Source organism: Schistocerca cancellata, chromosome 3, assembly GCF_023864275.1.
Source record: "Schistocerca cancellata isolate TAMUIC-IGC-003103 chromosome 3, iqSchCanc2.1, whole genome shotgun sequence".
Taxonomy (NCBI): Eukaryota; Metazoa; Arthropoda; class Insecta; order Orthoptera; family Acrididae; genus Schistocerca; species Schistocerca cancellata.
The window spans coordinates 254,514,021-254,586,109 of NC_064628.1; the positions used below are offsets into that span (position 1 = coordinate 254,514,021).

At 41.2% G+C, this 72,089-nt stretch overlaps 1 pseudogene; it reads right to left on the reverse strand.

Moving 5' to 3' along the window:
• Positions 1 to 28,868: 28,868 nt before the first annotated feature.
• On the reverse strand, positions 28,869 to 28,987 carry LOC126177894 (5S ribosomal RNA; annotated as a pseudogene).
• Between the last annotated feature and the right edge of the window lie 43,102 nt (positions 28,988 to 72,089).

The window sequence follows — 72,089 nt, forward strand, 5'->3', positions numbered from 1 at the left end:
CTGCCACTACATGCTTGTCCCACTTCAAATCGCTCTGCAGTGTTACGCCCAAATATTTAATCGATGTGACTGTGTCAAGCGCTACACTACTAATGACGTATTCAAATATTACAGGATTCTTTTTCCTATTTATCTGCATTAATTTACATTTATCTATATTTAGAGTTAGCTGCCATTCTTTACACCAATCACAAATCCTGTCCAAGTCATCTTGTATCCTCCTACAGTCACTCAACGACGACACCTTCCCGTACACCACCGCATCATCAGCGAACAGCCGCACATTGCTATCCACCCTATCCAAAAGATCATTTCTGTAGATAGAAAACAACATCCTCTGACTGCCGCTAGAGCCACAACACAAACGGCTAAGTCTGGATGGGTTCCATGACCGGGAAGCAGAGACTGCAGTTGAATCGTACCGCATTGTGTTCAGTGATGAACCACTGTTCTACATTACCCCAGATCGCCGTCGTCGGCAAGTATGGCGGCGACCTGGCGAGAGGTCCCATTCTTCCAGCGTTTTGGAGAGGCACAGCGATTTTGTCATGGTGTAAGGAGCCATTGGGTATGACTTCAGCTCACGACTGGTGTGGAACCTCTGACGGCATAACGCTACGTCACGAACATCCTATGTACTCATGTCTTACGTCTCATGCGACAGTATCGCGGCGGTATTTTTCAACAGGACAAGGGTCCTCCACTTATGGTGGGTGTCTCTACGAACTACCTGACAGTTGTTGAGATACTGCCGTGGCCAACAAAATCCTCAGGTCTGTTCCTGGTGGAACGTGGGTGGGACCAAGTCGGACGTCAAATCCGTCCCAGTGCCAATATCCAGGATGTCAAGGACCAGTTACAACAGTTGTGGGCCAGCTTGCCTCAGAAGAGGACACAACGACTTTTTGACATCCTAGCCGAATCTATTAATGCATAGAGGCCAGAGGGAGTGCAACGTCGCACTGATAGGTGGACTCACACTTCTTTGTAAAACTGATTCAACTATGTATTCACTGCAATAAGATCACAAACTGTCTGAACTCGTGAAGTTGCATTTCGTTTCCTCTCCTCCTTTTGGGTGCTCTCTCTTTTTGTCAGGCACTCTATTATTTGTAATTCCTCGTTCTGAATAATTAAGTAATTGTTGTTTTCACTTTTCTTTTGTAAAAATTCCTGAAGTAATTATATAGGACTTGCAGTTACGCAATGAAACGAGTAAATCTATAAACTATTGAAGCCACTTTACGTGTACAAAATCTGTTTGCAGCGTGAATTTTCATTGTGCAGCATTGTGCGCAGTGACTTGAAACTTCCTGGCACATCAGAACTGTTGGCAGGACCAGGAGTGATAGTCACGCCAATTATGGAGGATAACTGTGAAGTTTTGAAGGTAGGAAAAGAGGTACTGGCTGAAATAAAACTCTGACGTCGGCCCGCGAGTCGTGTTTGGATAGCGAAGTCGACAGAGCACTTACCTATGAAACGAAAAGTCTCCGGGTTCGAACCCCGGTCCGACGAAAATATTTAATCTGTCAGGGAGTTATAAAAATCAATATTTAGTGAAGATTCGTGGTACACTCCGAAGAAGCGAAATCATGTACGTTATACGGTTTGAATGTGTCGATGGAGAACGACATTACATGGTAGTTTATGGAACAGGCCGAAATTCAGCTGTACTAGCTGTCTGACAGGCATTGCATAGCTACCAAATCTCAGACATGTTTTCTAGTAAGTGTATCTGTCGTGCACTGGGGGGGGGGAGTCTATTTGCAAGTTGAAGACAAATGCTGTTCCACAGAATGCACTTCAGGAATGTGCTGAAGAAAGAACCTACACCCGTTGGCAGATGTTGCTCGCTTCTATACACAATGCGTTACGTGTACGTAGTCATAATCGGAGTCATGATTCAAAATATTGTCTGACAAACGGACTTCTTTCTGTTTCATTCACCGCTATACTGAGTCCATTATATACATGGCTTTCGTTTATCGCTAAGCGTCTCCGGCACGAAAAAGGTGCACACGATGCCTACGGTGAAACAGAAGCCGGCGAATCTTCATAAGCAGACAGAGGGACATCTATAGGCATCGGAAGTGACAAATAGTCTGAGAGCTACCGGACTGCTCCAATACCTCTGCAGCCATTACAGAAACCATGTTATATTCTCGTGCAAGTATCTGTGAACCCTTGACCCAAACAACTATCAATATTGTTACGGTTTTCCCGCTACCATTATGAGAAGAATTTGGGCGCATGGAAAGGTAATGTTAAGGTAATGCAACTATATGCAGGTCCGTAAGGCCAACGTAAGCTTCTCATTAATTGTGTTGAACTGTGTCTAAGCATAACTTGAACTACACATTAGTTTTTCTGCCCAACATGCATTCTTTGCCAGTCACATCATTAATCATTCAGCTTCACTCGAATCCTGTTCACAGTTCTCTTTACAGGAGTTACCTACTTTAAGTTTGCGACTGCGGAGGCTCCGAAAAGGATGGTGTGATAATTATGTTGTTTAGTGGAACATCAGTCCATTCTTACTCGATATTAGATGAACAGATTAGCCGTCTTTACAAGAGATCTAAATGTTAGTTTTCTGAATGAAAGGTATCGGTGCAGTGGCAGTGGTTCATTGTTTCCTTGTAGCAGGTTACGGCTCGTGTCGACGTGATGGAGTTTGCGAGACTGAGTAGTTAGCTACAGAACGGTACTGCATGCAAACGTTGCGGTTGTCTGGCGTTTGGAGCCTGAAGTCCTAATTGTGTTGCTGCGTCAAGTTGTTCGCAGCTTGCCGTGTTCACGCTAACATGCAATGGGTGCCATGTTTGCAGCGTCAGAGACAGGAAGAAAAGAGATTGGGGGGGGGGGGGGGGAAGAAGAATTTTCATACTAAGGACCAGTGTCGGGAGGAGTTATTTGCTTTGGCATACACTGCAATTTTTTTCAATTGGCTGAAATCTACAGAACTACAGTCATTTTGTTCCTTGGCGATTGCAGCAGCTTATAGATATATACACTCCGAAAACCTCTAAGAAGTTCATAGCAGAGTTTACTTCACATTACCCTACATATTACAGTTTCTTTCCTTTGCAATCAGGTACGGTATGGAGCATGGAAAGAGTGTTCAAATGCCTCTGTGCCCGCTGGAGTAAGTTTAATCTCGCCTTCATACGTAAGGGCCAGTAATATGTCCCTACATTCCTCGTTTAATACAAGCTCTTCAACCTTTATAAGTACACTTCAACGGGACAGCAGGTGCCTATAGTCCAGTGTCCAAACAAATTTGCGACCATTCGTACTGCTCTTCTTTGTATATGTTCAGCATCACATATTAGACCTATAAGGTGCAGCTAAATATAAACGAGACAGATGGGAAAAGCATGTAAAGTGTTCATTATTTCGATAGCAATTGTCCTTAAACTTAACGCACGTATCCCACTGTTAGACAAGACGTTCAATACCTTCATGAAAAAATGTTTGCGGTGGTCTATGAAACCGTAATTGCAGCAAAGCGTGCACCTCTTCGTTCGAAGCAAATCGACGGTCATGAAAGTCTTTCTTCAGGTTACAAAGGTATAGAAGTTGCATGGGAAGAGATCGGAACTGTGTAGAGAATATGTAAGGAGAGGTACCCCGACCCGTTATATGATGTATTAAGACGTGAAGAAGCTGCCTTCCTTCGCAGAATAGTCTTCAGGTGGCAAACGTGACCGTGTATATCAGTGTGGGACGAAGCCTGATACGAAGTTTCATTTCTCTTTATCTCTTTAATATTGCTTTATGTTGGTATCTTTAATCTGTGTCACTGAATATATGGCGCATGATCATTTTATCTGACCTAGAGAGAAGGGAACTTCGGCATACTATTCGTCGTCATAGGTCACAGGCTGCAGAAAGTTTTGTGAAACAGTGAAGTGTCGAATTAAAAAAAAAAAAAAAATCTACCAACCAACGATAGTGCATAACTTGGCTGTAGCATAATTTCTTGAATCCAATATTCAAACACCGTTAGAAGTAATGTTCCAGTCATTTAAGCTTGATTATGCAAGCTGAGTATGCATTCAATTAACGTCGAGTGCCACTTTCTATGCACCGAAACAGTTTACATCCCTAAAAAAATCGACAGGCAGAATTCATGTAATCTGTCTTTGCTGAGATCGGTAACTTGGTACTACGTCGATCAAAACTAACCTCAAGCACTTTCAGAAATCCTGAAATCACGGCTATTTATCATCGATTACTTTTTAAAAAGTTCTGTTTTTTTTTCCACTATTGGACTCATCAAATTAAAAGAAATCATTGGTTTCAGAGCACCATTGTTCATAAAACTTTCGAATCAGAATGATGAAAAATTCAGTTCCGTCAAACTTGTGGCTTGCGTAATAAAATACTCTTCAAAAACTGTAATATGAAATGACTTCAGATCTTCTGTGAACTTTCTTTTCACCTCAATTTTCAGTATCAACTTGCAACGCAAATGTTTGAGACACTCTTTTAAATAAATTTTCATATGGCTCTGAGCACTATGGGACTTAACATCTGAGGTCAACAGTCCCCTAGAACTCAGAACTACTTAAAGCTAACTAACCTAAGGACATCACACACATCCACTCACGAGGCAGGATTCGAACCTGCGACCGTAGCGGTTGCGCGGTTCCAGACTGAAGCGCCTAGACCCGCTCGGTTACAGTGGCCGGCCAATAAATGTTCATGTAAATAACTTTTGACTACGTTACTCAATAAAAATTTCCTCAACAACAGATTGTCTATTAACGAGATAATTGGTCATTTTATTTTCACACAATACAGAGCTATCTCGCGAATATCGTACATGTTAACATCTCGAGTGTCAAGTATTGAATTTTCATTTTTTACAAATTTTTTTTCGTTTTGAAATTCATTAACAATGGATACAGAGGTTCAAGGTGATGGTGGTCCGATGTTCTCGCCGATGACAGCTGTTGGCTCTTGACTGGTTGAAGTGACCTGGCCTGCCAGACACTGGCTCACTACGTGTCATGTTCGATTCCATTGGAATGATCGCGCCCCACGATCATGATTTAATCCATCACAGAAAGTGTTCTCTTTAGCCACAAAACTCAAAAAATCATTGTGACATGTGTTATGTTACGTGATAATAACTTTTTGCATTGTGTGCTTCCAGACAAAATTGTGTATTATTACAATTTCTATTTGAATTCTCTGTATTTTTATGCATAGAATAGTTTTTTACCTTGACCTATTCTTTTACATAAGGGTAATAAACAGATGGGTTGGCCGTCCAACATGTCGTAAACTGAGGTTAGCTGTATGGATTTGTAAACAGAGGCCTGAGTTCGATTAATGCTTGTCACATGTCTGAGTTGGTTTGGAATATGTGTCATTACAATTACATTATGTATACATGACTATTTATAACGGTGTGGAATTGTAATTGTATACAACTATGACATGGCGTTGATCAGTGTGCTGGTTCTGCGTGATTCCTGTAATATTTGTATTCGTAGCACTGAAGACAGCTGCACTGTCTGTTGAAATCTGGCTCTGCAACGCGATGAAAAAGACAGAAGACATTACGGCCTATGCTGACCTCCTATCTATGCTGCACTACATATCCTCTCCCTAGCTGAGCGATCTCAGGTCATGACTGTTTTAACGATTCTTAACTTAACAATCACAGTACAATTAAAATACATTTTACAGTTCTCTATTACATCATAGCTAACCACAGTATCTCTGCAGTTTACAGATACACAGACTATAATAGCATTAATACTATGTCCCATACAAGGTCGTGAAACCACACTTATATCAGGATTGCACATAATTAACAGTGTACAGTCAGTCAGGGTAACATTTTACCAGTCAGGATATATTTGTACCACTTAGCACTTTTGTTTGAAATGGCTGCGGCTCCACCTACTTGCATTAGTTTGCACGAAAAGTAGCTGTTTTGTTGCCGCTGTGATTTCTGGTTAGCATTTCAGTTGCCTTTATAACTTCCTACATGATCTTAGGCGTGTGATTATCTTTTAACTGATTATGATTATCCATTACGGATATTTTAGAACCGTGACTGTATATTGAATGTAAATAAGTTATACACAACTGCACCCAGTTACTTTTTTTTTCAATAATAATGCTTTATTACATGAACCGGTTTTCGAACCTTTTCAGGTTCATCTTCAGATGGTTTCGGGAGGATCCGGGAAGTTACATCATTACTGGTAGTAGCATAATGCTGGGTGCTGGTTTGCGACAGTATAGGCGGCTTTTTTCGTATCTGTCTGCCTCCATTTTGATGTCCAGAACACTTTCACACGAACTATATTAGTTTACACTTTAACAGTGACACTTTACCAGCATCCAGCATGCGCTTTACAACTGTTGCTTGTAACATTGAATGTTGTGTTTAGTTAGTATATTTTAAAGGACTTACTTCTAAACTGACTACCATTGTCAGATGAAATCCCGAAGAGATACCTATATTAATGTTAATTGATAATCTCTCTTTGGGCGTCTAACTACACTTTTTTACATTTGCACATTTCAGTGTGTATAATCTAACATACTTAGACCTACATTCTATCAAGAAAAATATGTATTGTACTCCAACTCTTCCTTTTGTCTGTCGACTATAGAAGACGACAGCACATAAATCACGAAATTTCTCCAGAATTATAGGATACATATTATATTTAACTATGGCTGAGGTTTCTTTACCTTCTGAGGCAGTTGGCATGAACAAATTACATTTCTGGTAGTACTACTCATATTTTTCATATAGTAATATTTATTCATATGCTTAAGGCTTTTTTAATGCCAAATTGCCCTAATCCCTGATGTATATACTCTACTAGTTGGACGGACACATGTCTGGGTACACGAGTTATCCAATGATTGTTACCAATAGAATTATTCTATTATAAAACACCATTATATACTAACCAGTTTCGTCTCCACCCATGGTTAGGATTTCCTGCTAGCATGATTAAAATAATTTCGTTTAGATGATATCCCAATTTGTTACAGTCAATATTTTCTTAGCTAATATCTTTACACAACTATTATGTTGGCCTTTTTTATAAAATTAATTCTAAACTTAGCAGCAGGTTCACACGTTCCTTGGTTTTCTTTATTACTGATTGATAATGTAGATAATACATCTGGTATAATATTTTTAGAAGCGTCTATGTATCTAATTTCGAAATCAGATTCTTGCAAAAACAATACTCATGAGTCTTTGATGAAGTAATTTACTATTCATCAAGAAAGAGAGTGTTTGATGATCCTAATACGTTATAGTTTTATTCCCTGGCAAAAGATACCTAAACCTTGTAAAGCTACATACAGTGACCAACGCTTCGTTTCCTGTTACAGAATAATTTTTTTATGTTTGTTAAGTGTTCTACTGGCAAATGCTATACTATAGTAGTTGCTTCTGTCTATGGAAAGTTCTCCGTGCTGTACCACAGTCTGAAGCAACCGTAGATATCATAAAATTTTCATTAAAGTTAGGATGATGCAGAAAAGGAGCTTGCACTAGATTTTACTTATTTTTATCAAACACTATCTTTTCCTCCTCACCCCATCGCTAATGAGCCTGTTTTAAAAGTCACAAGATTGTAGTGTGAGTAAAATGGTCTCCAGTTATATACTTTTGAATGAAATTTACCATACCGAGAAGGGATTTTAATTGTTTTTTACTTTGAAGGTAAGGACGGCTCGGTATGGCCTCCACTCTCTTCGGATCTGGACGAATTCCTTTAGCATGTACAATGTATTCCAAGAACTTAACTTCACGTTCATGGAATGATAATTTGGCTAATTTTATGGTAATGACCATTTGTCTGAATTTCGTAAAGATTTCTTCCAATAATTCCTTACGTTCATACCAGGTTTTTGAGATGATAAGCGTGTAATCAACATAGAGAATAACCTTTTGCAATAATTCGTTTCCCAAAGCAAGATCTAACGCTCTCATAAGAACTGAAACTGACACTTTTAATCCGAATGGTAACACCTTGATTTGAAAGGATTTTCCTTAAAACGAAAAGCCAGCATAAGGACGAGACTCTGGATGAAGCGAGATCTGCCAGTATCCGGCAGTCAGATTCGTGATACTGACATTTGAGCCCCATTAAATCGAGCCAGTACTTCTTCTATGGGTAAAGGTCTATCTTGTTCCATTTCTATAATTTGATTCAGAGTCCTTGCGTCTAGAACTAAAAGGATATCACCGTTAGGTTCCTTTATGACTAATAGGAGATTATCATATTCACATATTCACTTTCTGACCTTTCAGTGACATTCTGCTCTAACATTTTTTGAATCTTTAATGCAGCAGCTTGTTGTACAATCATCGAAACTAGATATGCTTTTTAAAGAATGGTTTACCATTCTTAATCTTTTATTTACACACTACCCTGCAACTCTCACTGGTTTAGCTGAAAAAAATATTTGTATTTACACAACAAGTCTAACAGTTCTGCCTTTTTACTGATGACAATAGATCTTTCTCTATTAGTTTTTGACTAAATTTATCTTCTTTTTCTAATTTAATCAACACCATATTCCCTTCACAACCAGAGTCTCTCTGTTCTACTTGAGTGCTAGCACATACACGAACATTCTCCTCTTTATTCACCATCCCCTCATCTTGATTAACAAAAAGAATGCATATGTCTTGATCAAAAACCTGACATAACATAATTTGTTTCTTGATATCTAGAATAAAACTGTGATGTATTAACCAGTCTAATATTAGTAACATAGGAATGTTAATGCCAGTTACTACCAAGACTTTAAGGAAAAAGTTAACTTACGTAGTTTACAAACTAAAAACATTTCCTAATTACATTTTTTCCCTTTTCTCTCGTGATACCTACTATCTGAACTCCACTTACAGGTAACGACGGATCATTCCAGAATTCTTTATTCCTCTCACAGAAAACTTGATCCACAACACTCCTATCGCTATGAGAATCGATAACAATTTTCATAATTTTCGTCATACACCTTTACTAAAACTACTGTTTTGCATAATCTTGATCACATGAAAAACTGTTTCTTTTAACAACTCATCACGTAATAACCTCTCTTCTTCTGCGTTAATTACACCTAAAAATGGGGCCTATAATTATCTATTGCTGGTCTCTCAGTATGGCCTCTACCAGAAGACCTCAGACGTTTTCTGACTGTTCAATGATGGCTGTATATATGGGACATTCATTACTTCCTGAAAAGGGATTGTTTTGTACTCTAAGAAATTTCCCATTACTTCTCTTTGTGTGTTCATTATTAGTAGCATTATTTGCTGGTCTTTTGAATGGACTGTATTAGCTGTGTCTGATTTCTCCGTCTTTTCGGATATCGTCTTTTCCTTTTCTAATTTGGTCTCTATTAAACTTAGTTATGTTCTTCTCTCTAGGCTTATTTAGAATATCTTAGAGTTCAAAATAATTAAGGATAGTACTAATTGTATTCCATTTTCTCCTGATCATTGTTCCCTTGACGTAAGTGGACGTAAGACTAATTAACACCTTAATCAAATGGCTTTCACGAATAGGTCATCTAGAATGCGTTTAAAATATTTTCTAAAACCTCCCCAACTTCTATTGTATGGATTAAGATCGAGCAGTTCCAAGTTTAATTTTTGTAACTCACTCTCTCCTTACAACGTCTGCTAAAGTCCTCCCATATATGAAATTGTTCTGCGTGCAGTACTACTCATTCAAAAAGGTACCCGTGATCTCGGGGGAGCGTGTTTGACTAGTAATCAAAACCTCCTCGTCCCGGGCTCGAACCACACCACCGATTAATTTTGGAATAAAAACGATCAGCGATGGCGATCGAAGACTTCCGGCATAAGAAGTCACCCTCATTCTGCCAATGGCTTTGTCAATGAGGGCGGAGGAGCGGACAGAGGTTCAGGGCAGACTCTTGCCCTTGCTGTGGGAACCTGCCTCACAAAGACGGAACAATCAGTAATGATCAACGGTATGAGTATGGAGAAGGTTATGGAAACCACTGCATTAAGTGTCATGGTGTTCTCTCCATTGCCAAAATATTCAGGACTAATCCTCCATTTGGATCTCCGAGATGGGACTGGCAAGGGGGAGGTGACCATAAGAAAAACGCCGAATAACCAGTAATCCTCGCACTTCTCAGTTCTTGCAGTTTTCGGAATTGTGTGGATGACATTGTTCCAGAAGTTGGATGCTATGTCGCCAGACTCGTACACTCTACACACCAACGTGAATAGTCGTCTTGTTTCCACTTCCCCGAATGATATTAGAAATTCGGATGGAATGTTATCAATTCCTTCTGCCTTATTTGATCTGAAGTCTTCCAGATCTCTTTTAAATGCTGATTCTAATGCTAGATCTCCTACCTCTTCCCTGTCGATTTTGTTTCATCTCGTATCACGGCATCAGTCAAATCGTCCCTATCGTAGATTCCTTCAATGTATTCCTTCCATCTATCCACTCTGTCCTCTGCATCTAACAGTGGAATTACAATTGCACTCTTAATGTTCCCACCCTTGATTTTAATTTCACCTGTAGTTATTTTGATTTTTCTATATGCTGTGGCCGTTTTTCCTACAATGATTTCTTTATCGATTTCTTCATTTTTTTCGTGCATTCATTTTGCCTTGGTCTCCCTGCACTTCCTACTTATTTCATTCGTAAATGACTTGTATTTCATTATTCCTGAATTTCCATGAACATTTTTGTACTTCCTTCTTTCGTAAATTAGGTGATGTATTTCCTTTGTTATCCATGGTTTCTTCGTAGTTGCCTCACTTGTACCTACGGTTTGCTTACAACTCCTGTGATTGCCTTTGTTAGAGATATCCATTCGTCTTCAACTGAACTGCCTTCTGAGCTATTCACTATTGCAGCATCTATAGCCTCAGAGAACTTCAAACGTATCACTTCACTCCTTGGTACTACCATATCCCGCTTCTATGCGGATAGATTCTTGCTTACTAGTCTCTTAAACTTCAACAATTGTCTTCGTCGTTACTAAATTATGATCTGCTTGTGGGTACGCCTTACAATCCAATATTTGATATCGGAATCTCTGCTGGACCATGATGTTACCTGCGACAGGCGAAAATGTGTGCCAGACCTGGATTCGATTCCCGGACCTCCTGCTTACTAGGTAGTTGCATTAACCACTGCGCCACCCGTAATTGCGCTGACTATCATGGCACGCCTACTCGACGATCCACACTCCCACTCAGTGCCACCCATCCGTAGTCACCGATTATGACCTCCATGTTTGCTGCTTTGAGATTCCCGAAGGAGGTGGAATGTAATTGTGCATCCGCACTTAAAGTGGTGGATTCATTGCCTGTTGAGGCGAATCAACTATATGAATTCGTGGTGTCTATTCTTTCGGACATTCATATAACTGAAAACATTTAATACACTACTGGCCATTAAAATTGCTACACCACGAATATGACGTGCTACAGACGCGAAATTTAACCGACAGGAAGACGATGCTGTGATATGCAAATGATTAACTTTTTAGAGCATTCACACAAGGTTGGCGCCGGTGTCGACACCTACAACGTGCTGACATGAGGAAAGTTTCCAACCGATTTGTCATACACAAACTGCAGTTGACCGGCGTTGCCCGGTGAAACGTTGTTGTGATGCCTCGTGTAAGGAGGAGAAATGCGTATCATCACGTTTCCGACTTTGATAAAGGTCGGATTGTAGCCTATCGCGATTGCGGTTTATCGTATTGCGACATTGCTCCTCGCGTTGGTCTAGATCCAATGACAGTTAGCAGAATATGGAATCGGTGGGTTCAGGAGGGTAATACGGAACGCCGTGCTGGATCCCAACGGCCTCGTATCACTAGCAGTCGAGATGACAAGCATCTTATCCGCATGGCTGTAACGGTTCGTGCAGCCACGTCTAGATCCCTGCGTCAACAGATGGGGACATTTGCAAGACAACAACAATCTGCACGAACAGTTCGACGACGTTTGTAGCAGCAAGGACTATCATCTCGGAGACCATGGCTGTGGTTACCCTTGACGCTGCATCACAGACAGGAGCGCCCTACATTTCAGCAGGATAATGCACGACCGCGTGTTACAGGTCCTGTACTGGCCTTTCTGGATACAGAAAATGTTCGACTGCTGCCCTGGCCAGCACATTCTCCAGATCTCTCGCCAACTGAAAACGTCTGGTCAATGTTGGCCGAGCGACTGGTTCGTCACAATACGCCAGTCACTACTCTTGATGAACTGTGGTTTCGTGTTGAAGCTTCATGGGCAGCTGTACCTGTACACGCCATCCAAGCTCTGTTTAACTCAATGCACAGGCGTATCAAGGCCGTTATTAAGGCCAGAAATGGTTGTTCTGTGTACTAATTTCTCAGGATCTATGCACCTAAATTGCGTGAAAACGTAATTACATGTCAGTTCTAGTATAATATATTTGTCCAATGAATACCCGTTTATCATCTGCATTTCTTCTTGGTGTAGCAATTTTAATGGCCTTTTCCAGGTATACCTCCTCCTCTTGTGATTCTTGAACAGAGTATTCGCCGTTACTAACTGACATTTATTGCATTATTGAATTAGTCTTTCTCCTCTGTCACTCCTACTACCAAGCCCATATTACCCCGTAACCCAGTCTCCTAGTCCTCCCCCTACAACTGCATTCGAGTTACCTATAACTATTAGGTTTTCATTTCCCTTTAAATACTGAATTAAATGTTCAATATCTTCATATAGTTGCTCTGTCTCTCCATTCTCTGTTTATTACTTCGGCATCTATATCTGAACTATTCTTTTTCTGTGTTGGTCTGTCGATTCTGATAAAATCAACTCTCTCTGAGCTGTTCACAATAGAATCCGTTATACCACTTACTGCTGCTCTTCGTATTACCCTATACTCGTCTGACCAGAAATCCTTCTATTCTTTCCGTTTCACTTTACTGACCCCCACTATGTATAGACTGAGCCTCAGCATTTCCTTTTTCAGATTTTTTAGCTTCCCTACCATGCTCAAGTTTCTGACAATCCGCTCCCCAACTCCTAGAAATTACCCTTTCGTTGGTTATTCAATCTTTTTTTCATTGTCACCTCTCCTTTGGTAGTCTCCCCCCGGAGACACGAATGGGGCCCTAGTCCGGAATCTTTTGCAGATGGAGGGATCATCATGACACTGTTTTCTATTACAGACCACATGTTCTGTGGATATACATTATATGACTATAATGCAGAGGTTTTCACTGCCTTCTGCATCCTCAGGCCGTTGATCATCGTTGATCTTCCGCCTTTTAGGGGCAGGTTCCTACAGCAATGGCATGAGAATGCCCTGAACCTCTGTCTACCACTCCGTCCTATTTGACAACGGTGACGTCTTATCCAGAAGCCGTCGGCCACCATTGCTAATGATTTTTACTCAAAATGTAAGCAGTGGCGGTGTTCGAACCGGGGACCGAGGACGTGTTAATTAACAGTCAAAGAAACTACCCACTTTTTTTAAATGTCACGAACACGACTTTAACATCGGTGAGTCTGAATATCAGTTCCCCACGGCATTGCCTCGTGTCAAAGGTTTCTCTCTCTCTCTCTCTCTCTTCATTTTGTTCATAATTGTTCTCGGAATTTGGTATGAGTGGACGTCACGTGACACCCCTCCAAGGTCATCGTTGAGTATTTCACTGTGTGTTTTTTTTTTTTTTTTTTATTACGGAGGGCAGCCAGCACTCTTACTGAACACGCTGAGCTACCGTGGGGCAACAGACCACGGGTGCTTATGGTAGGCGTAAGGACCACTAAATCTTATTTAGTGCAACTAACTGATGCTGATTCCTGTTGGTCTGATGTGTATTACTTTCTCTCTATGGCGTGCCACATTATTGGATTACTTCAGCTGCGTGTCTGCTAGATTTCTGGATTCTGTCTCTACTAGTTGTTTTACAGAAACTAGCTCTTGTCGATCCGTTTCAACCACCTCTCTTACACTAGACAAACTTCCTTCCTGTTTTTTATCTAAATTAAAATTCTACCATTTCACTTTTGATCACACCAATAGTTTCATTTACGTTGTTACGTAAGTTTTCTTTACTATTTTCTAAGCCTTTGACTCAGTATCAAGTTAAATTTGATAAATCTTCCGCTACTGTTTTAATGTCATCACGAAGTTGTTCCTTTTCATCCCGAGATTCACTGACGTGACTCTGGACGTGGTGCATAACTTCAGTTATTTGCTCAGTAAGTTCTAATGGCTCAAATGGCTCTGAGTACTATGGGACTTAGCTACTGAGGTCATCAGTTCCCTAGAACTTAGAACTACTTAAGCCTAACTAACCTAAGGACAGCACACACATCTATGCCCGAGGCAGGATTCGAACCTGCGACCGTAGCGGTCTCAGTAAGTTCTAATTTTAGAACTAAATCACTACCAACTAATTGTTCTGGTAATTCAAGTAGTTCAGTTGTTACTTGTTCTGTAATCTGCACAGTAAGTTGTTCCATCATAGTTTGGCTGTGACTAGCCATTTGTTTATTGATCTGCTGATACATCTGAGCAGTAAGAAGTTGATTATTGTTAACTAGGCGTTCATCAAAATTCAGAATTGACTCTTTAAGATTAGTCATTTTCTCGTTTATCTGCTGAGACATGTGAGCAGCAAGAACCTGAATATTATTAAACATTTGTTCATTTATCTCCTTCTTCCATTCCCTGTTGTCCTTCTACAGTTCTCTTAATAATGCCTGAATGGTTTCAGAATCCAATTTGAATTATTATATCGTAAAGTGTTTTCTAAAATCACTAAAAATTTCGTCTACATAAATTTCTAATACTATCCGCAAAAATCCTTTTAAATTGCATCCAATATATCACAGAAAAAAATCTGTTATTGTGAATACTACTCGTCGTTTTGGAAACCACTCACAGTTAAGTGTAATTATCGCTGCTTAGACGGATGTGGTGAAGCCGTCGACTATGTCTCCAATTCATTGTGGCCGCCGATCGTCCGACGGACTGGTTACGGCTGGCCTGCGTTGACGGCCGAATGGTGCAGCTGTCGTCTCGCACGCGTCTGCTGCCCGCGGCTGCCGCCGAAAGCTCGTGGCAGAGGCTCGGGGCCGCCCGCAGCTACCGCAGATGTACTCGAAGCCGACTGCGTGGCCGCGCAAACAGCTCACTCAGGCTGCTACACTGCACCTCGACAAACTTTAAAAGTTTCTGCGGAAGCGGGTAGTATCTCTCCCTCTACAGACTTCTCGCAGACTCAATCCTGCCACAACGGCACGTAACTGGATGATCTCCTCACTTCTCTTCTGGCGACGACTTGGAATCATCGGTCGCTACGTTGAGGTACCCCGTCCCGTTATATGATGTGCTAAGACGTGACCGCATTTATCGGAATGGAACGAAACCTCATACGAAGTCTTATTCCGTCTTTATATTGCTTTATATTGGTATTATTGTTCTGGATCACGTTGAATGTATTACGCAGGATCGTCTGTAGATATTAAAGAAATTACTGGGTGCCACATCGGATCAAGTTGCTTTTATCACCTTTTCATGTTTATATTTACCACGCTGACGCCTTACATTTAGTAAACAGGATACTGCCAACATTGTTCTCAGGTACACTGTTCTTAGTAGGCAAGTTCCGAGGTACTCTTACTGACGATAATGTTGTAGCCTACATCTACATAGACACTGATTCACTAGTAATGTTTATCTGAAGATGGTTGTGTAGTAACCGAAACTATTAACCAACAACATACAAAGTAAAGCGATATTCGGTCAAGATAATTAAAAAAAAATTCAAGACATTCCATCGTACCTGAAAGAGCTTTAGAGAGTAAAAACTGGGAGAGGGGGGGGGGGGGGGGGGAAGAGAGAGACTGGAATGTAGAGGAATTTGTAGAGGGCAAAATCAGATCAGACACATGACCCAAAAAGAGTTTCAACCGCTCAATTCTGATTAAGAGTTTTCCTGACTTTTCTCTTCGTTTTCATATAAAAGCAAATATGAATATGATCTGAATGTCTACACCTACATCATACTCCGCAAGTCATTTAACTGTGTATGTCGGAGGGCACTTCTGGCACCAATAACTGATCCCCCCTACCTTCCTCCATTCGCAGATGGCGAGTGCGAAGTGTAATTGCCTGTAGGCCTCGGTATTAGCTCTAATGTTTCGAGTTTTCTCGTCCTCCCCATTTCGCGAGATGTGTGTGGGCGGAAGCAGTATGTTGTCCGACTCTTCCCGGTAAGAGTTCTCTCGTAATTTCAGTAGTAAACGTCTCCATAATGTACAACACCTCTCTTGTACCGTCTGCCACTGTTGAGCATCTCTGGAACGCTGTCGCGCCGACTAAATGGTCCCGTGACGGCTCGTACAGCTCTTAGTTGGATCTTCTCTCTCTCCCTCCCTCCCTCCCTCTCTCTCTCTCTCTCTCTCTTCTCTCTCTCTGCCCTTCTCTGTCTCTCTTGTATCATTCCTACCTGTATGGATCCGAGATAGACGAACAATACTCAAGAATCTGTCGAACAAACGCTTTGTATGCCCCTCCCTTCGTGGATGAGTTACATTTCATTAAGACTGTTTCTAAGAATCTCAGTCTGGCATGCACTATTCCTATTATTCGCTTTACGCCGTCATTCAATCTCACATCGCTCTGGATAGTTACTCCTGTATATTTTGCGGCGGTGATATTGGCCAAAACCGGTCACTTTGAGATAATAAAACAGAGATGGACACACTGAATGTAAATGTACTTTATTATACATATATGATACGACGATTGGACCGTTTACCCGAGAAGTTTTCCTTCATAATCAAAGGAGATGGCCCCAGCGGTGACTGACAAATACAGCGCCGTGTGTGGAGGCCACGAACCTCTTCAACAGGATGGGGGCGAAAGGACCAGCTGGCCGGAGGCAGAGCGGTCATCACCAGTCTGTACACGCTTCGGCGGCGCAGGAAGCGCCTCACGTGCCTCCCCTGTGTCTCCGCAGGCAGCAGAGGGCAACCCCTCCCTCAGCCCCTCCCTGCCACCTGTCCCTCCCTGGCACGCTCATGCACTCACACACACAAACACACACACACACACACACACACACACACTGTAGTGCTGGCTAGCGCCTCTCGTACGGGAGTCACTTACCGCTATCCCGTCCTGCAGTGCTTCTTAGCCACTGCAACGAACGCACCCAGCTACGTAATTCTACACTCGCCGAAACTGAGACTACCTCGCACGTCATCCAACGAGGTCACAAAAAAATTACATTCTACAGGTTGTTCCAAACTGATTGATCCTATTTAGAAAGTATGTTCCTTCTACGTAAGATAAAAAGCTGGGGCAAATTTCAACTTCTACATTGTGGTATAATTTCATAATCGATTATCGCAGTAGAGACAAAAATTTTATGTCACGTGAATCACATTTTTTATACACAAGATACGTTTTTGGTCCCTTTGAAACAAAACTGCCGGCCGCGGTGGCCGTGCGGTTCTAGGCGTTCCTGTCCGGAGCCGCGCTGCTGCTCCGGTCGCAGGTTCGAATCCTGCCTCGGGCATGGATGTGTGTGATGTCCTTAGGTTAGTTATGTTTAAGTAGTTCTAAGTTCTAGGGGACTGATGACCACAGCAGTTGAGTCCCATAGTGCTCAGAGCCATTTGAACCATTGAAACAAAACTAACCTTCCAGAGTTGTATTTTAGCTCTCCTGTGAGAAGTCCATATTTAGAATGTTGAAACTAATTTTTATACATACTATAGCATACAAGCTTCTTAAGTACCAACTCATTTGCCTAATTCCAAAATCGTATCACGTATCAAACGAAGCTGTTCCTTAATATTCAAATTCAAATTAATGACAGTCTTCCAAAAGTAGCATTTATTGAGCAGATGCTTGAGGGCCAAATATCATGGTTTGCATATACAACCGGAATCCAAAGGCGTCAGCTAAATTATTAATAGTAAATTGTAAATCAGATTATTGAATCCTGCAAGACGTCGGAAATATTACAAACACGCCAAATCTAAATTTTGGAATTAGCCCAAAAATTACTTTCAGATGAGTTACTTTATGCTCGAGACTAGCTGAATACAGCTATGTACTTATTCCAATACATCTCCTCTCTCCCTGATCAAATAGAATAAATCCTAGGTAAAACACGTGGCATATTTCGATTCATTGCTACAATAATACAGTTAGCTCCTAAAGGTGATTGCTTATTGAAAACACTCGAACAATCCGTCCTAGATATGGCTCACGTGTGTAGAAGGCATTTCAAATATACGGACCAATCAAATACACACATCAAAATAAGTTTTGCATATCCTCGGTTCAGAGTTCCGGAACCTGTACAGAAAACTGGAAGAGAGGTAAACTTAAACATCATTTCCGCTCTTTTTATTGCTCATGAAAACCACACATTGCATGTTGTACCGCCATACAGCGAGACCTTCAGAGGTGGTGGTCCAGATTGCTGTACACACTGGTACATCTAATACCCAGTAGCACGTCCTCTTGCATTGATACATGCCTCTATTCGTCGTGGCACACTATCGACAAGTTTATCAAGGCACTGTTGGTCCAGATTGTCCCCCTCCTCAACCGCGATTCGGCGTAGATCACTCAGAGTGGTTGATGGGTCACGTTGTCCATAAACAGCCCTTTTCAATCTATCCGAGGCATTTTGGATAAGGTTCATGTCTGCAGAACATGCTAGTCACTCTAGTCGAGAGATGTCGTTATCATGAAGGAAGTCATTCACAAGATGTGCACGATGGGGGGGGGGGGGGGGGGCGAATTGTCGTCAATGAAGACGAATACATCGCCAGTATGCTGCCGATATGGTTGCACTGTCGGTCGGAGGATAGCATTCACGTATCGTACAGCCGTTACGGTACCTTCCGTGACCACCACCAGCGTACGTCGGCCCTACATAATGCCACCCCAAAACGGCAGGGAACCTCCACCTTGCTGCACTCGCTGGACAATGTCTCTACGGCGTTCAGCCTGACCCGGTTGCCTCTAAACACGTCTCCGACGGTTGTCTGGTTGAAGACATGTGCCACACTCATCGGTGAAGAGAACGTGATGCCAATCCTGAGCGGTGAATTCGGCATGTTGTTGGGCCCATCTGTACCACGCTACATGGTGTCGTGGTTGCAAAGATGGACATCGCCATTGACGTTGGGAGTGAAGTTGCGCATCATATAGCCTATTACGCACAGTTTGAGTCATAAAACGACGTCCTCTGACTGCACGAAGAGCATTATTCAACATGGTGGCGTTGCTGTCAGGGTTCCTCCGAGCCACAATCCGTAGGTAGCGGTCATCTACTGCAGTACTAGCTCTTGGGCGGCCTGAGCGAGGCATGTCATCGACAGTTCCTGTCTCTCTGTATCTCCTCAATGTCCGAACAACATCGCTTTGGTTCACTCCGAGACACCTGGACACTTCCTTCGTTGAGAGCCCTCCTTGCACAAAGTAAAAGTTAGGACGCGATCGAACCGCGGTATTGACCACGCATGATTGAACTACAGACAACACGAGCCGTGTACCTCCTTCCTGGTGGAATGACTGGAACTGATCGGCTGTCGGACCCCGTCCGTCTAATATGCGCTGCGCATTCATGGTTGTTTACATCTTTGGGTGGGTTTAGTGACATATCTGAACAGTTGAAGGGACTGTGTCTGTGATACAATATCCACATCCAACGTCTGTCTTCAGGAGTTCTGGGAACCTGGATGATGCGATGCAAAACTTTTTTTGATGTGTGTAAAAACGATGCAGATGGAGAAAAGTAACTACACTATTTATTATTCCAAAAGTATGTTTACTTTCGCGGTGTCAGCGTTTGTCACACTACGCGGTCACATCCCGTGTGCAGAGAATGATCATAGACTGGACTTGTGTAGTGCTTCTTTTATTTATACTTCCTTTTTCTGTTAATAAGCCACTTTATTGACACACATTGTCCAGTTTTTTCTGGGCTATTGCGCCACTTCTCTGCAGACTCCCCCTGTGTCCTTTAAACTAGACATTCATCAGGTCTTTATGCCTCTTTTTAATGTATCCTCGAGTTACCAGAGAATTATCCTGATGCGATTTGTCTAAGCTTCACCTACCCCATTTTGGACGTGGAGCCCTACGACCAGCTGATTTTTATTTACTGACGTGCCGGTATTTAGCGGTTTATTAGTTTGGTATGACAACGAATGTTAGGTTCCTTGTATCGGGCTACTTAACTATTACATGTGAGTACAGTTTTCTCTGTTTTATATATGTTGAAAAGTTCTTTAAAATCTTTTCATATTAGTGGTTACTTTTAAATGATTGATTGTTATGCAGATGTCACTTGAGGATGCAATTTTCAGTGCCAGAAACCGGCTGCGATCTGATAATGAAAAGATTAAATACAGTTGAAAAGGCCTCTTAATCCCCAAGGTCATCAGAATAGCCTTAGAGTAAATTACAACACCAGCTGTCCGTAGCGAAAACCGCTGAAGCAACAGCCAAGGGCACGATGAGAAGCAGAGCAATATACCGAAAGCAGGACGGAAACGGCGTGCAGAATCGCTTTGTCCCTCGTTCAACAGGGCTCACAAACACAATAATCAAGCCGCGCAGGTCCGACTAGTGCGTACTGCCTCCAAAGTAAACACTAGCAGACTTGCCGTCACTCGACTGGTCAAAATGTCGTGTGACTAGGGCCTCCCGTCGGGTAGACCGTTCGCCTGGTGCAAGTCTTTCGATTTGACTCCACTTCGGCGACTTGCGCGTCGATGGGGATGAACTGAAGATGATTAGGACAACACAACACCCAGTTCCTGAACGGAGAAAATCTACGATCCAACCGAGAATCGAAACCGGGTCCTTAGGACTGAGATTCTGTCACGCTGACAACTTTTTTTAATTTCAATTTTTTTTTATTTTGTTCGGTTATGTTCGTTGCGTTTGGTCTGGGCGGACGTCATAGGACATCCGTTCAGTTGAAATCTCCGATCCAGCCGGGAATCGAATCCGGTTCCTTAGGATTGACATTCTGTTGCGCTGACCACTCAGTTACTGAGGTCGGACACTCGACTAGTCAAACACTGCAATACCTTAAGTAATCGATCACGTGGTGCAGAACATCTTTGCAACCGGCTTGCGACTGAAAACTCGCGGAAGAATAAGTAATTTTAAAATTAACATTTTAATGAACAGTTTTCACACTTAACCTGCAACTCTCGCACTTTGCCAAGCAGAATGAAGGCAAAAACCTTTTGCAATTAGATGGATGGACCTATGCATTCGGATCATCCATCCAACCATTCTATACGACTTCATCTCATAGTACAGGCATGGAAAGTGAGCGTGACAGCGGCAGCGTTAAATTTATTGACGAGCAGAAAGTGAAACAGCGACAGTGCTGATAGGAAAGATGACGAAAAGTGGATGTGAAAAATTAAAAATGAGTGAATTGATGGTACAAATTACGACAAGAGAGACACGATTCTGTGTGGAGTGAGGTTCAATTATCTGCCGCGAACAAGAAGAAGCAAATAGTTCAAAAATGGCTCTGAGCACTATGGGACTCAACTGCTGTGGTCATCAGTCCCCTAGAACTTAGAACTACTTAAACCTAACTAACCTAAGGACATCACACACACCCATGCCCGAGGCAGGATTCGAACCTGCGACCGTAGCAGCAGCGCGGCTCCGGACTGGAGCGCCTAGAACCGCACGGCCACCGCGGCCGGCCAAAATTGCCAAGCAAATAGTACATAATAAATAAATTTACGATGTGGGTAAACGTATTATTAGATCTGTGTCTTCCAGAAGATACGAGACACAGCCTACACGGAAAAGCGCCGAACTGCCTAAGACTCAGGCGCCACTTAGAGTTAAGCTCCCAAATATTATAAGCGGAGACACGGCTCCACTCGACAGTCAATTTGACAGTACTGCAGGACAGAACCTCTTCTAGTTCCTGAGTTCTCATCTACAGCCTCCGTGAAGAAGGACCAGATTGGACATTACACAATGTCCAGTCTGAATCATTGAGTCTAGGGCTATAGCTATATTTAAAGACAATGTTCAAAGTGAACATTAATGTACAAGGGGCAATGAAAAATTTTCTGTTCGAAAGTCATACACTTCAGAATCGGCATGTCAATCAGGAAAAACCGCCTTCAGCATTGAAGTAACCACCCCACCGACGCATTAGGTTGAAGATACCCATTTGGCAAAACATTGTGTTCTGCTACGTGAAGAAGTCCGTAACTGCCTGTTGCACATCCTCGTCCGATAGGAATGGTCGACTCTTCAACGTATTTTTTGAAGGGACCGAGGGCGTGATTATCGTATGGGGAGAGATCAGGTTTATATGGAAGGTGCTACAGTGTCTCCCAATCGAACTGACTGGCATGCCAAGTTGACCGGTAAGCCAGTTCATAACAACAACTACTCGGATTGTGAGTTCTCTTCCTGTCACATTTATATGCAGAACACCAAGTACATTCGGTGAGTACATCAAAATTGGGCAACAATTTCTGCGAAATTATGAACGATGAAATACCTTCCATAAACCGAGGCTAGAAAGAAAACTGAGAAAAACTGTTCTATGTATAGGATTTGGTTTAAAAAAGTATCAGAATGAACGACTCATCGTGTATAAAAGAGACTGCGTATTTAAAAAAAATCTATTTTAGATTTTCATGGAAAAATAAAGCATCACAATTGATGAGGGATGTGGTTGATTCATTCTAAATATGGACCACTTTACATTGTGTATCTGAGTCACAGTAATAGTGTGTGAGAAGTATTGTGAAACAAAATTCGTGATCGGCACTTAACTGCTGTACTACACTGGGTAGTGCACAATGTTGCTACCTTCTCACACACCTCCCCCTCCCCCGTGCGGTGTTGCCACCCTGACGTGGTCTTCGCTTTGCCGAATAATAAAGACCTTGCCAGAGATGGGCAGTAGTGTTGTGTTTTCTCCCGGGAAACAGGGCGAGAGAGTAGTACTACCCAACCATGACATTACTGCACTTGGCCTCCCGTGGCTGCTGTGGGAAACAGATGGCGACAATGCAGTAAACAAGTACAGTGCTGAATAAGGAAACACATGATGTTGTGAATCATTTCAAGAGAGTTGTGCATATACCGTCAAGTGGTTTAGCAAGTCCTTGTGAAGTATCATTATAAAAAGTCACCATAAACCATCCGAAGGGCCCTCACTCCGAATTTCAATAATATTGTGGTCGACTAATAGCATTATGCCCTCCAGTATTCTTCCAAGTGCAGCGTGTTGTGTGTCACTTTATTAAATCTCCATTTCACACAATAACGGAGACAGGACATCTTACCTTAGCTGCCCACAATGCTTGCTGGCGTCTCCGTAGAACTATCTTCCATTGTGACGTCGCTATCTTTCTCAGCTGTATCTGTTGATTCGTCATCTGCGGTTTCATTCGTGGACAATAATTTCCACTCTTCTCTCTAATTCGTACCAACTGATACTATGTTTTCAGTTTCCTCGTCCATCAAAATATCTCTTCTTCAGTAGCCAACGCCATCTTTTTTACCCTGATACACCGCTTTACACCAGTTTTATAATGTCACAGTAAAGCATCAGCCTTAAGTTTTAGTTCCAAGGGTGAGATACTTCAAATATTCTGAGGGAGTATTTGATTCCTGGCGATATGTAGATCAGTTCTTTTGTATTTTGATCTGGATGATTGGGAGGCAGCTGGAGAGGAGCAAGTCCAGTTCCTTGCAAATTCTTGTCAATGGAATGAAGAGGGGAACGATGATACTCCTTAGCTAATGACAAATGTTCGGCTTTCCTTACGTAAAGTATGTGATTATTGGCCAGCCAGCAGCACTTTATATATAGCTAGAGGAAGCTGTCTTATTATCCATCTTGTTGTGATACGGAGTATATATTTCTAGAAGGTGTTCTTGGAATAAGCTACATCTCTACATAGCTCTCTAAAATTTTTGCTGTCCATTTCCGAAAGATGGAATGCCATTTTTGCAGTTAATGTCGTCTCATTTTCACATGATCATAGTTCATTCTGGAATGCGTTAAATCCAAATTCTACGGACAGAATTCTTTTCTGAGTTTTCCCTTATTGTCTTGAAGTCCAGTTTCTTGTGACAAAAAACGAAGTTTTCACAGTTTTGGTATTTCGTTCTGTTGTTTGTAAGAAGAGACAAACTATTAACACTTTTACCCATCTCGTCAATGGAATCTTTATTGTGTGCATTGTGGGTTAACGAGCATTTCGTTCTCATGTAAGTATATGGCAAAGAGTCAGCCTTCAGGAATTGTGAAACGAACCCTGTCATCCAAGACCATGTGCCACAAAAAGTACAGATTCGCCACGAGATGGGGAAATTCACAGGCGTTTATTGTGCTGAATGAAGCCTAAGCACAGTACTGTGCGAGTGAGACAGACGAGAACTTACGTCATAGGGAAACGCTGTAGAAGCTGTTTGAGGCCAGGGAGAAGTAGCATTGTTAAATATGGTGGACCTAAGATCGGCCATAAAGAGATACATTTATGAAAACTATTTAATTCTATAGTAATTCAGGGAATGAAGCCACAGTAATTTTGATCTACCATCCTTCTTAAATTTTAATGGTGATCCCAATAAAACTTGAATATTAATCGTATTTATAATAGTCTAGGATTTACCCTTAAAGTGAAGTTAACAAGTTTTGTAACAAAGACTTGTGTGCTAAAATCTGAACACTTTGGTCGATCTTAACGATCGTTATTTCATATAGAAGCGTATCATGAAAATGACAGATGTTGTAAATATCAACTCTGTAACTTTATTTGTTTAAAAGATATAGTAAACTTTACCTGCCAGGTTAGCCGAGGGCGCTAATGTGAAGCTTCCTGGACTCGGGTAGGCGCGCCAGCCCCAGATCAGATCTGTCTGGGAGATTACCGACGAAGGCCAGTGTGCCACCGAGTCTAGATGTCGCTTTTAGGCGGTTTTCCACATTCCACTAGGTGAATACTGGGCTGGTCCCCCACGTCCCACCTCAGTTACATGACTCATAGACATCTGACCATGTTCACACTGTTCCATGGATTACAATAGATGCAGACAGCTGGGGTACACCAATTCTGTCCTGGGGAGGGGGGGGGGAGTATGGGCTGGTGGCAGGAAGGGCATCCGGCCACCCCTTAAATTAACCTTGCTACATCCGACCCAAGCCATCCCGACCCTGCAAAACTGTGGGACCCAGGCACAAGCAAAAGAAGAAGAAGGTAAGTAAATTTAAATTATCAGTATTTTCAGTTAAGCATCAGACATTTCCTCCACACAAAAGACATTGAATGATGACAGCATGACACCTGATTGAATCATTAGGCAATACAATATTTTTTGTAGAGTTTAGTGCATAATAGTTACTTTTATTCTTTATTTATTTATCAGAAAGCACATTGGTGCAAGGCTACTGGCCGTGACATTCAAAGCTAAGAAGGAAATTATATTGGTTTTATGTAAAAGAATTCAACGTTTATTTTGTAATGGATATTATCGTTATTTTATTTAGAACGTGAAAGTGGTCAAGCTTTGATTATTTAAATATGTTAAAATGTAAAATAATGTAGAATAAGCTGTAGCGAATCAGATGGACTGCTTCAGGAAAGGGAACTGATCTTGGCAGTTGAGCGAGGATGTTCGACGCGCGGGAAACGCGGCCGGGGACGGGCAGTGGGAGAGTGCTGGTGGAGACGCAAAAGCCGACGGTCGGTCTTTAGGCAGCTAGAAAGTGCATCGACTTAGAAAATTTCCTGTTGTGTGGTATCGCGGGACGCAGTCTCTGAGCGGTGAGCAGCCGCGCGCCTAGTATGAACTCTAACTTTTCGCATAGTTAACGAGGTGGAGTATTGGACTTCTATTTCGCAATGAGATTGTGAATGATCGAACTGTGTTAAATGGATATGCGCTCGAGTGTGACAGTAACTCTAAATACGACCACTTTCGGTATTAGTTTGGTTTTTGAATAAACATTATTTTTACCAAATAGCAACTTTGTGGCCTACATCATCCATGGGTCGTTAATTTAGCTCCAGATATTATTATTACTGTTTTTATATGTTATATTAACTTTGTATATTTCATACAATTTTGCAAACTTGCCATCAGCCATAACATTTAATCAAAGGGTCCCAAGTACCTAATTTAAGGCGTGTAATGCGACATGTGCGCTTCAACCCCTAGACGAGTTTAAGCCAAGACATTTCGACGAAGAGGAACCGCACGTGAGCCTGAAAATCTTTGGGATGTTAGCTCGCAGCATATATGTAGTTACGAGGCTTTCATCTGTGGCCGGCCGCGTTGGTCTAGCGGTTCTAGGCGCTCAGTCCGGAACCGCGCGACCACTACGGTCGCAGGTTCGAATCCTGCCTCGGGCATGGATGTGTGTGATGTCCTTAGGTTAGTTAGGTTTAAGTAGTTCTAAGTTCTAGGGGACTGATGACCACAGATGTTGAGTCCCATAGTGCTCAGAGCCATTTGAACCATTTTTTTCCATCTGTGATAAATATTTAGTGTATATATGACGTTAAAAAAAGTGGGAAGAACATGGACGCGTATTTTTGGTGTGATTATCTCTATGAATGGCACCTTTGGGATATTCAGCTGTGTTGCATTAATGTATTGTTACTGAGTAATCCATTTAACATTTTATTGATCTTGTTTGATTCACATGATCGAATTCTAAATTATACAACTATCCAACTCAACGAAAATCAGGAGTGCTACTGTAAGGGAAAAACACCAAACGACTAGGATGGCAAAATGGTAATGATCTGACCTGATACCGAGTTTAACTTAAATCAACAAACAGTAAGGTCATGTTCGTTTCTTATGAAGTCGTTTTTATGACTCCATAAATGATTGGGAATCTAAATTAAGGGTGCGTTTCAGGGACTGAACTCAGATGTTCGACATACGCAATGTACGTAGTAAGAGATAAGAGCGTGTGGGGGGGGGGGGGAGGGGAAAGGGGCGTCCATGTGGCTAATCATACTGAAGTCGTTACTAATTGCTATTCGAAGTCAAACCCCTTGCGATAAACATCGTTTTGTAAATGTCTAATGGTCCGCATTACATCCTCATAACATGGAAATCATTAAGAGCGGAACGACCCATTTGCCGCTAACCGATCAGGTCTGCTTATCACGTCAATAGGGGAATATGGATGATCAAAAGGCCGCCAGCGCATCGCGAGATACACGGCGTGCAAAGCGTGATGTCTGTAAAGGGAAAGGGCCCTTCTCACTGCATTGAAGGCGCGAAGGGCATTCATCCCGACGATCTGCTGATGCATGTATCAATGCTGACGAGGGGCACGTTGAATATATCCTGTAAGAAAGAATTTCTTTTTGCAGCCTGGTACATTCTGTTCCTACCACGATAATGTTCACCACGTTTCAAAAAGAATCATCGATTTCACAAGACTACAATTTCTACATGAATGAAGATAGACACTGGGAGTGCATTTTGACCTACCAGTGAGAATACAAAGTTTTTATTTTCAAAAGAATCATCTCCATCTACATATATACTCCACCACCGATTTCCTTAACGGATGCACTTGATTTTCTCAGAACACTTATCACAAATACCGTTCGCAGAACATTTCAACATATTCTACACAATAATTTGTGCAAGTCTCGAGTGTGGCCATGTGATCATTATAAGTAGGTATTGTAAACTCTTTTCTTTTGACAGTGCTTGGCTACAATAGCATAGTAATTATGCATTTTGGTACATTATATATTTACATGTTCACAAAATCGTTATATTAATTTGTAAATTAAAATATAGTCAAGTTTTTAACCTGATCTTCACCTTTGAAGAGAGATGTGGAATTTGCATTAAACTTAAATTAATTTAATCAAATATGTGAAAACAGTAAACCTATTTGATTGTGAAACGCTACCAGGAAAACAATTTCTAAGAAACAATTTTGGACCTGTAAAAGACTTCGAATTTCGAGAGTAGAGAATATTGGAAAACGATAGCCTGAAGTAATTGTAGCACTTGTAAGATGAGATTATCAGAATTAATTAAGTGAATTAACTGCCCACTCTGATACCACTTCTTATTAGGAGATGGGAGTAATAGCGGCAGATCTTCTAGCGGAATTCTACTTTATTACAGGTGTTTCTGTTTAAGAATGATTAATAGGGGAGACATGGGTAGACTACAAAGAATTAAAAGACAAGGAAGGAAGATTAATGTTTAACCCCCCGACGACACCGAGATCATTAGAGACGGAGCACAAGCCCGGATTATTTCAAGGATGGGGAAAGAAATCGGCCTTGGTCTTTCAAAGGAATCATTCCGACATTTGGCTAGAGCAAATTAGGAAAAGCACAGAAAACCTAAATCAGGGTGGTCGGACGCGGAGTGGAACTATCGTCCTTCCGAAAGCGATCCCAGTGTGCCAGCCACTGCACCACCTCGCTGGTAAGTAACAACAAACTAGCAAATTAATAAAATAAACATATATTGGCCATTAAGAAACAAGATGAAATGCGAGGTAGCCCCGTTCCAGTAAGAAATGATGTCAACGTCGGTAAGCCTGTCTTCCATAGAAAATACAAATACGAGTAACGCAAACAAATGCCGTCGGAACAGAGCCTGGAGGCCCAACGGTACCGACCGGCCGCCGTGTCATCGTCAGACCTTAGGCATCACCAGATGTGGATACGGAGGGGCACGTGGTCAGCACACCGCTCTCCCGGCCGTTGTCAGTTTTCGTGACCGGAACCGCTACTTCTCACTCAAGTAGCTCCTCAATTTGCTTTACAAGGGCTGAGGCACCCCGCTTGCCAACACCACTCGGCAGACCCAGACGGTGACCCAGCCAAGTTGTAGCCAAGCTCGACAGCGCTTAACTTCGGTGATCTGACGGGAACCGGTGTTCCCACTGCGGCAAGGCCGTTGGAACTACTAACAGGAAAAACAGCTGAACAAGCAGTCCCTAGAGAGTCCTGTCTAGTGAAACATGATACATTACCAAAAGTAACGTCCAGGACATATCGTGGTTGTCTGTAAGGAATGCTAAGGTGACCATACCTTCCAGACCAAAATTCGGGACACATTACAAATTTTGACACTGCAAAAAAAAATCTTAGTTAAACGTAATAATTACAAAGTATCATTTCCATTGGTTACAAAAAGTACATTAATTTATACTTCATTTGTAGATGAGAGCATTTACCTAGGGGAGAGTGTACCTAGAAACATATGATATTTCCTGGTTGGTGTTTAAATCTAGCGACTGATCTTAGAATCACATGAGGGCACACACACTAGAGACTGCTATAAGAACTTACCGGCATATTATACCGTTTTTGTTGTTGTGAGGGATCAGGTTGTATTTTATGCAGCGTTTCTAAATGTAACGATTTCTAGACATTTAAGTGCTCTATGATATGTTACATCTATTTGGAGGATAATGTTAATTCTTCAGCTACAGAGGTTTATGGTAAGGAAAATTCAGTAATTTTTAAAACTGGTTACATAACGTGTTGGCGGTTAAGTTCACTATTCTGTGCGTTGAAGCGTAAGAAGGTCTTTGCGGTGTCACCGCCAGACACCACACTTGCTAGGTGGTAGCCTTTAAATAGGCCGCGGTCCGTTAGTATACGTCGGACCCGCGTGTCGCCACTATCAGTGACTGCAGACCGAGCGCCGCCACATGGCAGGTCTAGAGACACTTCCTAACACTCGCCCCAGCTGTACAGCCGACTTTTCTAGCGATGGCTCACTGCCTACTTACGTTCTCATTTGCCGAGACGATAGTTTAGCATAGCCTTCAGCTACGTCATTTGCTACGACCTAGCAAGGCGCCATTATCAGTTACTATTGATATTGTGAATCATGTACCGTCACGACCGACGTTCATCATTAATGGATTAAAGTTAAGTATTCCACCCGCTACGTCCGTTTTTTCTAAATTCTAATTTCCTTGTCCTGTTCCAGACCTCACGCCAGCCTGCGTGAGCTAAAACGCGTGCATTTCGGCCTCCTCTAGTAACACAGTGTTGGCTCTCCTGCCAACCACAACAGTCTTCTACATCTAACACGTGATATTTGCAAATAAACTGTGTTACTTAACGAGTTAACAACTTCCCTTTACTGAAAATGGAAATTTTTGTTTGTTTTCAGTAGCTTATTAATTTTTAACTGGTCTTTGATAGTGCTTTGATTTCACTTACTGATTATTTGTGTAGGAGAGCGATAATTTGACATATAGATTATTAAATGCCGTACAGACAAAGATTGTTGTACCGTCGAACATTTTTTTACATTTGGAAAAATATTATTTACCCTGAATAATTTTTGTAACTTCAAAAAAAGACTGCAGTAGACATAAAATGAAAGATATCAATTCAAAATGGAATAAGAAAGTATGTTAAACTTCTATTACAGGGCTGGCTAGAGGCGAAAAACAGAATAATGTTCCAATATACAACACACAGGACAGGAAGTGTGGTTGTTGATGAAGAAAAACAAATAAACTTAACTGATAAAATGCAACATAATACTACGTAGCACACAATACAGTGTAATACAATTTCACGCTTGTAGATGACATATGAAGGTAGAATCGAGCTACGTGCCTTGGACGGAACAGTGTAAGTGGGTACTCTTTGTGTAGAATCTCTTTGTCAAACAGATCCGACAGTTTAACTAAAATTGAAAAAATTCGGGACAGTGCTACAAAAATCGTGACTGCCCGAAAGAAACGGGACACAAAGGGCGACAATTGCGACATTTCTTACCCCGTCATAGTCGGTGAACGCGGTGTGCGTGCAGCTGGCAGCTCAAGCTGCGTCCTCGCGTAATTACGGCGGGTGAAGTAGGCGCTTGCATACTTTCGCGGAGCGACCGAAATTACGCTGATGCGATTTTACACAAGACTGGTTCCAAAGCAATGGAAGCCAGTGCACGTTAAGTAAGATGGAAGCAACTTCCGCACCAACTATTCAGCGATACCAACATGAACCTGTGTAGGAAAGAGTACAGTTTAAGATCTGCAGCCGAATTGGCTCCTGAGAACGTCTCTCCGTGGTTTTATGCTCTCCGTAAAAACGAGGCGAAGGCTCTGCTCTCAGAAAAAGTAGTTCCTGTAAAAACTTTACCGGTAGGGTAACTGCGCTGGCCGTTCCTACGGCTTTTTAGCCGGAGGGTCTGGAAGACTGACACTTAGGTTGGCCCCCCTGCGCTGGCGCCGGAAAAGCGGCCCCCCGCGAGAGAAATGTGTCGTTACGCACTGGCGTGTGTGGGTCCATCATCTGAACGCAACTGTCCCGTCTTTTACCGATGCACGCCATCTTGTGGCTATCTTATATTAAATGATCGACTAACATTTAATTTTTAATCCGCCCCCCCCCCCCCCGATCCAATGGTCCTGTATCTAGGCAGCTCATCGATGGGTCAAGAAGGCCAAAACTGATAATATAAATTAAAGTTTTCCGACTTGTCCGTTAAATACGCAGTCAGTTCGTGATTGCCATCATTGATTTGTAAAATGGTTCAAATGGCTCTGAGCACTATGGGACTTTACATCTTAGGTCATCAGTAGCGGTCGCGCGGTTCCAGACCGTAGCGCCTATAACCGCTCGGCCACTAATTGATTTGAAATTTAGTCTTCTATATGGGCCTGTGATTGTAAACACTGATTATTTAGTGATGAAATATTCTTCCTTTGTAAGAAACTGGACTGTACACTTGCTGAGACCCCTATACGTGTGTGTTACACTCCGGAGAAATGTCTCATGCTTAAAAACAACTTTGTGAACAAAATTAAACAGAATAATTATCGTTGTGTAATATATATTTTGACGATACCATTAAAAATGACTAACGGGAAACGAATAGGTAAAATAGGTAATTTACAGCTACTGACCGAGCAGCTTCGATAAAAATATGGGCAGTTGTATAGTTAGCTAGACCGAAGTGGCAAATGAAGACGATGCGATAAAAATCGATTGGCGGTAGTGAGAGTCTTGAAAAATAGTTCAAATGGCTCTGAGCACTATCGGACTTAACATCTGAGGTCATCAGTCCACTAGAACTTAGAACTACTTAAACCTAACTAACCTAAGGACATCACACACATCCATGCCCGAGGCAGAATTCGAACCTGCGACCGTAGCAGCAGCGCGGTTCCAGACTGAAGCGCCTAGAACCGCTCGATCTCAAAGGCCGGCGAGAGTCTTGAGATGAAGCTGTTAATATAACCAGAGTAAGACTCAAGACTTCTCACTCTGGCTAACGTTTCATGGTGTTCCATTACTTTACTATAAAATAAGCACACCTGCCTTGTCTGAAAATGTATACTGCAATTGCGCTGTACGTTCTCTACTGGAAAAAAATCTCCGGTCCGATAAGAGACAAGAAACAGGCAGATGCAGTATAGCCGTAATTCGTATACAATGCACATTGCCTCAAATATCAACGGACTATAGGATGCAATTGACATGTATGGGCCATACACATCGAGCAAATAACATCCACCAAAGGACTATAAAATCTATTTTATTTCCTGCGGTTGAAGGCCACCTCCAGGTGAAGAAAGTGAAGAAATGACTGGATTTCGCTGTTTGATGGTAAAGGAATAGTCACGGAGGAGAGGAGGCTTGGGCCTGATCGCGAAGCAGTACATTGAGTACGATTCGCAACTGCACTATGTTAGGAGTTGGTGACAGATAGCTCTGAAGCCGAATAAAATTGTAAAAATACTTTTGTCTCGCTTACTGTACGATTTGTGAATTTCTATTGACTCATACAGTATTACTTTTGAAAAAGTCCACGTTACTGGCCTGACGCAGTTGTTATACTTGTCTTTCATCCACAGGTAAGGAATTTCAGTTAACATTGTAACGTTCGTCTATCGTCTCGATCGTCAATAGTCTTGACATTGGGTTAGTTTACTATACATATTACTGTTGCACATAAGTTATACTGTCAGATAACAGGGTACGTTACAGTCACGGTCGCGGTAATTTGAGTGAGAATCATGGTTTCCTTAATATAAACTTCAGTCGCCATCTGTAACATATACTCTCGACAGAATTGATACCCAGATTAAATATACCTTTTGTCTGCAGTAATAAATACTTGAAATTACGTTGACCTCAGTCATTTTTAGTAGTTAAACATATGCGCTAAGCGAACCAACATGACTAGTAGCTACTTATTAAGGGCCAGCAATAATGTCGATGACTGGTACTGCGCTGCTTAGTGGTGATTCATTGACTTGGCCGAATATCATATTTATAGTATTAAGTTGTAAAATGAATCGGTACATGACAATGAGGACGTACTCATCAGGGACAGGAGAGGGAAGCTGCCAACCCGTTGCCTTCCCGCCTACACATCGTTATCTGAGTTTCTCAAACCGAATACGCAAGCTGTCCAGACACACAGAGAGACAAAGCAGTTCAACATCTGAAGAAATCCAGAACATGTGATGAACACTGACTAGTATCATGCGTACCCAGCGACATTTCTCGTTAAAGCTCAAAACTATTTCGGCAATTGCCGTAATTTTTCTTATATCTCGGATCACCAGATGCCTGTTGGCTCTATTGCAGTGTGAGAAAAATAAAACTGCGCCGAAAAATATTTCATGCAATGCAGCTTACATCATCCACACCCGAGGCGGATGATGTAAGCTGGGGTTTCCTATCTTAAGGTGCAAGAAATACCAGTGCAAGAAGTACCACTAAGGAATTATCCGAATAGGACAGGAATCGGTAGATTTCATGTAGCTGCATATATAGACTAACAAACGAATACAATTTCACAAAAATTGAATGATTCATTTAAGAAGAGTCAATAACGCATTGGTCCACTTCTGGCCTTAAGGCAAGCAGTTCTTGCCAGTAGTTATTCGGCTTGACATTGATTAACAGAGTTGTTGGATGTCGTCGTGAGGGATACCGTGCCGCTAATACCACAAACGTTCTCAACTGGGCAGAGATACGGCGACCTCCCTGGCTTTGGCAAGCACGAAGACAACCAGTAGGAACTCTCACCGTGTGCTGGCGGACATTATCTTGCTGAAATGAAAGCCCAGGATAGCTTGGCACGAAGGGCAACAAAACGAGGCTTAGAGCATCGTCGACGTACCGCTGTGCTGTAAGGGTGTGGATTACAACCAAAGGAGTCCTGCTATGAAATGAAACGGCACCCCAGACTCCTGGTTTTCGGGCCTTCTGGTTTGTCAACTTAAAATTTACACTCTGTATAATGCTTTAATTTGTTACGTAGTGTGTGCGTGACTTGGAAGTCTGTTTTAATCTTACATTTATGCAGCCATTCGGCTATTTTATCTGATATTTGCCCATTGTAAATCATTGCAACATACCTTGTCGATAGTATTAGAGGTAGCATTAGCTGCTGAATTCAGAAAGTTTTTCGCGCTAATGCCTCTTTTAATTTCCTTGTATAATGTTTCAACTACGTTACACGACAGTTATTATTAATCGCGACTTGTATTAGAACTGCTAGTTCTTTGTTACTTTCGCTTTCTAGCAGCGGCAGCCTTAAAATTCTATTGATTCTGACCATTCTGTGTAGTGAAATGGCATTAAAGCGGCGCCTTATCGCTCTCGGCTAACCTGGCGGGTTAGCCAATTAGGCTACTGTGCGCGTAAATTCGAGCGGCCCGCCAGGGACGGTGCTGCCAGTCCTGTTCTTCGTTTGGTTTCCTAAAGTCGAATAAGAGAGCCATACAAAAATTGGCCATCGGACAGTAGTAAGGATCGAACTTGAGCCAAAGGCTGAGCAGTGTCATGAGCCATCGTCTACGCTGTGAGAACAACTGACGCTAAGTATATCTGGCGGGCCTCTTGAATTTGCGCATGCAGCGGTCTGATTGGCTAATTTCAGTGCTAATGAACTACTAAATGCCGCAGTGTATCGATTTTTCTACTTAACAATCATTTCCGAGTACAGCTTTCACTGTAACTCCCTTACAAGGTTTTCAGACTGTTTCTGAGAACACTACATAATAAAATCCAATCACTGTTCCTTCTGTGATACAGGGGTATTTTTTCTTAAACTGGACCTCGAGGTTGTAAATAAAAAATTGCAGATAAAATACATGTATGGCTGCTTCCAATGCCAGCTCTTATTACTTCCTACAAATTTTTCGTTCAATTTAAAAATTCTTCGACAGGACTGTTTATAAAAGGTCACAAATTTCCAGCTCTTTAGCAGTGCTCAATTTTCAGTGACGTAAACGATTAAAAGTGAGCACTGACGAAGCACTCGAAATTTGTGTAATTTTACTAACAGTCCTATCGCATAATATTTCTAAATTTAATAGAAACGTCTATAGACAGCAAGAAGGGCCGAAACCAATTTTATTAAAATAGCATCTGACCAAGGCCCTGATTTTAATTACGTTTTTGTAACGTAAGCTCTCGGAATTTTAACAACAAACCACTCCGTGTTGGACAATACCGCTCTTGTATAGTTTGACAGCGTAGTTTGACGATCATTTTCTTGAGATTCTCACATTTACCAGACGTCCACGTGACCGAACTGGTCGCTCTTTTGTTGGATCTTCCCTGTCTCCTCTATTAATTCTATCTGGTAAGTGTTCCAAGCTGACCACTGAAAGTGTAGAAGAAAGATCGGCTCGATCCTGTTCGTTTATTATTAGTTAATTACTGTAAGTCTTGCGTCGGAGACAAGAGATTGAATCACAGAAGTTCCTCCATCTGGTAACAGTGATTACGTTAGTCGCTAGGAGAGAGATCGGCTGGAGACTGATTTATTGAATCGCGACGCAATTTGTGCGTTCCATCGTCAATACCAGGATGGGACGATAAGAATTAACTGTCAGTTTTGCGTCGGATACAAGAAACTTTACTTACAGGAGAAGGTCCATACAATAACCGTGGTAGCGATATACCCTTGGAGAAAAGTCGGCGTGAGTCTGATGTAATGAATCGCGACGCAATTTGTGTGTTCCATCGTCATTAAGGGGGTGGGAGGGTTACAATTAACTGTCAGTTTTGTGTCGGATTCAAGAAACTAGATTCACAGGAGAATGACCATCTGGTGACCGAGGCAGCGTTAGACCCTTGGAGATAAGTCGGCTGGAGACCGATGTATTGAATCGCGACGCAATTTGTGTGTTGCATCGTCATTAGGAGGGTGGGTGGGTTACAATTAACTGTCAGTTTTGCGTCGGATACAAGGAACTAGACTCACAGGAGAACGACCATCTGGTGATCGAGGCAGCAGTAGACACTTGGAGATAAGCCGGCTGGAGATCGATGTGTTTGGGTGTTCCATCGTCGATAGGAGTGTGGGAGGGTTACAATTAACTGTCAGTTTTGAGTCGGAGACAAGAAACTTGACTGCCAAGAGGTCGTACATCTGTTGACCGAGGCAGCGTTAGACCCTTGGAGACAAGTTGGCTGGGGGCTGATGTATTGAATCGCGACGCAATTTGTGTGTTCCATCGTCATTTGCAAGGCGATAGGGTTACAATTAACTGTCAGTTTTGAGTCGGAGACGTTTGTATCAAACGATGATCCTCTGTTTTTCCTACATATCGTACTTTAAGTATGCCACTGTACTCGGCTGCATATAGTGCTAGAGAGCTTGTAGTTTTATGTTTCATAGTGTCTAATTTTCGTATTAATGAAGACGTTTTTTTTTGTAGCTGGTGTCCTGAGAGTCGTAGAGTCGATACGCCATCTACATTTTCTGGGATCTGGTATCGTTTGTTTCTTCAGTCATTCCATTGGTTTGTTTGATTTCTCTGAGATATTTACATTTTTCAACTTGGTAGTTTCTCCAAATCTGTTTCCAACGATTTTGGAGCATCTACGATATTTGTCATACATTCTGTGTTGGATGTCGAGGTTTGCAAGCCTGCTTTTCTGATAATCTGAGGAGGTTTAGCTGAACGTCTTATTGATTCCTTTGTGTTTGGTTCCTAGTTTTATTTCACTTCTGTTCTTTACATTATTACCCGTAATGATCGGAAGACTTTTCTCCGCTGAACGGCTTAATTTATATAATAATCATGGCACAGTGTCCTATAGCCTTAGATGATTTTTGTCCATCCTCTGCCGCCTTATTAGGAAAGGTGATGATATCACGACCACACTAATCGTCCATGACGACGATAGTATGGCAGCAATGGTCAGACGTGGCGACAATGTGTCTTGAGACCATTCAGTGTTAATAGTAGAACTGCCTTTTTTGTTAGTAGTGTCAAAGCTTCGTTCATAATTTTAACAATGCTGATAAATGTGGAACAGATTTTGCAACGAGGTCTGTTTTATTCTGTACCCATACTAATTAACGAATGGTTCTATGATCGGTATCCTTTAAGACGCAAAACCGCATCTATTTTCTGTCGTAGGTTCGGTTCATGCAATCGCGCCGAACTCACTTCTTCGTTCCCAGTTCCTCTTTGTGTTCGAACAGTATATCAGATTTAACAGAAATTATTAATTACTGATAACGTGAGACATTTTCCATCTGCGCTCCAGCGTTTTCGGCCTTCCAACATCTAGAGCGCCGGTGCAAATCACTTTATTTTCGCGTACCTTGTAGTTTACAAGGTTCATCGGCTCGCAGCTCTGCGAGAGAGAATTATGAGCTCGATTAAATTTTCAGTTAATCACAAGTGAAGTGCCCAGAGTCAGCTCTGCCACCCTCCATAACGTACGTCGGTTCCGCCCTTCATTGAAACTGCGTTTCACGTAAGAGACTAGTCAGCGTTTTATATGCAACGAGAGAGTATCTTGCGGTTTCCCTGAAATATCTGAAATATTCCTTTTATTTTGACTACCGAAAAATTGAAGCATTTGCTATCGGCACTTGTTGGAGGCAGTGTGTGTGTGTGTGTGTGTGTGTGTGTGTGTGTGTGTGTGTCTATACGACAAAGGGGTGTTCTAGAAAAACGTAATTGAAATAGGTGAATGATGGGAAAGGAAACAAGTTCATAACGGGAAGTATCTGCAATTATCAGAAATAAAGTGCCATGTTTCTATATTGATGCGGTGTGAGATGATCTTCCATTGTTGACGGCAGAAATTCATGCAAGGGCCAAGCCGCAGGTTCAACATCGCTTGTGGTTGATAACACGTAGATTTACTTTGTAAAACAGTTAAAAATCTTTCTTTACAATTGAATGAAGCGAAAGCCAGTCAACAACAGCCAATAATCACAGAGCGCCAGAAGGGCTCCAAAATTTGCTTTGAAATTTATTCCTTAAAAAAAACCAGAAGATCAACATCAATAATCACAGCCCAAAAACTCAGAATTTACTTTAAAATTCTCTCGTAAGAGAATCTACAACAAGATCAAAATCAATAACCACCAAGGGCCTGAAGGCTCAGAAATTGCCTTGACATTTTCAAGTATTACAAGACCAATACAGAGCCCCAGAAGGTTTAAAAACATTCCCTTTCAATAATTTAAGAAAATAATTCTTTAACAGAAATGGGTCAAGATATTTTATAATGCTTCCAAAACAATTAATGAGAGTAAATTCCCCACTTCCAAAGAACTAGGCCACCGTGGTGGCTAGCAGGAATACAACAAGCGTAAAAGCAGTGACAGCAAGCAGGCCTGTAGAGCTTAAACGTTTGGTAAATTGAATTCCATATATATGGAATCCCTAAGTGTCTTCTGTCTTCTGGATAGCACATTACAAGGCATCCCAGATATGCTCAATAATGTTCATGTCTGTGAAGTTTGGTGGCCAGCGGAAGTGTTTAAACTTAGAAGAGTCCTGGAGCCACTCTGTAGCAATTCTGGATGTACGGGGTGTCACATTGTCCTGCTGGAATTACCCAAGTCCGTCGGAATGCACAATGGACATGAATGGATGCAGGTGATTATACATAATGCTTACGTAAGTATCACCTGTCTGAGTCGTATGTACTACACGTATCAAGGGTCCCATATCACTCCAACTGCACACTTGCCTTACACCATTACAGAGCCTCCCCAGCTTGAACAATCCCCTGTTGACATGCAGGGACCATGGATTCATGAGGTTGCCTCCATACCTGTACACGTCCATCCGCTCGATACAATTTGAAACGAGATTCGTCCGAACAGGCAATGCTTCTAGTCATTAACAGCCCAATGTCCGTGTTGACGGGCCCAGGCGAGGCGTAAAGCTTTGTGTCGTGCAGTCATCACGAGCGGTCCATCAGTTCAAAAAGCCCATATGGATGATGAGACGTTGAATGGTTCGCACGCTGACACTTGTTGATGACCCAGCATTGAAATCTGCAGCAATTTGCGGAAGGGTTCACTTCTGTATCGCTGAACGATTCTCTTCAGAAGTCGGAGGTCCTATTCTTGCAGGATCTTTTTCCGACCGTAGCGACGTCGGAGATTGATGTTTTACTGGATTCCTGATATTCACGGTATACTCGTGAAATGGTCGTACGGGAAAATCCCGACTTCATGACTACCTCGGCGGTGCTGTGTGCTATCGCTCTTGCGCCGACTATAACACCACGTTCAAACTCCTTAAATCTTGATAATCTTCCATTGTAGCAGCAGTAACGGATCCAACAACTGCGCCAGCCACTTGTTGTGTTATATAGGCGTTGCCGACCGTAGCGCCGTATTCTGCCTGTTTACATATCTCTGTATATTTCAATACGCATGCCTATATCAGTTTCTTTAGGTCTACTGTGTAAAAGTTCCGTGACTTCTCAAAAGTTAACATTTGGGATATTACCTCTGCTCTTGTCTTTAAATATCTACAACCGATTCACTTCGAACTGAAATAATTGTAGCTATATCAGCAGAATTCAGTCATGTAGAAAAATCAATTTTCTCCTAATAAGAACAGACCCAAGAGTTAATCACCTTTTTCCATATAAATGGTATCTTTAATTTTCTTGACGGATAAATAAATCACTTCTCACTTACAAAAATGTGTTTTATTCGAATGTGGTATTTGTAATAACGTCGATGTTGACTATAAGTGGTCAAGACAAGAGCAAGAACTGAACTAACAACCATTACATTTTCCTTTACAACATTGGTCGTCCATTTTCTTGTGTGTTACATACAGTTAAGTACATTTATTTTATTTTAATTGGTGGGCAATAGCATGCACCTACAGGATGTTCTACGCGTGACGGCCTTCGTCTGGTGAACAATAAGAGTCAGCTCGATGCTTAGCGTGTGCTCCGAAGATGCTGCAGTCGTCGTGTACCTGCGCTCTCCCACGACATTAAACAGATACAAAACAAACCATTTAAATAGAAGACTCCGATTTTAAAAACACATAAATAACACTGACAATAATGTTCTTAAATATCTAACGTTATGCTCGTAGAACACATCCAACATGTGCATGGTGTAACGTGGTGTAACTGTATTGATATTTGGTTACACTAGGTTTGCCCGCATTGTGAAGCGATACAGACAGCGATCTGTGGCAGGTTTGATGCGAGAGAACAGTGCTGATGCACGCACAAGTATTTCCAAGTTTACCAGCGACATTGTCAGTTCGATTGCAGTGTTCAAGAGATCACTGACATTGGGCCGTGACTCCATTGAATCGCGCCACATGGTCCTGTGAAGCAAGTTTCTGCTACTCCAGGTCGATGATCGTATCTGGATTGCCGTCATCCAGGCGCGCGGCTGCTCGAAACATGTATCGCGTCACAGACACAGGCTGTTGGTGACAATATTGTGCTATAAAGAACGTTCATCTGGGCTTCCGTGGGAGTTGTGATACTAATCAAAAGCACCATGACAGCCGTGAACTCGTGGACATTTTGCGGACCGCTTATATCGCTTAATGCTTGAGATCTGCCCCTGCAGGATAGCTGTCTTTGTGTCACAAAGCTTCATAGTGAACTTACATTGCTGTCTTGGGAACAAATTCACCTAAACTGAACCTGATAGAACACATGTGGGACGCTATCAGGCGTCTACATCCTACTGGATACAGCACGTTTTCCCTTGCTGGAAACTTTATTCGACAGATCAATAACGAAAACGGAGAAGTTGAGGACGTTTTAAGTATAGTGCGTAGAAAACCTTTAATACTCTACATTTCAGACATTCTGTTAACGGTAGGTACAAGTTTGTCTGGTTGTGTGAGATACAGCAGACTTCCCCGAGTAAGAAAGCCGTGAAGAGAAATTGTGTGCAAGTGACATGTGTTTGTATCGACACATCGTGAACATACAAGGCACTGATTTAATCAAATAAATGTATGTTGTATTTGTACCTAAGTCAAATATTCTATAATTCTACTAATTGGGCCTTTTCTAATACATTAAACTAAAACGGAGTAGGGAGAAATAGTGTTGCCATTAATTTCTGTTTTAGCTGTTATGAAATTTTTGAGGAGCGAAGAGGCCAGAGAAAGGAATCGTATTCTGCTATGCCCTGCTAAACTATTCGTCGATGATTACGTCAAGACGGATGGTGGGCTTTCCTCCATGAAAATATTTACATGAATTTGGATGAGATAGTAACGTCGTCTTTGATTTCCTCGGATGCAGAGTTCGATAGCCAATTTCTTCGCGGGTTATTTTGATTGCAGAAAAGATTATTTACGTTGGTAAGCATTAGGACTACGAAGAATGGATGTATTTCAGATGCAAACGGACTGCCCATCGAATTATTCAAACCAGATAAACTTCTAAAATCAATGGTCTATGTTTTCAATTACTTCCTACGAGGGAGGAAGCCGATTATCACATTAATGGGAAACATCTTACACATTCACGATTAAAAAGAGTGGCGAGAACAATCCTCAAAGAATACAGGAGGAGGTGCAACAAATTCAGTCTGCAGATTGTAGGGGAAAGTTATAAAGACGAGAATCGAAGCGCACATTATGGACGAAGAACAACAGAATGGGATCCATGCCGGAAGATCATGCACATACATTACCTTTTTCCTGTAACAGCACGTGAAGAAAAAAGGCTGGCCAATAATTTAGAGACCCACATAGTTTTCATCTTAAGAAAGCCTATGATAGCATTCCATTAAGTAAATTATGAATTACAGAGTTAGATAAGGGAGTAAATCGTATATATGTTCAAGCTGGTAGAACTTTATATAGCAGTACAAATTGTTGAAATGGAAGAGGGGCAAGATTAACGGCCGGCCGGAGTGGCCGTGCCGTTCTAGGCGCTACAGTCTGGAACCGAGCGACCGCTACGGTCGCAGGTTCGAGTCCTGCCTCGGGCGTGGATGTGTGTGATGTCCTTAGGTTAGTTAGGTTTAATTAGTTCTAAGTTCTAGGTGATTGATGACCTCAAACGACAAGGTTGCGCGATTACAAATATATTATCTAAGAAATACTGCCGTGAGGTTATGGAAAGCTTCCGCCATAGGATGTATGCGTCTATAAATGATGATAAGTTATTCACTTTGCTTTTTTGTGATGACTAAGTCACTTTTTCAGACGAGGATAGTGTGAACTACATGGTTAGAAAGTCGCTCAAAGAGTATCAGAAATGGGTTTTAAAGATTAATTTCGAGGAAATGGAATACTTGATTACTGGAGGAATGTGTTAAGATATGGCGTTAGATTTTGAGGTAATAAAGTCTGTGGTCTCTTACAAATATCTGGGGATCGCTATTAACGAATATGGTTGCAAGAGTATTTAAAGCGAAATTAAGGATCACACTGGCCACGGCAAACAAGCAGCTATAGAACTAAATGGAGATTTATGGAGCACACATATTGTATGAGAAACGAAGATAAGGATATGTGAAACTGTTGTACGAAGTGTAGCAGCATGTAGAGCAGAAACATGGGAAATAATTGAAAGAATGAAGTGGAACTTGTCATCAAAGGAGATGAGAATTTGGGGGGGGGGGGGGGAGGGGAGGGGCGAGCGTCACTGTAGGTTGACAGTGTGGGATAATATTAAAGAGGAAGACATATTCAAGAGAATGGACCAGGGGACCACCTGAATGGATACAATCGAAGAAAACGGTTGAGATGTTATTGACATGTTTGCTGTTTGGGTGTGGACAGATAGCCTAAGAGGATGATGAAATGGACTCCATGTAACGGAAGAAATAGAGGGCGGCCGAAAACATGGGAAGAGAAACAGAAGAACTACGCCAAAGGCGAATTTTCAGGCCGAAAATTCGAAATCTAGCAGACTGCCAGCTAGGACGCGAGAAGCGACTACAACGTTGCATTAAATAACATTAAAGAAAAGTATAGCTGGAGATTACCAATTTTTTCTTCTTTGAGAGAAGCTTCTTCTCCTCCTGGAAGGTCACAGTGTACGAACTTGAAATGTGTCCTAGGATTCTGTAACAGACACTGATCTGTATTTCTGGGAATCCAGTTTCTTTTATCCCATCTGTAATGAGGAGGTATCTGCGCTGTTTTCTAATCACACGGGACTATTCGGTGCGTTAGAGACTCTTAAGAAATATGAGCTATAAAGATGTTCATTACGAAGCGTATTCAGTGAAAAATCTAATAGAAATTCCACCAGAGTACGACACCTTGTTCACTTATTCTATTGTTTGGTGCGGTGGTTCCTGTTTCAATATGTCTCATACACATCGTAGACAATGATGACAACGCTAAAGCGCTTTACCGATTCGACGTAGGCAAGTAAATAATTTGCTTTGAAGATTCCCGATTACTCCTACTATTTACCGCGGTGTCAGCTGGGCCGTTGCTGAGAGGGACGTCTGTATTCTGTTCGCAGCGGGAGAGCAGCTCTGTGGTGACGTAGCAGCCGCTCTCCTCGCGAGACATGCACACCAGCAGGGAGCACATCGAGCTGGACGACTTCAAGCCCGACTACTTCGATGCCACCCCAGGTAAGGCCATTCCAGAATAATCTTTTAACGTGCTGCCTCGCACAAAACGGAGGGTAGAGTGCTGTTACTCTGACAAGTGTCGCCAGCAGCGCATGAACTTTCACCCGGTCCAGCAACTGCCTTAACCAAACACCGCATGTTTCCGAGAGTTACATTTTAGCTCTGCATCGGAGTGTGCGCTGTTACGAAACTTCCTGGCAGATTAAAACTGTGTGCCGGACCGAGATTCGAACTCGGGACCTTCGCCTTTCGCAGACAAGTCTACCAACTGAGCTACCGAAGCACAACTAACGCCCCCTCCTCACAGCTTTACTTCTGCCAGTACCTCGTCTCCTACCGTCCAAACTTTACAGAAGCTCTCCTGCGAACCTTGGCCGGCCGGGGTGGCCAAGCGGTTAAAGGCGCTACAGTCTGGAACCGCGTGACCGCTACGGTCGCAGGTTCGAATCCTGCCTCGGGCATGGATGTGTGTGATGTCCTTAGGTTAGTTAGGTTTAAGTAGTTCTAAGTTCTAAGGGACTGATAACCTTAGAAGATAAGTCCCATAGTGCTCAGAGCCATTTGCGAACCTTGCAGGACTAGCACTTCTGAAAGAAAGGATATTGCGGAGAAATGGCTTAGCCACAGCCTGGAGGATGTTTCCAGAATGAGATTTTCACTCTGCAGTGGAGTGCGCGTGAGTCGTGCTTGCCTAGCTCAGTTGGTAGAGCATTTGCCGGCGGAAGGCGAAGGTCCCGAGTTCAAGTCCCAGTTAGGCACACAGTTTTAATCTGCCAGGAAGTTTCATGTCAACGCACACTCCACTGCAGAGTGAATATCTCATTCTGGAAACAAACAGTATTAATTAATCTACGCTTAATAAACGTAAGGTTGACTAACACTGATCACCAACGAATGAATGCTTTAGCGATTTATTTATTTATTTGACATGGCAAGATTCGAGCCATTAGGTCCTCCCTTACATCTAAACAACCGTTCTACAAAATTTGCATTATTTTATTATATATAGGGTGGTCATCAGAAACAGTCTGAAAAGCTTATAAGGGTGCTGTAGAGTAGGGTACGCTGAGAAATAATTGTTAAGAAAAAAATTCGATACGCTGCTCCGTTTCCAAGTTAATTATCACTGAAGACAGTCGATCAGGGCGTTGAGGGCGTAAATTCAAGTGGCTATCCAGATAAAGTTAGTGTCAGTTCTTCTCATAGCGATGAAAGCGCACGAGACAGCTCAGCCTTTGGCTCGAGTTCGATTCTTGGTACCATCCGAAGAAAAATTTTAAATCGCTCTCTTATTCTGTTTTGGGAAACAAAACGAAGAACACCTTTGGCGACTCTACTTCTCGCTAGCCGCATGAATAGCGTACGCAACAGCCTGATTCGCTAATTCCAACTCAGAAACGGCGCAAAGCATCGAATTTACTCTTGATAATTATTTCAGCCCCCCACCCCCTCCCCATGAACCATGGACCTTGCCGTTGGTGGGGAGGCTTGCGTGCCTCAGCGATACAGATGGCCGTACCGTAGGTACATCTACAACGGAGGGGTATCTGTTGAGAGGCCAGACAAATGTGTGGTTCCTGTAGAGGGGCAGCAGCCTTTTCAGTAGTTTCAGTTGCAACAGTCTGGATGATTGACTGATCTGGCCTTGTAACACTAACCAAAACGGCCTTGCTGTGCTGGTACTGCGAACGGCTGAAAGCAAGGGGAAACTACAGCCATAATTTTTCCCGAGGGCATGCAGCTTTACTGTATGGTTAAATGATGATGGCGTCCTCTTGGGTAAAATATTCCGGAGGTAAAATAGTCCCCCATTCGGATCTCTGGGCGGTCACTACTCAGGAGGACGTTGTTATCAGGAGAAAGAAAACTGGCGTTCCACGGGTCGGAGCGTGGAACGTTAGATCCCTTAATCGGGCAGGTAGGTTAGAAAATTTAAAAAGGGAAATGGGTAGGTTAAAGTTAGATATAGTGGGAATTAGTGAAGTTCGGTGGCAGGAGGAGCAAGACATTTGGTCAGGTGAATACCGGGTTATAAATACGAAATCAAATACGGATAATGCAGGAGTAGGTTCAATAATGAATAAAAAAAGGAGTGCGAGTAAGCTACTACAAACAGCACAGTGTACGCATTATTGTGGCCAAGATAGATACGAAGCCCACGCGTACCACAGTAGTACAAGTTTATATGCCAACTAGCTCTGCAGATGATGAAGAAATTGATGAAATGTGTGATGAGATAAAAGAAATTATTGAGATAGTGAAGGGAGACGAAAAATTAATAGTCATGGGTGACTGGAATTCGAGAGTAGGAAAAGGGAGAGAAGGAAACATAGTAGGTGAATATGGATTGGGGGTAATAAATGAAAGAGGAGACCATCTGGCAGAATTTTGAACAGAGCCTAAATTAATCATAGCTAACCCTTGGTTCAAGAATCATGAAAAAAGGTTGTATTCATGGAAGAACCCTGGAGATACTAAAAGGTATAAGATAGATTATATAATGGTAAGACAGAGATTTAGGAACCAGATTTTAAATTATAAGACATTTCCAGGGGCAGTTGTGGACTCTGACCACAATCTATTGGTCATGAACCCGATTTAATTCGACTACATTCCATTATCCTCGTTTCGCTTTTGTTGATGTTCATCTTATATCGTCCTTTCTAGACACTGTCCATTCTTTTCAGCTGTTCTTCCAGGTCCTTTGCTGTCTCTGGCAGATTTACAATGTCATCGGCGAACCTCAAAGTATTTATTTCTTCTCCATGGATTTTAATACCTACTCCGAATTTTTCTTTTGTTTCCTTTACTACTTGCTCAATATACAGATTGAATAACATCGGGGAGAGGCTACAACCCTGTCTCACTCCCTTCCCAACCACTGCTTCCCTTTCATGTCCCTCGACTCTTATAACTGCCATCTGGTTTCTGTACAAATTGTAAATAGCCTTTCGCTCCCTGTATTTTACCCCTACCGCCTTTAGAAATTGAAAGAGAGTATTCCAGTCAACATTGTCAAAAGCTTTCTCTATGTCTACATATGCTAGAAACGTAGGTTTGCCTTTCCTTAATCTTTCTTCTACGATAAGGCGTAAGGTCAGTATTGCCTCACGTGTTCCAACATCTCTACTGAATCCAAACTGATCTTCCCCGAGGTCGGCTTCTACCAGTTATTCCATTCGTCTGTATAGAATTCGTGTTAGTATTTTGCAACTGTGACTTATTAAACTGATAGTTCGGTAATTTTCCCACCTGTCAACATCTGCTTTTTTTGGGATTGGAATTATTATATTCTTCTTGAAGTCTGAGGTTATTTCGCCTGTCTCATACATCTTGCTCACCAGATCGTAGATTTTTGTCAGGGCTGGCTCCCCAAGGCTATCAGTAGTTCAATGGAATGTTGTCTACTCCCGGGGCCTTGTTTCGTCTTAGGTCTTTCAGCGCTCTGTCCAACTCTTCCCGCAGCATCTCCCATTTCATCTTCATCTACATCCTCTTCCCTTTCCATAATATTGTCCTCAAGAACATCGCCCTTGTATAGACCGTCTATATACTCCTTCCATCTTTCTGCTTTCCCTTCATTGCTTAGAACTGGGTTTCCATCTGAGCTCTTGATATTCATGCAAGTGGTTCTCGTTTCTCCAAAGGTCTCTTTAATTTTCCTGTAGGCAGTATCTATCTTACCCCTAGTGATATACGCCTCTACATCCTTACATTTGTCCTCTAGCCATTCCTGCTTGACCATTTTGCTCTTCCTGTCGATCTCATTTTTGAGACATTTGTATTCCTTTTTGCCTGCTTCATTTACATTTCATCAATTAAATTCAATATCTATTCTGTTACCCAAGGATTTCTATTAGTCCTTGTCTTTTACCTACTTGATATTATGCTGGCTTCACTATATCGTCTCTCAAAACTACCCATTTTTCTTCTAATGTATTTATTTCCCCCATTCTTCTCGATCGTTCCCTAATGCTCTCCCTGTAACTCTCTACAACCTCTGGTTCTGTCAGTTTATCCAGGTCCCATACCCTTAAACTCCCACCTGATTGCAGTTTCTTCAGTTTTAATCTACAGTTCATAACCAATAGATTGTGGTCAGAGTCCACATCTGCCCCTGGAAATGTCGTACAATTAAAGCCTGGTTCCTAAATGTCTGTCTTACCATTATATAATCTATCTGAAACCTTCTAGTATCTCCACGCTTCTTCCATGTATACAACCTTCTTTCATGATTCTTGAACCAAAGGTTAGCTATGATTAAGTTACGCTCTGTGCAAAATTCTACTAGGCGGCTTCCTCTTTCATTCCTTACCCCCATTCCATATTCACCTACTACGTTTCCTTCTCTTCCTTTTCCTACTATCGAATTCCAGTCACGCATGCCTATTAAATTTTCATCTCTATTCACTATCTCAATAGTTTTTTTAATCTCATCATACATTTCATCAATCTCTTCATCATCTGCGGAGCTAGTTGGCGTATAAACTTGTACTACTGTGGTACGCGTGGGCTTCGTATCTATCTTGGCCACAATAATGCGTTCACTGTGCTGTTTGTAGTAGCTTACGCGCACTCCTATTTTTTTATTCACTATTAAACCTACTCCTGCATTACCCCTATTTGATTTTGCATTTATAACCCTGTATTCACCTGACCAGAAGTCTTGTTCCTCCTGACACCGAACTTCACTAATTCCCACTATATCTAACTTTAACCTACCCATTTCCCTTTTTAAATTTTCTAACCTACCTGCCCGATTAAGGGATCTAACGTTCCACGCTCCGACCCGTGGAACGCCAGTTTTCTTTCTCCTGATAACAACGTCCTCCTGAGTAGTGACCGCCCAGAGATCCGAATGGGGGACTATTTTACCTCCGGAATATTTTACCCAAGAGGACACCATCATCATTTAACCATACAGTAAAGCTGCATGCCCTCGGGAAAAATTACGGCTGTAGTTTCCCCTTGCTTTCAGCCGTTCGCAGTACCAGCACAGCAAGGCCGTTTTGGTTAGTGTTACAAGGCCAGATCAGTCAATCATCCAGACTGTTGCAACTGAAACTACTGAAATGGCTGCCGCCCCTCTACAGGAACCACATATTTGTCTGGCCTCTCAACAGATACCGCTCCGTTGTGGTTGCACCTACGGTACCGCTATCTGTATCGCTGAGGCACGCAAGCCTCCCCACCAACGGCAAGGTCCATGGTTCATGGGGGAGGAGGGGGGGAAGGGGGGTGGCACAATACAGAGCAACGCAACGACCATCACGCACATTTTTATCAAAGTCTGTTCATTCTGATCCGTCAGCGTACAATGCAACGTCTCGATCATTTTTTTTGCTTGCTCAAGAATTTCATTAGTTTCGCGTACTACTCTCCGACTTTGGTAATCCTAGTAATCAACTGCGTGCGATTATCGACCGGACTCTCTTACACTATACTCTTCACATACCTCCAAAAGAATAAGTCATGCTTGTGGACCAAGCTGGCCGTGGAACAGGGCATCTGCGACAATTCCACTGTAGTTCAAATGGCATTGTGTTGTCAGTGGCACGTATCATCAGCGAAAGGGAAACGACACACAGCGCAGACCGTCGATATTTGGTCTGTTGTGCGCTATTTTCTCTGCAATACAGAAATGAGGGTAATTAATGCAAAAGAACAAAAGTAATGCAATAACTCGGAAGGTATACGTGAACAGCCTCGGTCGGTGGAAGCCAAGTCCATCCTATGGACCACAGTAGTAAAAAAAAGTAGTATCCACAACGTGAAATACAAGACAACAGAAATACGCAGCATTTTACGTCTGGAGAGAGCTGGACAGGCGGGAACCACTTGGTCCCAGAGGACAGCAAAAGATTTCATTCTGAGAGAGTGAAAGTAATATGGACGGAAAGAAAGGCTAAAAGAGAATTCTGAAATGTCCTTTGCTGTATGAGGGGCGTTCAATAAACACTGCAACACATTTGTTTTCTAGGCCAATTTCAGTTGAAGAAATGTAGGGCATCGTGGAATATTCCTGATTCAGCCCCTTTGATTTCATGAAGTTCCGATTGGTGACGGCGCTATATGCAGCCTTCAAAGTAGCGTCTATAGCGGAGGTGCCTGGCAAGCAGTAAGCTGTCAATGACTTTCCTTTGGTGGGAAACCAGAGCCTCGCAGGTATTCATAAGCGCTTCCAGAATTTCTACGGAAACTTGGCAGTGAACAAAAGCAAGGTGAATCGTTGGGCGATGCGTCTGTCACCATCACAACAGCCAGCGTGCCGTTCGGCCTCGCACAGCTGTGGCTCCCGCAGTGATGGAACGTGCGGGCACTCTTACTCTTATTCGAGGTGATCAACGGACACTTCGCTGCTCGATTTGACGTCTCTGTTGATAGTGCTGACACACTCGTCTCCCATTTAGGATACTGAAAGGTGTGAGCCCGCTGCGTTCCTCGCCACCTAATAGAGCATAAAGATCAACGAAGAACCGTCAGCGCGGAATTGCTTGCGCGCTACGAAGCTCATAGTGACAGTTTACTGTCGACCATCGTCAGAGCCGATGAAACATGGGTTCATCGCTTCGAACCGGAAACTAAACGGCAATCCATGGAGTGGCGCCACACCACCTCTCTTCCGAAGAAAAAGTTCATAGCCGCACACTCAGCCGCCCTCCCTCATGGTCCAACGATCAACTCTGAAGTGTATTGTGCTACCATCAGGAAACTGATGAAACAATTCCAGCGTGTTCGTCGGCACAAAAATGCAAACATACGTCTCTTCTCCATGGCAACGCAAGGTCTCATACAAGTCTGCGCATCCCAAAGGAGCTCACAAGACTTTATTGGACTCTTCTTGCTCATCCGCTCTACAGCCTAGAACTCGCACTCTCCGACTTCCATCTGTTTGGGCCAATAAGGGATGCTCTCCGCGGGAAGAAGTACGTGGATGATAGCCCGCCCGGCTAGTCGCGTTTTCAGAACGGTAAGGCGTGCCGCTCCCCGACACTAAACCGCCCGGGTTGTGGATGGTTTTTAAGGCGGTTTTCCATCTACCTCGGCGAATGTGGGCTAGTTCCCCTTATTCTGCATCAATTACATTATGTCGGCGATTGCTGCAGAAACACTGTCTCCATGTACGCGTACACGATCATTACCCTACCACGCAAACATTTTGGGTTACACAGTCTGCTATGAGACGTCCCCGGGCGCGGGGAAAGGGTGGGGGTGAGGAGTCCACTGGGGACAGAGCCGCACAATAACCCGGGGTTCGGTGTGGGGCGGCGGGTTGTGAACCACTGAGGGCTACGGTGTGGCGAAGCCTCTCCGTCGTTTCTAGGAGCCCCGTTTAATACGTACATACGTACATACATACATATGTGGATGTTGGGGAGGTCACTGATGCAGCAAGACGTTGGCTCTGACGTCGACAAGCAGAATGACAGGCATTTCCAGTAAGGGTGTGTAAAAGCGTCGCACGGAACAGACATTATGTTGAAAAATAAGCTTTTGCAGCTAAAAGAGTGGTGAACAGTATAGTGTGTTGGAATCTTTAATAAAACCAACCTGCTTTCAGAGAAAAATGTGTTGCATTTCTTATTGAACGCCCCTAGTATGTCGTGTGTTGCGCAGTAGTCCAAAAGTTAATAATGTATGCGAATATTAGATTCGGCGGTAAGGGGGCTACTTAAAATGACAGACATAGGCTGAAACAGTTAACGAAAGAAACTGCACTTGAAGTGGGTGACGTTACTTTCTAGTGAAGTGTCTAGCGTTTGATGGCAACGAAATGGCTCTTCTTTCCAAATGGGAAAAGGTCTTGCACATATCTGCAATGGTAGGGTACGACCTTCTAATATCGGCCTAAGCATTGTCGTAACTGTTTCCTCACTTAAAAAAAAAGCTTTCTTCAATCCGTAGTAAAAAGGAACGTTGTCGAGCAGAGATGAAGCATACATTCTTTAATTTTATGGGTCGCATTTTTCAACTTTTTCTTTTTTTTTCGCCTTAAGTGGTACAACTGGTGCGTTTAATATATTTGGTATGAAAGTCAGGAAACATTTTTCCTGCAGTCTCACACCTCCTGCATGTATCATATAGTTGCCTTAAGGGGACACAGTCGCGAGGGAACTCCCATAAGGAATCAATGCTAAAACGAGCAAACGTCAGGTACACTTTCTGAAGTAACTAATGGAGATAAAGAACTGAAACTTTTACAGTGTACAGCTGAAACATCATTCTCAAATCACATAAAAATGGTTAATGTATTTTATATATTTCATAAGTAATCAGTTTTTTGTTCTATAAGACAAAAAATTAAAACTTTTCTAAACACCTTGGAGCTTGTAAATCTGTTCTTTTTATCACTACTGGTCTATTTTTTTATCTTATTAATCATCGTTGTATTAAAAAGAGATACTGTAAGTCTGATGTCTGTAGCAGTCATAGTTTTTGAGAAAAGTGTACCAGAAGGTCAAAAAATGTAGTTTTGAGAAAAATGGTATTAAAGTTTTACATGCAAGAAAGTAATGTACAATGTCATACAGACACACTTTTAAAGTATTCCAGGGCTATACTGTGGTCAGCTTCTTGATCTTTATCTTCTTTTCTTCTTTTCTTTGATCTTCTGGCTATCCTGGCCTCCTTGGTAGCATTTTCTGCAGAAATATCAGCATAACAGATACGGTCCATGTCAACCTTTCTAGTCCCCTTTCAGTATTGATACCATCCTTTGTTCCCAAGAGTCGTAATACATCAGTCTTCTTTGACACACCAGCATTGAAGCACATCACTGCATCATGAACACCAAATTTTAGTGTTTCTTTTCTAACGAAAACAGTTTTTGGTAGCCTTGTCCAAATGACAGAATTCAAACTTTCATTTGGGTTTTGAGTTTTTCAAGAACTCTTGTTGGCTAAGGTCTCTGAAAATGGGTTTCACAGCTAGCAGGATTTTTTCTGGAATTGAATGTTTGTGCTTATAGGTGGAAGATGTAGCTGGGTTGTTGAATTTACACCAGCTGTCAGGTCCCTGTGGGGGAAGGTTATGTTGTGGTTCCTCATCTGTTGAAATTTTATGAAAGAATATAGTCCAGATGGCTCTCCTCATTGCTTCTACATTGTTGCAGTTATTTCTAATGGCCATACCATAATAAGTCTGGATCCTGTCTATTCCAGCCTTTGTCAGGCCCCCTTTACCACCTAACTTTTTTTCCTTATATATCTTTAGAAGTCGTGATCCCATTCTTTTCTGTACATGTCCTACACATTCCAGATTATTAATTTTGACTCTAGGCCCATAAGATCTATCTTCTACAACTTTCTAATAAGCCTTACTGTCCCCGTCCCCAAGATAGTCTGTATAGAGGATACCTATTGTTGCACAGACGTTTTGAAAATGTTAGCAACACCAGCCACTTCCATGCCTCCACTAGAACCATCATAGTCCTTTTTGCACACATGTTGTATAATGGGATTTTTGCTACAGATGTCACAGAACGTAGTAATAATTTCAATATCCAGAACCTTCCCAGTATCAAAAGAAGTTGCTGATACAACGCCATTTAGGGATGTATGCCCACGTTTCTGCCAACTGCCATCAAAACCAGCAGAAATTTGCCTTGGGTCAGATTTCGTATCATTCAACTGAACTGCTTCTTTGGCTGCTTTCAACATTGTAGATTCACTTACCTCAGCTACAACTGCACCAATAGTCTTGTTGTAAACGTCAAACTTCCTTGGAGGTGGAGCAATGTTCATCACTGCACAAAGAACAGCACCTGCACTTCGCCCTTTTACAATAGATATAAGTGCATGCACTAATCTTATATTGTTTTCATACAATCTGCTTCTTGTTACGTGGGATGACATTGTATTGGCAGTACAACTACATTCCAAACATGTCAAAACTAAATTACAAACAATTCCCTTTTCACCACATCTTCGTGCAAAGAACGTTCCTACCACAGTTTTTACACTTTGTGTGTTTTTCGATAAGTTCACGTAATAACCTCATGGAGATCAGAATGTTTGTGTCAGTAACAACAGAAACACTGTTCACACCACGTATTGCATTGTCACGCATTTGAGACGCACTTGGAAAACCGACAGCACCAGGAAGCTTCTTGGTTGAAGCACTGACACTCGCACTGACTTCACTTTCAATATTATTTTCTGCCCTCTGTTCAAAACTAGCAGTTTCGTGGTTTATTTTTACATATTTATTTCCACGAAACTTAGGCTTATATCCAAACTTCCTTATTCTACCCATTGTGTTATAACGTTTCACAAAATCATTACATTTGTATCACCAAAACGTATACAACTAGAATGAAGAAACTGACAAACGATAGTCGACAATGCAGACAGGCTGGCAAACATAAGAATAACAATTCTCTCTTGCAACCCAAATAAAGAGTATTTATATCCGTGGAACATAAATGATTGTTGTACTATAGTCAATGCTGACTACCACTCAAGACACAGCAAAAATGGACGTGGCGCTAGTTACCATGCTTCACGGACAAATTAATAACTCCGAATCTAATAATCAGATTTGTATGAAACAAACGGAATTTTGTAGTCAAATAATTGGAGCATAGATTAAGACTAAAAAAAAATTCGGTTTTTTTGAGCCTGTTCGCGACTGTCCCCCCTTAACTGCGCACGCCGTAAACATGTAACAATATTTGCACCCTAAGTTCAAATGTGGCAACAAGTCGCTGCAAAGCGTCAAAATAAATAGTTATTAAATTTGTATTATTACAGCCATTAATAGTCTACTGAATTGAAAACAAGCCCATTCCGATAAATAACTGAAGGTGGCCCAAAATATGTGACTATACTGGAGGACGGTAGTCGCGCCGCTAATTTAACATCGATAGTCTGGTCTCATTTCATTCGTCGAAATGATCAGTCATCATAGTCGTAGGTGAAGTTTTTACGAGTATATTTCTTTTCAATATTTTTTAGGTAGCTTACAAGTTGTGATTGTCAATCACACAATAAATAGAATTTTCCGATTGCTATCTTTTTCAAGTCGGATCACAATCCCTGACCCTGATCGATCTGGAATTACAAATATTGACACCCAGCAGCTATGATTGTCCGAGGACGGCTCAGTATCTGCTGTGCTAACTTGCACCACACCTCTGACTGTAGCAGTCGCGCACGTATATAAATTTGCTGCGGACTAACCCAGTAGCTACAGTGGGAGACTGTAGGATGTGTACCGCTTGCATGCTCTTTAGCAAAACTGCACGGTTGCATTGACAAGTTGACCTTCAATACCTGTATAGCATCGACAATAGATGCAAATTATAGGGATGCATTTTCAAACAGCTAGAACTAGAGAGTCATTTACACATGAGGAAATACAGTTCTTTTCTGACAATTCCCAGTCGGAGGAACTGCAAGTTAAAGTTTGCTCCCTCGTCATTAGTTACGCACCAACTTCTGTGAAATTGATTCCGATTGCAGTAGGTGCGTCTCGAACCGATGAGCGGGCTTCAGTGTTGTCTTTTGATGAAAACTTTTAATGGAATTCGCTTGCAGTACTCAACTCTCTCAGGGCGAAATGAACTTTGACATATTGTTTCTGCGCATTTAATTCAGTCGTGGATTCGGAACCCTCCGTCACACTAGAGAGGATATTTTCATAACGGAAATAGGTCCCTGCGATAAACGTTTCTAAGGTTTTGTTGTTTATTATGTCACTGTCCACTCCGTGAACATGTAGACGTCACAACATGCATGTAAATTAACATAATATAATTCATGTGGTTTCACAAATTTATGTGGAATAAAAAGGAATTAAAAATTCGTAAGTACAGTTCGTACGGAATGGTTAGTTTACTTGCGAATCCCTACGAAAGAGTTCTTTATTGATTTATTCATTTACTAGACGCTCCCTGTCATGCTCTGCTATGGCCCAGTCTGGTTAAATGGAAAGAAAGAAAAGAGAAAGTACACGTTTCTAATATGTAAGGAAATTGGATATACCTACCGATCTCGTTCTCCACTCCTGTCTCTGTTGATCTTCCCTTCTCCACCTCTCTCCATCTCCTTCTGCCCCCTTCCCTCCCCCCTCCCCCTCTGTCTGTGCCTATCACTTCCTCCCCCTTTCTCTGTCCACTCCCCCCTCCATCTCTCTCGCTACCCTTCACATCATCCCCCCTTTCTATTTCCATCTTCTCCTCCCCATCTTCATCTCCTCCTGCCCCCTCTCTCTCCTCATCTCCTCCTTTCCGCGTTTTATATCTATTTCCTCCCATGACTGTTCATCTCGTCTTCGCACCTCTCTCCGACCTTGAATCTTGTTTATTGCAAGATTTACAACTGAAACAGTGATCAGACAGAAGTATGGTTTATAAAGGTTTATTTGGATCAAACCATACTTGTGACTGGTTGCTGTTTCAATTATAAACCTTATAGTGTTACAGCTACGCTTCATAACGTTAAGCTTACCTAGCCAGGTAATGGTCTGATACAAACAAGCCTTGCTAAACCAAACTTGTACCTGGTTACTATTTCAATGATCAAGCTTATAATATTACAGCCACGGTTCTCAACACGTCAATTTTCGAGAAAAAAAGCTTTTTTACTGCTATTGCAAATTCATATTCTGTAGTAGTATTTTAATCATAAGCCGAAAGTTGTAAATAGTAATTTACTGTTTGTTAACAACGTTTTACTATTATTATTACTATCTCAACGTTTATCTCAGTAACGTGTAAGAATCTGAAGTAAATGTAACGAATCCTTTATGCGATTTTTTGTAACAATGTTTTCCTTTACATATTACAAACATATTTATATGTTATTTATATTAAAAATATGTAGCTCGTAACCGTCCGAATCTTCATTAGAGTACTGTTTAAGACTCTAATGTCGGTGAAGAATTTTTCGAAATTTTTGGTAGTAAGGTTTTCCTTCATATACCACTTAATTCTTTATATATTACATATAAGTAAAAAATAAGTTTATAAAAACACGCACCTATTCGAATGCAATGTTGAGTCAGAATTTCGAAGCAATCGGTGAAGAATATTTAAAGATTTAATATTTTGAACAAACGAACGTTTACATTTTTGTACAGATTTCCCCTATAATTATTAGACTACTTATGTATTTATAAATTATAGGTCGCGCTTCAGTAGTTATATAAAAACATGCATGTATTTGAATGCAATGTTGTTTAAATATTTCAAAGCGACCGATGAAGAGCTTTCGGATTTCACCAAACGGACACTTACATTTTTGTTTCTATAAATTGATTTATTTATTGACTTATTTTTACTGGCAATATTAGGGCCATCGGGCCCCCTCTCTTACATCTAACCAGGCATTCTACAGATTTTGCACTATATTTATTACGATGTGCAAAACTTACATCTAGTGTACAACAATATAAAACATATAGTAAGTGCTGAAGCGCAGAAAGGGGGAAAACCCACAATTTACAGTCGTTCATGAGCACAACAGAAACAAATTACAGGGAGGTAGTTTTAAAGCATGAAGGCTAGGAGGAGCAATGGACTTGAGGAAAGGGTGGAGTAGAAAGAGTAAAGAGGGATGTGATAAAACACAATATTCCGAAGATGGAGGGAAAAGAAAGTGATATGACAGAGAAGTGAAAAGATGGAGGAGTATAAATGGGAGAAGATGGGAACATTCACTGTAGTGTTCGACAGAGAAAAAATGGCCACACGCTTTAATTTTTGTGGAACCATTATGAGACGGACAGGTGCAGATGGTACAGCGTCTTCTTAAAAGCAACAGAGCTTTTAAGTGTGCTCAGGGTGCAGGTTAGTCTGTTCCAGAAGCGAAGGCAGCAGCAGGGATACTAGATACTAGATGAGTGAGACAAGAAGACAGCTCCTTAATCTCGGTTGGAAGGTACTGTGGTGACTATGCACTGAGGAGCCGATGAAGTAAATTTGTCTGGCCGTAGCCAACTTAACTTATCGTATGGTACACTGATATTGTACAGGTTTACGTTTCACACCCTGTGAAAATGTGTTCGGAAACTTTTTAAGAGCGTTGAGACAAGCGGGAGTCTTTCTGGATGTGGAGACAGTATTTACTGCTCAGTTTGGATGCTCACACAAAGTTTTACTCATATTCTTCCTATATTTTGTTAACATATTGGAATACCGTCGAGAAGAATAGCAGGCAATAGTTCCCCGAAAAAAGGAACTTATTAATTTCTAATGGGATGCTAAAATTTCTTGGGACTTCATGCATTTTTAATCTCAGGTTTCGCGCCCATCTTAACACTCAACCCAGATAATTTGTGTGGACGATCGCAGTACTGATGTGGCGATCACACTCCTTTGTACGTTCTTTTACAGTCCTTCCATACACTTCCACATTTCGAAATTTGAGCTGGATTTCTTTAAAAAAATATTATCAATTGCGCTAATCAGAAGGGCGAGGAACCGCATTCTCACACTGTTGGTTTCCCGTTCATTTCTACAGCCACTGGCGGTACCAGCAGAATTCTGTGGAAAACTGTGTACACATCACATCCCTCAGTTAGAAGAAAATTACGCACTTCTTCTGACACGAAATGGATGCACTCGATTACTTACACACTGCAGCAGTGTATGACGTTATGTGTGGGTGTGACAGAGGAAAACAGGAAGGACTGTAACAGAACGTATTAAAGGGCACGGACGACTCGCAATTAAAACAAAGTGCGAAATCTACGGTGGCGGAACAGCAGGAGAATTGCGTTCGAGACATTGATTTCAACAACATACGTGTGCTGTCGCAGGAAGTCAACATTTATAGAAGAAAAGTCCGTTAAGCGACTCAGAATCCAAAATGAATGCAACTTAAATAGAGAAGACGGCTATAAGTTTCCAGCTTCGTAGCTTCTGGTGTTTAGGAAGCAAATACGTAGTCACGGTGTGCGAGGAATACGAGCAATGACCAGAAAGAATTCTCTGCGGCACAACAACAGCATTTTTGATAAACATTCTCCCTCTCGTGCTCTGACCGTTTCGCTTATTTTTCGATGACGATAGCCCACCAGTAGTAGCCATAATGATTTTACCCAAAAAAACCTTCTTCAGCATAAGCGCGGGAAAATGTATTTTTATGGGTGAACGCGGAAGTGGTATTTGACAGTATTCAGCTAACCCTGAACATCGGAAGAGACCGAAGAAGATCCCAAAAAAGGGGTCGAAACATCTATCGTGTGGTAGGTATTGAAGATGAATATGGCGCGGCATAGCAGCTTCCATTTTACCTTCAGTGATAACAGCCACAAAAGAATGCAGACTTAGATAAAGTTTTTTATTTAATTGTTTTGATTGCAACATTTTTTGAACAGGATTACTGGCTTCGGTTATACAACAGCTGTCTCATTCCGACACACAATTTCAAGTCGTAACTATATAGAAAGAATATGATTCGAAACTAAGTTGTTATTTATAAACGTAGGCTTCCACGGCCATTCTCACATTCAATAAAACTTTTCTGCGTTTGTGACTGCATTGTCAATATATAAAGCAACCGACGTTTCGGTCCGTGTTGCAAATGACCTTCTTCCACCCTAAAGAAGGTTTGCAACAGGGACCGAAGCGTCGGTAGTTTTATATATTGACAATGCGGTCACAAACGCAGAAAAATTTTATAAAATCAGTTTTTATTGTCTACGACATTCGATTTTATCGAATACACGTACTTAAGGACATGGATAATATGGTAAGTAATTGAGCGGTTTGTACAGCACCTCATGGTACTATTTTGCATGGGAGTGGAATATTTGAGTAAAGTTTGTGTGAAGAAAAAGGCAGAATCAAATTTATGAGCAACCTGTCAATGTCCGAAGCATGCTCGAGTTTTGATATAATATAGTAGAACCACTACCGTATATTGCATTAGTTCTGAAACAGTTCATTTTGTTCTTCTTCGGAAATCTGGAACATCTGACGCGATAGTCTCACGTTTCCACAGAATGAGAAAGCATCTTATTTAGCGTTCTAATGGCGCATCGAGGGTACCCATGTTGTAATTAAGCAAGAAAAATTCGACACAGATCTTTGATCAGCACGCACTGGCAACTGCAGTTCGACGTTCGGTATAAGTAGAGTACTGAGTGGCTTATAAGACCACAGATGGTACAGTATAAGGGAAAAATTGACATAAATGGGTTACAAGTAGGTCAGAAAAGAACGAACGAAAATCCGGTAGCAGTGCGTTCATACGATTTTGCTCTACCTGGGTACACGGGAGAAGAGTGTAAAAGAAACTGGAACAGCTCGAAGAAGAATGCATCCAGCATCTGTGAAAGACGGTTGAGTGGGGTGGAACAATTTTTCTTTTTAGAAGCAAGAGGAAGTGAGTGTTGAATGCTTTTGTCCTCAGTGCAAGTCCAACGTACAACCGGAATTCTGAAGAGGGATAATATGTAACAGGCGAGCAGAAATTCGTACTGGCAACTCCACCCTCAGAGGCAATTGCACGAGCCCTTGTCGAATAAAAGCGCCCGTTACCTTGATGGAGAAACAAAACTGACGCCCTGTTCCCCTTTGATCGCTCTCGGCTTTCTATCATACCTTTGAGGGAACAAAAGAGAAGCGACGTCGCAGTTGGACGTAGTGTTAATACTGCGGGTTTGGCGTGCACAGTAGCAACAGTGAAGGGAAGAATTCGGCTATTGCCGTTAGCTCTTTAAAAGAATCCGAAGTACTTTCATTCAGAATTAACAAAGTGCTACAAAGTTCTCTAGAGCTATTGATAGAGTAAATGGTTCTAATGGTTCTAAATACAAGGAAGCTATATCGTGTCGACAAATGGCGCATAATTTTCTTATTCTCCTTCTTCTTATGTTGGGCGTTAGATCTTTCTCGGCTTGCTGCAGCTACAGTTTCTTCTTCCATCCTTTTGCTGGTCTTCCAATACTTATTTTACCGTGAGGAATATATTGCCAAAAATGTGGTGAAAATCTTAACCCATCCATTCCCAACAGATGGGATATCTTTAGAGAATGTATTTTAACCATCAGCTGTTTTATTTGACCTATGTATTATCTACCCATTTCAGTCATAGACCTTAACACAGGGATATTTGTCAACATAGAAATAGAAAAAAATTAAAAAGATACAATTTTTTCCGAAAATGACGTAACTCAACCATAATATGGGTGCAAAATTATATATGAATACTTACAAGGTAAACCGGATGAGTTAAAAACATATCACATTTTCCTTTCAAGCTGATACATCAGGGTTGCCACAGTTAAATCACCCAAACAATCCATTTCATTAGCCTGCAGTTTTGGTATATATTTTTTGTTCATTACCTAAGAAGCTCTCCATTACAACAATGTTGGTACGAGCATAAGTTTATAAAATTTAAGATAAGTTTCTGTTCTTATTTATTTTGACGAGATCTTTTTAGGTAACTGAGGTCAGTTTTATATCTTTGATCTGGGTCTCTTCTGCACGTTAGGATGGTCCCTAAAAGTTTTAATCTACCTTCTTGCTCTATGATCTTGCTTTCTATTACTGTTTCTATTATTACGGTGTGTTTCCCATGGAAAGCCATGGCTATTGTGTTTTGTATTGATAATGACATTTTTTATATGAGATATACTTTGTGTAATTTATTGGTACCTCTTTGCAATCCATCTTCAATTATCGAGGTTAAAAATTGATCATCTACAAATGGCATTGTCATTACATAATCTTGTTGCTTAAAGTCGTGTGTGTAATTTTATAGCTTCATTTCGCATTTCCGTACCATTTCGTCAACGTATATATTAAAGAACGATGGTGAAAGTCTGCAACCTTGTCGAACTCCTAAGTTAACATCCTCCGTTCCTTACTCATTATGGCAAATTATATGGACTCTTTTATTATTGTAGACATGAATTACCTGCGTAATATGCCTGTGTAACATGCATTTGTATGCAACTTCTGTTAATATCTGTAATTATAACTGTCTGTTTACTTTTTCGAAGACTTTTGTATAATCTGTGAACAGGAAAAAAAATGGTGTATAACGCTCCCCCCCCCCCCCCCCCCATGACTGTATGTCCTTTTTCACTCCCGACTTCCGTTTCTCTCCAGGTGTGGTAGGTTCGGTATTCATATGGTGAGGGCGAGGAGGGGGAGGGAGGGACGATAATGATCGTCTGATGCGAAACAGTGCAATTTTATTTCTGAGCACAGTCGCTTGTATAAGTTTATCACCATTGTGAAATAGTTTTATATGGCAATTACTCATTATACGTTTTTAGCAGGCCATAAGAAATCTATAAGAGGTCACAATCAATTAGAAAGAATTCATAATAATCTTATAAGAAGTCTACAATCCATTTCATTCCTCCTTCCGGCGCCAGAACACGCTGCTTTAGCTTGTACATCTTTTCGTTTTTAGGACTTCGTAGCAGAATCGGTAAAAACTGGACCCTTATGGGAGCACTTTGTCGTCCGTCTGTCTGTCTATGTCTCTGTCCGACAGTTCAAAACCCATTTTCTCAAAACGGGTACACGTATCAAGTAGAAATTTGTGTCACATAATAAGGTCTATGGTCGTTTGTTGATGTAATAAACGTTAACTTCTAAGTCAGTTCCATAAAAAGATACGGCCATTTAAGTCCCTTAGTTTGGTACTCGCAAACTCACTCATTAAAACCTATAGTGTACAGCACACTGCAAGGCAACTCTGATGTGCTGGATAATGTTCATGTCTGGGGAGGTTGGTGGCCAGCAAAAGTGTTTAAACTCAGAAGAGTGTTCCTGGTGCCAGTCTGTAGCAATTCTGGACGTGTGGAGTGTCGCATTATCCTGCTGGAATTGCGTAAGTCCGTCGGAATGCACAATGGACATGAATGGATGCAGGTGATCAGACAGCATTCTTACGCACGTGTCACGTGTCAGAGTCGTATCTAGACGTATCAGAGGTCCCATATCACTCCAACTGGACACCTCCACCCCTCACGCCATTACAGAATCTCCACCAGCTCGAACAGTCTCCTGCTCAAAAGCAGGGTCCACGGATTCATGAGGCAGTCTCCATACCCGTACACGTCCATCCGCCCGATATAATTTGGAACGACCCTCATCCGACCAGGTAACATGTTTCCAGTAGTCAACAGTTCATTGTCGATGATGACGGGCCCTGGCGAGGCGTAAAGCTCTGTATACTGCAGTCATCAAGGTACAAGAGTGGGCCTTCGGTTCCGAAAGCCCATGTCGATGATGTTTCATTAAATGGTTAATGGCCCCGCATTGAAACCTGCAGCAATTTTTGGAAGGGTTGACTTTTGTCACGCTAAACGATTCTCTTCAGTCGTAGTTGCCCCCGTTCTCGCAGGATCTTTTTTCGGCCGCAAGGATGTCGGAGATTTGATGTTTTATCGGATTCCTGATATTCACGGTACACTCATGAAATGGTCGCACGGGAAAATTCCCACTTCGTCGCTACCTCAGTGATGCTGTGTCCTATTGCTCGTGCACCGACTATAACATAACTTTCAAACTGACTTAAATCTTGATAACCTGCCATTGTAGCAGCAGTAACCGATCTATCAACTGTGCCAGACACTTTGAAAGTATCACAGATAAAATTGTTTCCTTTTTAATTAGTGAAAGTATCAAAGATAAAATTGTTCCGAAACAATTATTCAATAAACCTGCATCTGACTGCGTCTGCGAACTTGTTTCGTGCACTCCTCAATTTTGCCAGTAATGAAACATGTATTTGACTCAGCAATCAAGCTTAAGAGAATAATGCTGTTTGTGCAATGGCATTAAGATGGTACTGAAAAATTTACTTTTGGCCCTGATGTTTACTTAATGGAATTATATCTTGACTGAATAATGCCAGTTGTGCAATGGCATAAAATTATTTATTTGAAATAACTTTGATAACTTTTCTAAAATCGATTTCATACCATGAACTGCACATATATATTGCATAGAGGCCTCATTTTCTTTACGTTCTTTCATTTGGTGGGTAACTTTACTGTACTGCTCATTTTCATATTCAATACAAGCAAAGGATGTGGATTATGATTCAGGCTGTTAGATTTAAACACAATGTTGATCTCTCTCTCTCTCTCTCTCTCTCTCTCTATATATATATATATATATATATATATATATATATATACAGGGAGGTCCATTGATCGTGACCGGGCCATATTTCGTATCTGACGAAATAAGCGTCAAGCGAAAAAACGCTGCCATAGGTCAAACGGATATCAACTGCGTTTTTTTAAAATAGGAACCCCCATTTATAATTACATATTCGTGTTGTACGTCAAGAAATATGAATGTTTTAGTTGTACCACTTTTTTCGCTTTGTGATAGATGGCGCTGTAATAGTCGCAAACATATGGCTCACAAATTTTAGACGAACAGTTGGTAACAGGTAGGTTTTCTTAAAATTAAAATACAGAACATAGGTACGTTTGAACATTTTATTTCGCTTGTTCCAATGTGATGCATGTACCTTTGTGAACTTATCATTTCTGAGGACGTATGCTGTTACAGCGTGATTACCTGTAAATATCACGTTAATGGAATAAATGCTCAGAATGATGTCCTTCAACCTCAATGCATTTGGCAATACGTGTAACGACATTCCTCTCAACAGCGAGTAGTTCGCCTTCCATTATGTTCGCACATGCATGCGGTGACGCATGTTGTCAGTGGATCACAATAGTAAATATCCTTCAACTTTCCCCTCAGAAAGAAATCCGGGGACGTCAGATCCGGTGAACGTGCGGGCCACGGTATGGTGCTTCGACGACCAATCCACCTGTCATGGAGTATGCTTATTCAATACCGCTTCAACCGCACGCGAGCTATGTGCCGGACATTCATCATGTTGAAAGTACATCGCCATTCTGTCATGCAGTGAAACATCTTGTAGTAACATCGGTAGAGCATTACGTAGGAAATCAGCATACATTGCACCATTTAGATTGCCATCGATAAAATCGGGGCCAATTATCCTTCCTCCCACAATGCCGCACCGTACATTAACCCGCAAAGGTCGCTGATGTTCCACTTGTCGCAGCCATCGTGGGTTTTCCGTTGCCCAATAGTGCATATTATGCCGGTTTACGTTACCGCTGTTGGTGAATGACGCTTCGTCACTAAATAGAACGCGTGCAAACAATCTGTCATCGTCCCGCAATTTCTCTTGTGCCCAGTGGCAGAACTGTACACGACATTCAAAGTCGTCGCCATGCAATTCCTGGTGCATAGAAATATGGTACGGGTGCAGTCGATGTTGATGTAGCATTCTCAACACCGAAGTTTTTGAGATTCCCAATTCTCGCGCAATTTGTCTGCTACTGATGTGCGGATTAGCCGCGACAGCAGCTAAAACACCTGCTTGGGCATCATCATTTGTTACAGGTCGTGGTTGACGTTTCACATGTGGCTGAACACTTCTGGTTCCCTTAAATAACGTAACTATCCGGCGAACAGTCCGGACACTTGGATGATGTCGTCCAGGATACCGAGCAGCATACATAGCACACGCCCAATGAGCACTTTGATCACAATAGCCATACATCAACACGATGTCGACTTTTTCCGCAATTTGTAAACGGTCCATTTTAACACAGGTAATGTATCACGAAGCAAATACCTTCCGCACTGGCGGAATGTTACGTGATACCACGTACTTATACATTTGTGACTATTACAGCGCCATCTATCACAAAGCGAAAAAAGTGGTGCAACTAAAACATTCATATTTCTTTACGTACTACACGAATATGTAATAAAAATGGGGGTTCCTATTTAAAAAAACGCAGTTGATATCCGTTTGACCTATGGCAGCGCCATCTAGCGGGCCAACCATAGCGCCATCTGGTTTCCGCCTTCAAGCTAGACGAATTTAGTTCTTTGCAGTTTTTTCGTTTGATGCTTATTTCGTGAGATATTTGGCCCCGTTACTATCAATGGACCACTATGTATATTGCTAAAATTTTAAGGCATACACAAAAACTACCATTTCCAACATTTTTGTAGCACAAATCACTCCTACAAAAACTTTTACAAAAGGTTTACTGCATCTAACCTTGGACATACAAATCCTAACTCTGAACATTATCTAACAAAAACCATTTTGAAATCATTATACGGCTTCTCCCATTAACGTGCTAAAGTTTGCTCAGTGTAAACTGCGAAGCATGACTCCTACCTTAAAGCTGTGACCACAGGTCTGCTTCCTCCGGGCACCTAGCTGCGACTCCCGAGTTTTTTACTGCATGCACCCAGCTCTCTTAACCATCAAAGATACTCCTACTCAAAGATATTATGCTCACTCCACCTTCCGGTTGGCAACTATCGACTTTATTTTTTGGATCTACCGTGCTCAGACCTTAGCACATAACTTTCACAACCCCTTCGTCGGCTGGACCAGAATTTTGTGGGGGATCTGTGCAGTACGCACAGATTTCCCCACGAAATTCGTAAAAAAAATACAATGTAAGATACAATACAAAACATACATAGTATTCCAATTAAATGAGTATTACACAGCAATAAAATTTGCCAATAGAAACATAGAATGAGAAGTAAAATGCATAATATCACTAGATTTTCAAATCACAGTGAATCAAAGAACATCAAAATGTACAAAACAGTAACACATAAATGTTGGGCAAAGACATCACACATTTAGATTATTAAGAGAAGTGTATCAAATACCAACCAAAATTTACAAAATGGAAGAATACAATGTGAGATAAAATACATAAGGTATTTAGATTTCTCAGTTGAAGTGTCTCAAATAACCTCAAATGTTATAGTACAGAAATGTAGAATGCGAGGTAAAATGCAGAATACACTTAGATTTCTAAATAGATGTTTATCAAATAGTATTAAAAGTTACAAAATAGAAGCATAGAAATGTGAGGTAAAATACCCCAAATAACATCAACTTTACCAAACTGAAATGTAGAAGGTGAGGTAAAATAAATAAAATAGTTAAATATTCACTAGAAGTTAATCATATAACAGCAAATGTGCATAACTGTCTCATAAAGAACTCTTAATTCCAGTGAAATAACGCAATAAGATACTTTAAGTAATAGTAGAATTAAATATAAAATATGTATCACATCAGGTGACAGCATATACTGACTTTCAGTTACAATCATTATCTTGTAGTAGCCCTAGAGTACACGCCCAGTTTCATTGACAATAGTAAATTAAGAAGACATGTCACGTTAGGTGACAGTTTACAGTGAGGCTAATTGTAAACTGTAGTAAAATGTGGAGCCTCAGGTGAAGAAACACACTGAGCCACAACTAACGTTGATTGTACAATACATGTCACATCAGGTAACAGTTTACATGGATTTTAATTGTAAACTGTAGTAAAATATGGGGCCTCAGGTGATGAAACACACTGAGCCACAAATAATGCCCATTGTACAGTGCATGTCACTTCAGGTGATAGGAGACACTGACTTTAATAGTCAGTAGTACAATAAGATTAAAGAAGAGTGGGCATCAGGTGATGGAACACACTGAGCCACCTTATTGTAAACGTAGAATACCTGTTAAGTCAGGGGATAATTCACCCTGTTTCGGTTACCATAATGAAAATCTATATTAAGTCACAGACAGGGGTCTCAGGTGATGAAACACTCTGACTGTAAAATATATGTCAAGTCAGGTGACAGCACACACAGACATTCAGTTACAATTATGATATTCTATCAGTCATAGAACACGTGTTATGTCAGGTGGTAGCTCACACTGACATATACTTAGTCGTGATATTCAGTTAGTTATAGGACACATTTGACGTGAGAAGGTAGCTCACACTGACTTTCGCTATATTCTTGTAGACTCAGACCGGATAGTATGTCAGGTGGCTCAGAAAAGTCTCTGAGCGCTGTGGGACTTAACTTCTGAGGTCATCAGTCCCCTAGAACTTAGAACTACTTAAACCTAACTAACCTAAGTACATCACACACATTCACGCCTGAGGCAGGATTCGAACCTGTGACAGTATCTGTCACGCGGTTCCAGACTGAAGTGCCTAGAACCGCTTGGCCACTCCGGCCGGTATTAGTATGTCAGGTGGCAGTTCAGTCTGAGTTTCACTTATATTAATGTAGACTCAGGCTGCTCGTTATGTCAGGTGGCAGTCCACTCTGACTCTTAAACACAATCATGAGATTCTCGCAGATGCAGACTGTATGTCCTGTCAGGCGACAGCTTAATCTGATGCTCAGTTAAAAATATTTACAAAATACGTTTGTCATAATGACAGAAACCTAATCTTAGTTACACAGATATTATCATTGTGCAAGAAATTAATATTAAAAGTAATATACAATAACTGTATGCAGTGGATATTTGCTGCAATATTTTTATATATCTTGAAGGTAACAATAACATCACATACTCTGTAGCGATAACGGTAATTACTTTTATAGAATCTATGTGCAAAAAAATTCCTACTAAAGGTAGTATACCATAATAAGAATACTATGCAGCGGACATTTGTTAAAAGATGAAGGTTTGTATGTCTTTAAGGTGAATAGAATCGCACACTAAGTAACAATGCTGTATTGAATTGGTCATTATGACTCTATTTACAAGTGATTCATAGTCATATATAATATTAATGATTACAATAATCTCCACAATCGTGTAGTCATTTTAGAGTTAACTTTACATTAAGTATTGACAGGTAATGCCTTAACAAGTTTTATACAACCTTCTGAAATATGAGTTTTGATAAGGTCTGAATAAGTTTTTTAACTTCACAGTATAAATCGTATTTCTTTTCAGTACAATTCTTAAAAATAAGTTGTTTACCTATCAGAGGACAGTTACACAGATATCTTAGAAAAATAAGAAAAATATTTAGAACAGAAAGAAGAGTAAACTGAGAACTCAGAAAGGAAGAATGAGTTCTACAGAGCACAAGAATATGGGGCACCAATGCCACATGATGTTTCAGTTAAAGAATAACCAACCCTCTACCCCATTAGTTGTTTGTGTAGACCACAAGGATAATCTTTTATCAAGTGTTGAAATAATATCAATAATGGAAATTATTTGTGAGAAAAAGAGGAACTAAACTTACTAAAAATAAAGAATAGATAGAGACAATAAAGAGGATACTAATTACTGTAGCTGAAAAAAATGGTAGGTATGATACACCAAAAACATGATTGTCATGGAAACAAAAACACAGTAACATTATATTAATGTAGAATGAAAATACTATCACACTTAAGGAACAGGCTTTAGAAATGGACAAAACGCTGAGCTAAGCCAAGGAGAGGTACTGTCATGTCTTGGAAAATAATAGTGTGACAAATCAAAAGTGTGTATAAATAGAACAATATATGTATAGTAAGTGGCAACATAATTAGTGTCACAAAAACGCAAAGGAAAAAAACATTGATTAAAAGATCCCTAATCAGTCTAGCATAAACAAGAAATAATAAGCATTCAGGGAAAGTACGGAAATAACTGCAATAAAATGTAACATGTCAACTTCAGATAATAAAGCAAAAATAGCAGGCCAATACAAAACAAAAATTTTAACTGAAAGCATAGAACATAACATTATCTTAATCCTGAAATAGGTAACACTACCAGAAAATAAAAGTGTAGAGACAGATAAAGCAAAGCATAGCACAAGTGATAAACAAAGAGATACTAACAGATGTTTATATCTATACTTGAAAAACACGTGAAAAGAGAAAAAGGCAACATAGAAGGTAGCACACAGACATCATAAAAGGTAAGAATTATGATACTTGTGGTGTTGTGGGTATAAGAGAAATAATTATTAAAGGATGCTTGTAGTATGTCATGAAGTAAGTCTTGCGTGGATGCTCAACAATGAGTCCAAAAACAATCCCAATTGGACTCTAGTAATCCCAATTCATCATATTATTTCATTAATGGTATCTGAAAAATAGCTCAAAATTAATAAACAGTATATAATTCGAGACAAAATGTTAAGTTTCCAGAGAAGAGTATTTGCTTATTGTAAAAGGAAAGGGTCGGAAATGAAAGTTATGGCAGTGAAGAGAACTGGATAATAGCATAAAACATCTGTGGAAGTGTTGCTCATATCGTACCAAAGTACCCGTCATGATACTACCTGAATATTTTATTGTCCATGGTAACGAGACTGTTATTAAAACATCTCAAATGGGAACATAAAATGAAGGTATTCTGACAAAGGTAAATTCTGTTAAACTTGGTACATCGTAAAAATAGTTGATCCTTGTTCTTCAACGCTGTGGAGAAAATTAATTGTTAAATAGTATTAAACTTAATTATGAAACTCGTCAGAAAATCACCATCGACATTTCTGGTAAATGTAGAAGAACATCACTCACATTTCATGTTGCTATGGTCGTAACTTCAGCACACAGTATTCGCTAATCATCACTTGTTGTGTCCAAGATCCCAAAGACTAAAAAAAAAGGAACTTAAATCTAACAATATCTCATTCTGCTCATATGCTTCAAATATCTTCTTAAAAACTTGTATGAACACTCCCTTTCTTCAAATATCTTAAAACCATCAAAATCCTCAATGTCATCTTCTTATGTTCATTGTCAATATTCATATTACATCCTTTAGCACAAAAACCCTAAGTAAACTTCAGGAAAATTGGTACCACTAGCTTAACATCAATATACAAAATGGCCTTGTTAAGACAAAATCTTGTTACAGTTAGTGTCATTATGTAATATAAATATAGTTCAATGTAGTCGTTGTAAAGTAACAGAGGTGATCATCCAACAAAAAATAGGAGCAAAGATATCATGTAGAAAGTATCAACATCAATTTGATGACCAAAATTCTCAACTGTAATTTCAACTTCAAATGCCAGTATGAAAAGAGTTTCACCGAAAATAATAATGTAATTCATCAGCAACATACTGAAATAATACCAGGTTATTACAATAAGTAAGAAACATATAGCACTCTGGATAGAAAGCAGGTAACACTACTAAGCTGTCTCCAGAAAAAGATTTCTCCGAACCCATGTCTTTATCATAATGCCAGTACACAACACAGGTCGTGTTATTTGGAGCTTTTGCACAGGGAAATATTCTAAATGTTTGCACTCTGGAAAAGAAATGCGCGCAACACAGGACTAACGATGTGAAAAAAAATTGTGTCCCACTGATGTTGCTTGTTGGGGCTACGAGTGGAAATATACCTGGATGGCCGACCGCCTGCTATGAGTGGAATTCGTATGGCACAGGACTAATGAGTGAAAAAGGTCTGTCCCACCAGTGGTGCGTGTTGTAGCCACTGTGGCCTACCGCCAGCTGACAGGAATTTGTGCGACACAGGCCCTAATGAGGGTTCCAGGCTACGGCTGCAGATGCGCTACATGTCCACAAACAATGCCTGGGACAGGGGGAAATAACATAAATGAAATAGCTGGACATACGTGGCTGGAATTTACTGTAATAAACTGAAGTAGTGAAACCCAAAATGTTACCAAAGAAAACAGTACTCTCTATTCGATGAAATGTTTGTAGTTTGTGATATGATGTACACCACGTGATTTTTTTTCTACGTAAGGTTTGGATTTCAAGTGCATTAGGTTGTGCTATATGAACTACTTGATATGGACCATTATATAACACAAAGAATTTTTGACATAGATTGTGGGCTTTATGGTATAGCCTGTGGGAGCGGACCAGAACTTTGTCTCCTACTTGAAAAGAAATATTCCTCTTTGGTGACTTCAATTGGCACAGCCATTGGTAAGCAGCTCGCTTAATATTTTGTAATGCAATTTGAATAATCTCGTGATGCCGTAGGCAGCGAGACTGCGGGAAACATATGATTTCTTTAATCTTGTCAGGTGGATGTTGATTTTTTAGAACAAGATGTGGAGACAACTGTGTGGAAGTATTTGGTAATGAATTTATTACATCCTGAAACATGTGAAGGTATTTGCGTCAATCATTGTGTTTTGCATGAGAAAAAATCTTAAATAATTTCACCAGTTCCTTCGTTAACCTTCCTGTGGGATTCGATGAAGCATGGTATCTGGAGATATAAATGGGGGAAATTTTGTGAGTCTGAAGAGTACATCGCCGAGTGCACGAATGGAACTGCGGCCCATTGTCAGAGGTTACTGATGCTACATGACCCACTTCTTTCAGAAAATGTTTAGTAAAACGACATGAAACAGTGCAGGTCGTAGCTTTATGTAATGGGGTGAAAGTGACGAATTTTGAAGTTAACTC